General features: G+C 23.9%; 8 protein-coding genes across 9 annotated transcripts in view; all 8 read right to left on the bottom strand.

Annotated features, from left to right (window-relative positions):
- The window catches only part of LOC105362250 (glutathione S-transferase D7-like), a 10,117-nt gene extending 7,535 nt beyond the window's left edge, over positions 1-2,582 (bottom strand). Inside the window, exons 1-4 of the mRNA XM_011499641.1 lie at positions 2,403-2,582; positions 2,255-2,313; positions 1,466-1,610; positions 338-505 (exon numbers count right to left, since the gene is read on the bottom strand). Of these exons, the coding sequence (XP_011497943.1) occupies positions 338-505; positions 1,466-1,610; positions 2,255-2,313; positions 2,403-2,537 (507 nt within the window). The 5' untranslated portion in view covers positions 2,538-2,582. The remainder of the gene's footprint in view (positions 1-337; positions 506-1,465; positions 1,611-2,254; positions 2,314-2,402) is intronic.
- A 1,101-nt stretch (positions 2,583-3,683) lies between these two features.
- LOC105362421 (uncharacterized) lies at positions 3,684-16,551 on the bottom strand. The gene is made up of 12 exons (XM_011499862.1): positions 16,478-16,551; positions 13,384-13,532; positions 12,636-12,694; positions 12,054-12,195; positions 11,805-11,969; positions 11,181-11,317; positions 8,831-8,859; positions 7,412-7,560; positions 6,211-6,269; positions 5,082-5,223; positions 4,830-4,994; positions 3,684-3,864 (listed from the first exon to the last, which is right to left on the bottom strand). Exons 2-12 carry the CDS (start codon positions 13,522-13,524, stop codon positions 3,721-3,723), a joined length of 1,332 nt encoding a protein of 443 aa, XP_011498164.1. The 5' UTR covers positions 13,525-13,532; positions 16,478-16,551; the 3' UTR covers positions 3,684-3,720.
- An 8,254-nt stretch (positions 16,552-24,805) lies between these two features.
- On the bottom strand, positions 24,806-26,603 carry LOC105362420 (aminopeptidase N-like; the record flags this gene model as incomplete). The annotated part of the gene is made up of 6 exons (XM_011499861.1): positions 26,237-26,603; positions 25,870-26,147; positions 25,603-25,793; positions 25,175-25,486; positions 25,014-25,095; positions 24,806-24,937 (listed from the first exon to the last, which is right to left on the bottom strand). Coding segments are annotated over exons 1-6 (1,278 nt in total), but the record flags the coding sequence as incomplete, so codon positions are not given.
- A 3,506-nt stretch (positions 26,604-30,109) lies between these two features.
- On the bottom strand, positions 30,110-34,309 carry LOC105362249 (aminopeptidase N-like). Its single transcript, XM_011499640.1, has 12 exons — positions 34,223-34,309; positions 33,591-34,119; positions 33,019-33,465; positions 32,717-32,900; positions 32,434-32,593; positions 32,128-32,209; positions 31,628-32,001; positions 31,277-31,554; positions 30,995-31,185; positions 30,593-30,916; positions 30,413-30,488; positions 30,110-30,355 (listed from the first exon to the last, which is right to left on the bottom strand). The coding sequence occupies exons 2-12, from the start codon at positions 34,094-34,096 to the stop codon at positions 30,134-30,136; spliced, it is 2,844 nt and encodes a 947-aa protein (XP_011497942.1). The 5' UTR covers positions 34,097-34,119; positions 34,223-34,309; the 3' UTR covers positions 30,110-30,133.
- A 4,179-nt stretch (positions 34,310-38,488) lies between these two features.
- Positions 38,489-40,552, bottom strand: LOC105362248 (chymotrypsin-2-like). 2 transcript variants are annotated; one of them, XM_011499637.1, is made up of 4 exons: positions 40,461-40,552; positions 40,056-40,387; positions 39,552-39,824; positions 38,489-38,723 (listed from the first exon to the last, which is right to left on the bottom strand). In XM_011499637.1, exons 1-4 carry the CDS (start codon positions 40,504-40,506, stop codon positions 38,562-38,564), a joined length of 813 nt encoding a protein of 270 aa, XP_011497939.1. In that variant the 5' UTR covers positions 40,507-40,552; the 3' UTR covers positions 38,489-38,561. The 2 variants fall into 2 exon arrangements, with proteins under 2 accessions (XP_011497939.1, XP_011497940.1); XM_011499638.1 differs by lacking the exon at positions 40,461-40,552 and having other exon boundaries at positions 40,157-40,238.
- Positions 40,553-52,826: 12,274 nt separating this feature from the next.
- On the bottom strand, positions 52,827-59,074 carry LOC105362419 (mite allergen Der f 3-like). Its single transcript, XM_011499860.1, has 4 exons — positions 58,789-59,074; positions 57,341-57,439; positions 53,781-54,124; positions 52,827-53,141 (listed from the first exon to the last, which is right to left on the bottom strand). Exons 2-4 carry the CDS (start codon positions 57,375-57,377, stop codon positions 52,827-52,829), a joined length of 696 nt encoding a protein of 231 aa, XP_011498162.1. The 5' UTR covers positions 57,378-57,439; positions 58,789-59,074.
- LOC105362418 (granzyme M-like) lies at positions 58,797-60,020 on the bottom strand. Its single transcript, XM_011499859.1, has 4 exons — positions 59,972-60,020; positions 59,540-59,883; positions 58,915-59,055; positions 58,797-58,817 (listed from the first exon to the last, which is right to left on the bottom strand). Exons 1-4 carry the CDS (start codon positions 60,015-60,017, stop codon positions 58,797-58,799), a joined length of 552 nt encoding a protein of 183 aa, XP_011498161.1. The 5' UTR covers positions 60,018-60,020.
- Positions 60,021-65,053: 5,033 nt separating this feature from the next.
- LOC105362417 (aminopeptidase N) overlaps positions 65,054-72,089 on the bottom strand; it is a 66,316-nt gene continuing 59,280 nt past the window's right edge. The window contains exons 3-11 of the mRNA XM_011499858.1: positions 70,767-70,922; positions 69,599-70,254; positions 69,448-69,529; positions 67,655-68,349; positions 66,219-66,417; positions 65,976-66,143; positions 65,750-65,896; positions 65,599-65,674; positions 65,054-65,347 (exon numbers count right to left, since the gene is read on the bottom strand). Of these exons, the coding sequence (XP_011498160.1) occupies positions 65,195-65,347; positions 65,599-65,674; positions 65,750-65,896; positions 65,976-66,143; positions 66,219-66,417; positions 67,655-68,349; positions 69,448-69,529; positions 69,599-70,254; positions 70,767-70,922 (2,332 nt within the window). The 3' untranslated portion in view covers positions 65,054-65,194. The remainder of the gene's footprint in view (positions 65,348-65,598; positions 65,675-65,749; positions 65,897-65,975; positions 66,144-66,218; positions 66,418-67,654; positions 68,350-69,447; positions 69,530-69,598; positions 70,255-70,766; positions 70,923-72,089) is intronic.

The following is a 72,089-nucleotide window of genomic DNA, read 5'->3' as shown; positions in this document are numbered from 1 at the left end:
TCGTAGGATTTAAAGGATTTGTAAATAAATGAAATAGATTTTTTTTTTTTTTTAAATTTCGAGTATTTTTTTAAATGTAACTATCTTTTAAAAAAATCACGGCAATCCTCCATCATTCAAATTAATAAGAATAGATATGAAATTTTTATGGTTTCTTAGTTAAAAAATGGATTTGTTGTGAGTTTGTTTTAAAGCCTCGCTAGCATTACAGTGTCCTTAACATTAACATGCCAATAGATTCAGGCTATTCGAGACGGTAATGATTTGCACAAGGATTACTAAAAATTCGTATTTTCTTTGGATTAGCCTGCGTGCACCGTATAATCGCGATTGTTACCTCGGCGGTTGTCACCGTAGTTATTATCGAGATGTCAGCTATGGTCAAATTCCGACCTGCCACGTAATCCTGGCTTTCGACCATTCTGTCTAGAATTCCAAAAGCCTCCTTCAATTTCTCGTATCTCTCGGCTGAAGGCGTTTCTTCTAGCTTAAATATTATCGGGAACTGCAATTTTTGAAAGACAAAAAAAAGAAGAAAGCTTTTTACGTTTGTCGGTTTAAACTCAGGAATGCGACACACAATGTAACATAACAGGTGTGACTTATCACTACATTATAATGAAGAAAATCTTAATACGGGAAATGGACAATAAACTGTAGGATAAATCTTTATAACTGAGAATTATTTTTGTTTTTAGAATTTAAATACTTCATCATTCCCTTAGTTTTAATATATAAAACAAATTATTAAGAATCTTTAATTGGGCAAACAACTAGCTAAATAGGGTATTTGACTTTTCAATGAATTAGATTTATTGATATTTAGTACATGTTTATTGTGTCAAATTCTATCATAATTATAAGTTTGCGAAAATAATAAATATAACGTTGTTTTTACAATTTGTTAAATAAATTGAAGTATTTGAAATTTTATTTTATGCCCACTTTTTAAACCGTTGTACTACAAATATATATTATCATCTATAACATGATAATTTCCTGATGATATAATTTCTCAATTGTTTACACATTTTTTGAATTTTGTAATAACTTATATTACTGACAAATTATAAAAAAAATTAATATTTATTTAAAGTGCTCAATAAAAAGTAAAAATTAAAATTATTGCTAAGCGTCTGATTACTACAATTATTTTTTTATCAATCATCTTATTAATAAAGTCCCTTGTAAATTTTATTTATCTTTTCAATCAAATGCTTTATAATCAATTTATTCGATTAATAATAAAGAGAACTCCTGATATTCGATTCAATAAGTCCCATAGCATTTGTAAAAATTAAAAAAAAAGCAACTGAATCCTGCAATATTATGTAACAGAACTAATGATACGCACTTTCGGAAAATTGCGTTCTCAAAAAATAAAAGTTCAGAGATTTTCGAAATTATTATGCGTCATAGCGAGCAATTAATTCGGTTAGCTTGTTAGATGAAATAGTAGTCATACGTAATATTGTTCTATGCTTCTGAAGAGTTTGCCAATATCGAAATGGAGCGCGAGATTGACGAGTGCACGTCCACAAGGATCTGACGGAAGAATCCTCGAATTATTTTTCCCGTACTTGTCCACCAAGTAAATCATTATCGCTCGGCTGTAATAAAGCAGAATCATTATTGTGGTTATTAATATTACAAAACCGTTTCACCGTCATGTAAAAATGTGACACTTTAATTAGTTCTTGTATTCGCGTGCGTGCTCTTATTTAAGCAAGAAAAGAAAAAAATGAATAAAGATAATAACTCGGAACTTATGCAAGTACGCCGGATGATTACTAATCCCATCATTAACAATTGAGCTGTATTGTCCGATTGCGTGAAATGCTTGAAAATCTTGTCTTCTTTAAAGGAATGTATGAAAAAAAGAATGAAAATAAAACTTATTTCTCGCTTAGGCTTATTTCAATAAGTCTTTGGTAATTATTGTTATTATTATTATTATCATCATCATCATCATCATCATCATCATCATTATTATTATTATTATTATTATTATTATTATTATTATTATTATTATTATTATTATTATTATTATTATTATTATTATTATTATTATTGCTCAAAAGAAATATGCAAAATTGCGTGTTATTAATTTAAATGCAATTCTTTAGGATATGCGTAAAGTGCGTCGTTATGCCTTAAGCTTATGCCATCTCTGCTTTACAGTAAAACTACTGATATCCTATGATGGTAAGAACAGTTTCTATTATATCGATTAGTAATGACAAACAGTACTAACCTTTCGGCAAGTTTAAGATCCCCATCCACAAGAATTGGTATTTTCTTAGCAGAGTTTATCTAAAATAATTACGATGTTTGAAATATATATTTGACATTGCTATGAACGTGATTTATTGTAAGTGAAAAAATTTGTTAAATGAGAGTACCGTTTCGAATTCCTGAGTTAACTGTTCGCCTTTTAAAGTATCGATGCAATTGAGTTTTAACGAGAGGCCAAGATATTCTGCGGTCATTCTAACAGCGCGACTTGGTGGGCTAAACTGATTATAGTATAATTCCATTATATTAACTGAATGAATTATTAATTATGATTAATCTTAGACGAATAATCAGTTTATTTTATAATATACTGTTGTCAAGAAAGGACTGCGATGTACTGACGACTCTTACTTTTTTGCCTTTACAGTTGATTTGTAATAGTCAATACTTTTCAATGTCATGCATTAGTCTATAGCATGGATCAGAGTCAGGTATTTTTCATATTTATGTACATACATAGAGAGAAAGAGAGAGAGAGAGAGAGAGAGAGAGAGAGAGAGAGAGAGAGAGAGAGAGATGTATATTCTATACCTTAGTTCTTTAATTCAAGTATAATATAGGTCATGGAATAATTCATATTCTTAATTCCAGAATTGAATATTGAAAATAAATTGTTTGAAATTTTATAAAATACAGATTTTGTTATATTACAATAAATTATAACATACTAAAAATTGATATTATAATTATAAATTTAGTTTCTTAACATTTTTGTAAATCAAAATAAAATCTATAAAAATATGTTTCGATTTAAAGAAATCGATTAATTCTAATTAGTATATATTGATATTAAAAATCGATTAAAATTATTATGTACACACACACACACACACACACACACACACACACACACACACACACACACACACACACACACACATATATATATATCTATATTAAAACTTATTACATTTTTGTACTATGATATAGCTCAGATTATTGACAAATATTTGTTGACAGAATTTTTCAAATATAGATTATAATTATTTGTCACTTACGGATATAGATATTATTAAATTAATAAGTACACTATAAATTTCATCATGAATTAAAAATTCTCATACACACGTTTTAGTTCCCTAATTTTATAATTGAATTATTAACAAAATTATTACTTTACTAGATTCATTTTTAAAATTTTGAATAAAAAACTTTAAATATTTTTCAAATTATTATTACAATTAACATAACTTACCTTTTTAATTATAATTACCAATAATATTAGAGTTAGCATTTAATAATTTCTTCTTGTTATTCTTTTTCTCCTTATTATTATTATTATATTTTTAATTTAACATATGCAATTAATATTACATTAAAGTATACAATATTAATTACGAGATACCAAAATAAGTATATTTTTACAAAACATTTGTTATAACAATTAATTAATATAAGACATTAATCTTATTAATGCGTAAAATTTTACTTATTCTTTAAAAACTGTACAAAAGCTTTGTATTCTTTTAATCCACTTTCATTGATTTCTTTATATTTAGGAACTTCAGATTGTAGTTTTTCGAACCATCTTGTAACATTCGGGTATTTACTCATGTCATAGTCAAATATCTGAAAATAATTTATTTTTATTTTAAAAGAAGTAAATATTATGAATTTTGATTATTAAATTTTTGAGTATTTAAATATATTAAGTATTTGAAAAATAAATATATTGAGTATTTGAATATTTTAATATTTTGAGTATTTAAATTTTTATTATTAGCCCCGTTCTGTTTATTGAAGGAATCGAAAAGATTAGATATATACTTGAAACTTTAATTTTTTTATGTGTATCTTTTCTCAATAATTGTCTAAAGTATAATTTTATGCCCTAATATCCACATTTTATGTGACTTATTGTACATATTTTCATCTATACTATAAGTATTGATAATCAGAAAATTTATATAATTTATAATATCACTCTATCAAGATTTTTTAAATTCTAATACTTAAATGTTATTTAAGATAAGACTAATCAATCTGCTTTTAATATATAAATTGATATGAGCATTAGGCAACTACGGATGAACAGGATCGTGTCAATGTTTAAAAGCTCGCGACGCTCGATCAACGTTTACATAAAATAATGACACATCGTAAGAGCGCAAATATTTAAAGCAGCGGCTATATGAATTATGACAAGGGCAAGTCGAGGGCTTTGTTAAAAAAAAAAAAAAAAAAAAAAAAAGTGCCTTTGAGTGAAATTTTCAATGATCTTACTAATTCAACAGAGGGACACGTTACAAAAACAGATGCGGAAGCCGTCGCGCCTACATATTGGCACCCGTTATATAAATATATGCAAGTATCTCATATAGAAGCAATTCGAGTTAACTAAAATACATAAAATATTTTTGAGATATGAAAGTGATCGGCGTAAGTGCCCAGTAAAGTATATTATTTATTTCTAATGCCTTACTTAAACACTTGAGAAACTCAATATTTCAAGTCGATATTAGATCAGTTGAATTTTTCATATCTTGCTTTATTTATCGCTTTTTAAATGATATTTTGCGTTAAAACTAATTTACCGTATAGTTAGAAACAGAAGTAAGTATAACAATGTCAGCTACTGTGATACTTTTTCCAGCTACGTAGTTCTCATTGTCAAGAAATAGATCGAGATATTTAAACGCCTGTTCCATTTGCTGAACCTTCGTTTCATCTGCTTTTTTCCCAAGTAGTAAGGGCAGTATCTAAATAACAGTAATTGTTAATTTATATACATATTTTATGTATATTTTTTTTTTTTTTTTTGTTCTTTTGTTTTAATAAATACTTACATAATAATCGACAAAAGGTTGATATAAGGTTCCGAAGTCAAAGTATAGACGTTGATTTACAATTGCGCGTTGTTTTGGATTCTTTGGATACAGTGAATCATTTTTAGCATATTTTTCAATCAAGTATGTACAGATGGCCCGGCTAACAGATAATCACTTTAATGTTACATGCGCCATGTAGTTTAAGATTAATTATTTTTGTTATAAGGAAACACTCGTTTTTTTCTTTGTTAAAAATAATTTTATGGGATAGTTGTATATATTGAAACCGTTTGTACAAAGTGATTTGTTCCAAATAAAAACCAAGTTAGCCCATAATTTGTCATCATTTTAATTTTCATATTAATAAAAACCACTTTTATAATTTTTCAATAATGAGTCTATTTCAATATATTATTATTATTATTATTATTATTATTATTATTTTTATTTTTTATTAATTATCTCGAATAATATATGAGACGTTTTATAACGAATAATATTGAATAGAATCAGATATAATAAGAATGTAATGAAAACTTATAGTCTCTAAAAAGTACTGTTATGCTTAGTTATTATATAAATAATTAATATTAAATATACTAAATAATAATTGTCGTAATACTAATAAGATAAAAATACACAATATATGCAGCTATTATAAAGAGGAAAATTTCCTTTCAATGACACTTACAATTTTATTTTATTTTGTCCTTTACTAATTAAATAATAATTAAATAATAGTTAAATGCCGAATTTAAAATACAAAGTTCTTCAAGAGAATAAAAATTATTCTTCATATTACTGAAATAATAATCCTATAATTACCAAAATACTTTTTCAAATTATACAGGCTTAATATTGTAAATAAATGAACCATAATAAAGTGTTTATTATATTATATATATATATATATATATATATATATATATATCAAGTAGATTGATTCTTAGAATATTCAAAGTGGTAATGGATATCCTTGAACATAATTTCTTAAATTATAGCTTTTAGTTATTATTGTTCAATGATGTAAAGCTCATGAAAAATTTTCTTACTCATCTAGTGTTTTAATGGAATAATAACTAGTTTAATATCTAGCAATTATATAAACAACCGTATTTAAATTTTTATATAAGAAATGCTATATTACCTTTCCCATAGATAAAATCCGTTATCATCCATAGTAGGTACAGTGTGTTGAGGATTCATCTGTAAACATAGGACACTTATTTGTAAGTTTTTGCATGTCCTTGGGAGATGATGAAATGGGAGGGGCACTTCAAGGCCACATTACTAAATGGCTTTAGTAAATCTACAAATATTTTGAAGCCTTACAACTTCCTGTAAATTCAATGAATTGTTTGATTTTTTGACACTCTATTTAGACAAAGCAATATGCGTATTGATTTGCTCTGTCCATAATAATATATCGATTGACGATTACCAGCAATAATATAGAACATATAATGTATATTTACGTATCTTATGAAACTTTTTAAACGTACAAGATAAGATGGCTTTAAATAATTGTTTTAAATATAAATTTTGTATATAAACCAAATTAAATAATGATATTACTTTAATTCTATAAGTGCTATATTAATTAAATCTGTATTAATTATTGCAAGTACCATTTAAATATAATAGTATTATAGTAGTACTATTTCTTTTGAAAAAATCGATTGTGTATTATTAAATTGGTAATTAAAAATTATTATTTATTACTATGTATTGTTCATTATTAAAACAATTTAATTATAAAAATATAATAATGAAAATCTTATTGTAATAATTTTAATTAAAAAATTAAATCCACTAAAGAAAATTAAAGTTAATTATCAATTACAGTTTTATAATAGTTATATAATAGCTATGTTATGTGATTACAGGATTTCATATTTATTATTGTATTTTGCTGCCGTACTAGTTGTACATTTAATGTACATTAATACATTTAATTTATAGTATAACATATAACATATTACAGCCAATTTCCCTAATATTTTTAAAAACAACAAAATAGAATAAACAATGATAAAAATATAATATTAATATTTCGACTGTGTTTGCGTGTTTTGACAAAATGCATAATTTCTAGGCAATATCAATAAACATCTTTTTTAACAGATATACATTAAGTTGGCGTTAGTGGCTTTTATTGTAAAAAGGTTTCCAAACTTTGAAAATTTAATAAATATTATAATAAATTTTATTGTAACCATGTAATGTATGTTAGATGCCAATGAAAAAAACTTTTATTATCCTCAGCATAATAAATATAAATTTTACTTTTTACTTTAACAAGATAATAAATAAACATGTATTTCTATAATTTTATATTGTAGTTTTACCTTAACGAATTCTGGCTTGTAATGATCTTTTGCTAGTAGATTGGTAACTTTAAGTTCAAGATTAACTCCAATAGAAGCTGCGACCAAACGAACAGCACGACATGGTCCACTTGCAGGAATTTGGTATAATGTAACTACCATTTTCAAGTCTAAATGACAGAGAAAAATTATCTATCGAGGCGTATTAAACTATTAATATAAAATATCATTTAATTATTTGTCATATTTGATTTTCAACGTGAATGTTACAATGCAAGAATTCACGATCGTAGTTTCAAGTATTTTAAATTCAAATTAAATTATAAAGACTAATTATAACATAAATTTTATGAAATTAAAGAAGATATGGATATTTATAGTGATGTTGATATCGAAAATTGAAAAATATAAGAAAAGTAATAAATACGCTCTCTCAACTCTAGTCAATTCATCAATACCATCTTACAAAATTTCAACTTTGATTAAATTAATTATAAAGTTCCAGAAAATATTCAAAGTGCTTTCAACGTTTATAAAGATACATAATTATTGTAAAATACAAATACTCAGCCTATAAGAAGCATACATGCATCTTATAGACGTGATTATAAGAATTCTTATTAAATAATTTACTTGATTTCTATAAATTATTATACTGATTATTATTACTACTTATCATAAATATGTTATATTACAGTTAATTGGTTATTGGATATTATTTATCATTTTCGGCACAAAAGTTAAATGTAATTTGAAATTGGACATAAGTTTTTTGGGCGCCTGTAAGATGAGATAATAAACAGATCTCATTACTATTAAATTTAATTCTTATTAATATTTAATGTGTAAATATGTATATACAATTTTTCTCACTATAGAGAGTCAAATAATTATTAATTATAGACATACTAAAAAGCATTGACAAAAATATTATCAATGAATTAATATAATCATTATAATCACTTTTAAAATGTAAAATTCACCACTTTAATTGTTGAAATAATTTTTATTCGAATATATTATAAAATCAAATTATTGGAAATTTACTAAATTTAAGATGCTCACACTTTAAAAGTCACCGACTGTCTGGCACTACGAGTTGGACAAGAGTAGGTTATAAACTCCAATGGAAATGATAACCTTGCAGCTACTTTAGTACACATTCTTCAACATATCGTATTTGTCAAAAGAATATAATTTTTTTTATATTCAGCTGATTGAGATGATGAAGTGATGATAAGAAGAAAGATGAAACTTACAAATATTATTAAATGGACGTTTATCAAATCAAATCGATTCTAAATAATAAAATTTGAATATCATTATAATGTAAGATAAATTTTCTATTATTTTCGATTCATAAGGAATATCCAATATGAAATTTAACAAACTAATTTAATTTTTATTCTTTGTATCATTGTTTAATTCAATATTCAATACTATCATGACCATTCATTGTTTTCCTAAGGCTAAAATTTAAATTCAAGTTTAGATTATTTTAAGTAAATTTGAGAAATTTTTTTTGGCTTTTGAAATTTATATTCAACTTTTTTTCTTCTTCAGAACTTAATAATTCCTTTCAGTTGATTCACTATATGATTTGTTGAATATTTATAATTTATTTTGGTCAATACTTTATGGCTTAATATTATTTATGTATATAGTAATATATTTTTGCACATTATATTTCATTGGGTTATTATTATTATTATAGAAATTAATTAGTCGAGAGCAGACATTTTCTTTATAAAATTTGATTCCGGTGATCGTATATTGCATGTCGTTGTACTATTCCCACTATTATATATAATTCCAAGTTTCAGTGTCACATTCTTGATCAGTACAATCATTATCTATTTTAATACACAACTAATTATACGATTTATCTCCTACCATTTAATATATTGATATTATATATTTAAAAAAAAAATCCATTCTCAAACTGTGATTTGAATAACATATTTGATAAATATGCTCAAATAGAGTATACATTAATTTTACATTATATTAATTATACAATAAATTTTTAACAAATGCTTTGTATTACGTATTTACACTTATACATGATTATCACTCAATTAATTCAAGTATTTTAAATAAGATTAAATTATTTTTCAAAATTTTTGTAATTATTAAATACACTGCATTATAAATTTTTGATTTTTTATATTCAATTCCTAAATGATATACCATCTTTTAATTTTAATCAGTTTTTAACAATAAACTATAATAAAATTTTTTATATTTTTTATTTTATAACAAATAACATATTTTTATAAAAAGAATGAGAGAATTTTATTATACTTTAAGGAAGTCTTTATATTTGATAATGCAAGTAAATAAATAATTAATGAAAAATTTTTGCCGTGGAAAACATATAGAAGTTCGTAAAAAAAGTGCTCTACCTTAACGGGTTTTTTCTTCGTAATTATTTTTAACTATTTTTTATATTTTAGATGTCGTTCGCTTATTTTGTTTCATCAATACATTTTAGTGTATTTGAAATACTTATATTAAAATTCGCTTACTATTCTAAAACGATTTTATTTTATATGTACATATAAAATAAAATATATTCCCTATAATAAAATATCATGTGCGATAGATTGTCATACAAACATCAGAGGCTTTTGAAGACTTAACGGTAAATTTTTCTTGTTTGCAAAATCGTTGAACTTATGCAATTTGTGAATGAATATGCAGACAAGTATCATGAGAGTTCGAAAATTGCATGTATATAATAAATATATCATTGATAGTTTAATAATGAAAGTATTACATCGAATAGATCATAAGATTTTTCATTCCTGATTTGGCTATATTTTAATTTTTTATCAAATGTTATCAGTTTGAGATTACAAGAAACTGAGAAATCGTGGGTATTTAATAACAAGCTCAGTTTTATTGTTTTTATTAAATGTGAGAATAATAGTTTGATTTATTTGATAAATGATATATGATATATATATATATATATATATATATGTATGTATGGTGAAGAGCATTATGTATTTATATAAAGAAGTAATCAAATTGGTGGAAATGGACTGTATGTATATATAAACTAACAGATTTTGCGTATGTTTTGATGATAGCCTTATATGATTATATAAGTAAATTCTATTAAATATTCGTTAAAAATAATTTTTTTTTTTATTATTTAATATAATAAAATATAAGCTTAGGTATCTAAACAAATATTGTATCCAAGATATTATCTATACGTAGATACATATTTTTAGAATCAATTATTAATAAATTATTTTGTTGTGTTTATTCTTACGAAGTTAAAATAAGTTTAATATTTTTATCATACAGATATTTAATAAATAAAATTTTATTATAAATACTTTAATAACACTATAATTATTAGATAGTCTGTTATAAATAACTTTTCCTGACAGTTTGTACCGTACTTTATTTGTATTTGTTTATGATTGTGAAAATGTAAGCTCCTTCTTTATACTAATTCACATATATACATACACCCACACCCATATATATGCAATGTTAGTGTCATGTATACACATGTAAAAAATTTCTTAAATCCCTATTTATTAATATTGGATATTAAATAATAACTTCTTCATTTTTCGTTTTATCGAATTAGATATATGTAACAATAAATAATAATAAAAAAAATTTTTTTTTTAAACATTATTTTTATTTATCGTGCAAAATTTTGAATAAAAAATAATAAAATTTCTTTAACAATTATAATACGGTGTTATAAATTTAATAAATAAGTATCTGAGCAAGTAATAATAACATTTAGCTGTGAATCCTTCACTTCTTTAATTTATCAATTAATTCTTTAAATGCCCTTAAGCCTTCTCCATTAATTTCTTCGTACTTTGGTGCCTCAGATTTTATCCTTGCCATCCAAGCGGATGTATTCTTATATTTACTTATGTCAAAGTCGACAACCTGAAAAAATTTACGATTTACAATTTAGATTTTTAAGATGCTGAATGTCATCATGACTTATTAAGATAAATAATACTAGTATAATAAATTTTTTACGATCAAACATACAGTTATTTACAATGATATAATTAAAACGATATTAATTTTATTTATTAAATTTTTATTGTAATTATGTATTAATAAATTCAATGCATAATCTCAATAGACAATGTGTAAATTTTACTTTTATGTAAAATTAATTCAAACAAGTATATACACTAACACAGAGAGAGAGAGAGAGAGAGAGAGAGAGAGAGAGAGAAAGAAAGAGAGAGAGAGAGAGTATATAAATGAAAGTAATATTCTTTATTATTTTTCAAATTATATGTTAATAAAATATAAACTCGAAAATGCAAATATATTTTTTTATATATAACAGATAAAAAGCAAATATTTTTGTTGTAATTTTATAATACATTTTTATAAAACGTTATATATATTATGGTACCTCAAAGTTAGAGACTGAAACTGCGAGTACAAGATCGGCAAGAGTAAGATTATCTCCAGCGGTGTAATTCTGATTCTCAAGGAATTTCTCTAGATATTCCAAGGCCTCGTGTATTTTACTAACTTTCTCTGGATCCTCGGGTGCTCCAGCGAAAAGTTGTGGGTACTGACGAATATTTTTATTAAATTTACATACTTTCAATAAGTTGGAAAGTATTTTTTCTATAGTATCATTATAAATATTACTCACATAATTCTGAGCGAATGCTTCATATAATGTTCCCATATCAAAATATAAGCGTTGATTTATAAGTGCACGCTGGTTTGGATCCTTCGGGTAAAGGGAATCATCTTTACCATACTTCTCGACTAAGTACATACAAATGGCTCGACTGGAACGATAAATTGTTTCTATTATTAATTTTTACATTAAATAATATAGAAATAAAATTTTTTAAATTATTCCCTAGCTACTTAAAAACATGTCAGCTACATTTTCCCTATAATGTAATTGAAAATAGCAGTTTAGCTTAAATTTATAAATAATGCTGTTTAATTAATGTGAAAGCATCGTATTTAATTGGATTTTACTTTTGTAAATTGATCAAATTATAAATAATATTTTAATTTAATTCTCTTTTTTAAGTGGTACTATACCAATATACTATATGTTGTTTAATAAGAATCGTCCCTACGTATTTCACAATATTTTAACAATGTTCAGTCTTGCGACAGTGGATCATTCTCATTTTTCATCCCAATTATAAGAATCTTGTATTTGAAATACGTATTTAGATATAATTGTTAAAGCCACGAGGATATAGTACATTACCTTTCCCATAGGTAAAAGCCATTATCGTCCAAGGTAGGTACGGTGTGTTGCGGGTTCATCTGTAAGAACGAAATAAACATGTCTCGTTAGGTAATATCTATGACGCATAAGCGAGTTGATGAGCGATAGTAACATAATCAAATAGAAGGTCAGTTTGAGAATGTGCAGAGTCATTTTCTTCTTTCTAGCCTCAATTTTATGCGGCTTATTTATTTTTTTTCTCCGTATTGTACACGTTGTATTTCAGTATTGATTGGATATTCGATTTTTTGTTACGAATCGATCGCCAGTCTTCAATAACATCGGTGCATAAAAAAGTTTCCAGCGTATTCGTGCTTGACGTTGCATGCACTGTTCAAATCTTTCGAATTATATATACTTTATGCATATTTATGATAAATGCAGCTATATATTTATGGACGATCTATACATAATATCATTGCGTTTTAATTTATCGCAGCAATGAAGCAAAAATTCGATGGCAAAAATGATAAACGCACAAGAACATGATTCTATTACGTTCAACACTGTAGCTGAAAACAAAAAAATAAAAAAATACAAAAGCCTCTTCAAGTTATTTTAATTATTAATCCAACCATGACACACATAAGAGGTATTATTACAGCTATTATATAAAAAGTATACTTTATACGTATGCAACATGACAGAAGAATTCCAAAACGACGAGTTCCATGAATGTGTTAATTGAATGCACAATTGTTGAAATAATACACTGTACTGTACTTGCCTTGAGGAATTCCGGCTTCAGTTGCTCTTTGGCCATTAGATTGGTCAATTTCAGGTTGAGATCGACGCCAACTGCGGCAGCAACCAAACGAACCGAACGACATGGTCCACTTCCGGGAACGTAATACAAATCAATGGACATTTTCAATTCTGAAGCAAAAAATTATTGGCCATAATGAACGATGTTTTGAAAAAAAAAATATCTTGCATTTAAGCTAAAATGTACCATACCAAATTAGAGCTCTCGTTGTTTAAATTATAAAAGTCTTTATATTTAAGAACAGTTTTATAATTATTTTTATAATGGCTTTTACCATGCTAGTACAAAAAAACCTTTTGATATATAATTTTGTAAATATATACGAATACCGAATTTCATAAATGCATAAAGTCAAGTTAAACCCAATTGATGTAATTTTCTGAATAGCTTTAGTTTGTAATTTTATACATAATAATTAATATAATTAAGTAAATTCGATCCGCTTATTGATATGTGCGTAAAAAAAAATCTTTATTGGTCCACCTACGTTTTATTGCCTTAATATGAAACTTATTAATATGTAGTGTGATCGATGAAGGAATTAAAATCTATAACCAATAAATGACGAAAGTCAGGAAATGAAGTTCTTTTTTTTTTTTTGTATCTCACGCAAGTACGGGGAAGTGGTTCTGACGTAACCATTCGGATATGGGAGCGGTTAATGCACTTTCGATTTGCGTAAGCATTAAATACATTCCTCTCATCACATCGATTTTGTAATTTAGAATTTACTTTACAATTATTTGTTTCAACGGCTTAATGTTTTTAAATTACATTAGTCCAACTCCAACTCTTTATTAGCAATTTTTCAGCACGAAACGTTCAGCAGTACAATTCAAAGTGTATGACAAGTTTTCATTTGGTGCCGGTTGAATAAAAAAAAAAAAAAATAAATAAATAAAGAAGTGGCAGTAGCTAAAATCTAAAAACGTAATTTTTTAATGATAATGCTGCGTGTAATAAGCGTACGAGTGTCCTTGATGAAATGCTAGCGAGTACGGATTCGCGTGGCGCATTCAACTTTCAATCGCAATAGAACAGCAAGCAGTATATGTCTCGCAGCGGCGCCTACCTAGGAATGTATCAAGGATTTATGGGGTCGTCGTTGTCGCGAGTCACTCCATTTCACATAGTGCGCATGCGTAACCACCTACGACTTGGTTTACGATCTGGCGGTCGGTGCACTTAAAAGCACATCACGAGGACTGTCGCAAACGCCTGATAGTTCGGGCATTGGGTGCTAACGGCACCTGAAGTTTCTGATCAATAATAGATATCGGAGTATATTATCGTTTGAATCTTGCTTTATTATGTCTGAAAAGAGCTGTCATATGAAAAGTTGACACAATATTGCATTAAAAATGTAATATAATTTCACGGTTAAATGCCGGTGGCTTTAAAATTGTAAAATACGTTAAAGTTTATGACCAAATATTTTGTATTTCATTATGTATATTATGATAGAATCATTTATGTTACGAATAAATTGAATATTTTATTCCAAAATATTTCCAAGAATTTTTATGTTATGGTCAATATTTGAATTTTATAATAATGGAAATGTTAATTTAAATTGTATTTCATATTTTCCGAAACATGATTTATTGGCCTAATAATTCAAAATTTATAGTTCCAAAGCTGTTCTCGATGTTATATTTTTGTTATGACACGGAATTGGATTAATGTTACTATGGAGACTACATGATTATGCATTTCACATGTTTACTTATTCGATAATTGTCTTTTCTCACTTTAACGACAATGATTTTATTTCGAAAGTTTCTCAAATTCGAGTATATTCATACATTAATATGAAAATCGCTTAAAGATCGAATAAGATATTTTCGACGAATCGTTCGCTCGTATAAATAAACGTTGAGTGGTCGGAAATTGCAGAAATTATGAGAAATAGAAGGATGATAACACATACTGAATCTGGAAACAATTAGATAATATATTTTCAAATGAAAAAACCAGTATTCATTATTGACAAATATAATTGTCTTTATAATATATATCATAGCAAACTACATTACATACTAATTCTCAACAATTTGGGATTTTCAAATATATGAAAACAGTACTTTATGTATAATCATTTTTTCATACTTTTGGATATTTCTGTGTTTGAATTTCATAGTTTAAATATCTTCTGTACTTTTATACACCATGAACAGAAATACATAAAAATAAATACTACCAAGTAAATATAAATATATTTGTACGTAACTGTATGTAACCGTAAATTAATTTAAAATAGAATTTTTATTGCAAACAACTTTTTCTTTGTTTTTTTTTTTTTTAATCAAATGTAATTTTAATACTTAAATTCAATGAATTAATTTGTCTTGAATCAGTGAATAATAATTTACACGATACAATAAATAGTAGCATTTTTTTTACTGATTATTTTTTCAGAGATATTATAGCGATATCAGTTGTTTTTAATGAAATCGAATTACTATATTTAATTGTTAATTATTCAAATTCAAATATCAATTTGATGATTATTAAAAAATCAGCAATTATTGCATAAATATTTCCGTTTGTTAAATATATTAATATTTAAATATTAGATATTTGTAATTGTTTTAAAATGTTTGTCGCTAATTAATGAAGATAAATTTCTCCTTAGACTACTCATAAAACAAGCATGAAATTTGTTTTTTTTTTATTTTTTATCTTATTAAAGTTTAAAAATATAATTGTGTGATCTGAATGATATGAAAAAGAGTGTTAAAGAGTCATAGGGCGGGAGTGAGGTAGTTTTGTGGGAGGGGTGGAGGAGCGAGTAAGGGGAAATGAGTGATAGAGAGGCGTGGATGGAGATCATTGGTGAGACGAGAGTGAAATTGAGAGGAGCCTGTAAAACATATTTGTTTAAAGGTCTTGATGCGTATGAAACAAGCGAAACAATCTACACATATAAAGGATAAAAGCAAGCGAGATTCGCACGAGCTCTTACCGAATCATTAGCACTGTAGATAAAGAACTATAAGCGGCTACGCCCAATATAGGACGATATAGCGAATTATGAAATGTAATGGTTACTTACATTTGCTTTGGATAGCTGTGGCGAGGAGACTGCTATTTGTCCGCGGGGGTGAGGGGGGCAAGGAACGATTTACGGACACGTGCGTACGCTCCGAGAGTCGAGGACTAAATAACGTTGCGGCGTTGGCTGCGCCGTCGTTATAAACTCGCTGTTGCCTACCGCGACAGAACGGCACCCACTCGGTAAACCAGACATGCATTCTTTCGACTCTCCTTCCAGTCCTCGGTTCCCAAAGACTCCATTCTGGTCAATTGACTTTCGAGCGAGCTTAGTGGATTTTTGTTCCCGCTTCCGCGTCGTATTTCCAATTGCAATTTTCCACCGTTAAATCGACGTTTTATCAGGTGCAACAGAGCTTTGCTCATAATGGTAATCATTTAGGCACTCGAGCTTTATGAATTCCGCACGAGTACTTTCTAAGGTCTCTTACCGATAATTATAATACTCGTTTGTACGAACTTATTTGTTTAAAGCACGTTTTACAATATCTTAGCTTTCATAGATTCCATTTACGAATATCGAGCTTCGGAGGCTGCATTTTTTTTGTTTTTGTTTTTTTTTTTGTTTAGTAACGCTTAAAGATCTGAAGGTTAACAAAGTAATATATGAATGTTACAATTATTTTTACACGGAACTTTTTTATACTCTTTTGTAACTTAAGTGTCTTTCTCTTTCTCCCTCTCTCTCTCTCTCTCTCTCTCTCTATATATATATATATATATATATATATATATATATAAACAATATGTAAAAATGATAGTAATATGTGGCACGTGTGCTTCAAATATATGAAAAATACTGAAATAGATCATCGTGGAGTGGGTAGAGCCCAGCCATGACTTTCACATGTTTTTATGTTATTTATATACTTGCATAGAGTACGCTAATTTATTCGACTCTGCTATCGATATACATGCATAATGCCTTGGAAAAATCTAGAATTATGAATGAAATCGACGTTACCCGTTTATAGTCGAAACTATTTCAATTATATAAATTTACACTCTTCGGTAATTTGCTTTTACATTTTTATCTATTTACAAGAACACTCTAGAATTACTATACTGGATTGAGACAATAATTTTGATAAATAACTGCTAAAGTATTATTTTATGGAGTTTTAACGTAAATATGTGAGTGAACGTCATTATTTTTAATTTAACTGTCGATAAAAAATTGAAATACAAACTGCTATATTGGTATAGAATATTGATAAATTAATAATTTTAAGAATGTTAATATTTAAATAAGGGATAAAAAAAATAATATTACAGCACATGTATTGATAAATTATTATGTTATCTAATTTGAAATATATTATGTTTAATGTATATAGAGTAGGTTATGATGTGTTAGGAAGATTTGTAACATCAATATAAAATCAAACCATAACAGTATAATTATAATTATATAAAATAAAATTTCTATTTGCTAGAATATATATTGTGTTCGAGAATATTAGTAAGTTATTGATTGTGTATGTCATTAAGAATATCGATTACATTTTAATTATTATAAATTATACAAATTTACTAACATTAATAAAGCATTTTTGTGGCATTGATTTTTCTTTCAGTTTAGTACGTTACAATTTAAATGTTCCACATAAATTTATTACTTATTCATATAAATTTTCATCTATTTACAAATCATAAGTAATCAGTATTTTTTTTCATTTCTTTTTATAAATATTTATATACAGAAATCAAATTATATTTGTTTAAAGCATGTATAGTTTTCAAACTTCGGGTTTTATGGAACGTAAAAATATTTTATATATATTTATGTATTATAGTCATAAATATTTTTGTATATTTAACTATTTTTTTTTTAATATTAGGTAAATGAATATGAATTGGTAAAGAAAATTTCGGATAAATTTTTATAATGACAATTTCTTAAAAGATTATTCAAATTGTTTTTTGATTTTTATATTCAAAATATATTCGTGAATTTTTTTGGTAAAATTCAATAAAATATTTAATGAATTTTTCAGATATAGTCAATCGTTGAAAGTAAATTTATACATAAAAAAATATTTTAAAAAATGCTTAAATATTTTTATCTTAAAACAAATTTAGTTCCATTGGTTTAAATAAGCTTTATATAAATATTGAGATAATATTAACATTTTAATTAATAAATCTTTTTAATAATTTAAATTATAATTAATAATGGATAAATGAATAACACATTTTAGATACAAATACCAAACTACTATTTCCCTATGTCTTTTAATAAATGAAAAAAGGAAGCAAAGCTGATCAATCCTGAAAATGTTTAAAGATTTTGTTTGGAAGCATTCTCATTTTATACTTTTAATAAAAATTGATATTTTATTATTTATATTTTACATATTATTATACAGAATTAAATTATACGTATACGCATACGCATGATTTATATAGTATAACAATATTGTTTCAGCTATTTTATATTGCAAGTAATTATAGAATGATATTATTATTTATTATTCATTTTTAGATAATTAAAAAATATACATTTCATTTATATAGACTCATAATTAGTTCCATGGTTTTACTTTCTTCAATCAATAACTAATTCTATTAAATTGATCGACATAGAGAGAATACAACTTTTAGATCTAGAAAATTTTAATTGATCAATTTTATGATCATCGTATTTTTATTGACTATCTAGATCGTATAAGTTTGACTCCCTACAGGTTTTAACACGGTACTCACTACCTAAACGTTAAAAACCTGCTTGGTAAGACTGGTCAGGAACCCCTTAGTAAATTCTCTCTTAATTTAAAATTCAATAATATATAAAATAAAAGTATAAAGTTTAATCCATTTTTAATCCACAAAGTTATATGTTTTACTGTAAAAATTATTAATTGATTACAGATGTATTCGTTTCATCTTTTATACTATTCGATATCATATACTATTTTTATTTTATGAATTCTTATGAGAATCAATACGTATTTATTTTAACGTAACCATGGTGCATAACAATAAATAGTATATGATGAAATAATAACATTTGAGACTTCCTTGAATTAATGATTTTTTCATCATACTGGTAGAATTTTTCATTGTTATATCATGTTTTTCAAGAAAACTTTTAAGAACATTTTATGAAATATTTGTTCAAAATAATATTAGAGGTATGTAACAATAGGAATATTTTTGAAAAGCATTACAGAGAGCACTTAGAGATGCTTGTATAGATCACCTAGTAAACTTGGAACTTTAAATTAAATTTAAGATAATATATTTCAAGTGTGACGCAAGTGTTTGAATATTACCGAGTAAAGACATTGTTATTTTTATGTTAATTATATGTAAAATCGAATAGCCTTGCTATTACATATTTACAATTGTGAACTTCGTTAACTTACATATTTATATAAAACTACCATTTTTAATCGATTCATTAATTTACAATAAATTTATATAATATTTTATAATTGAAATAAAAATAAAGTTAAAATATGACTAGTAGTTTTTTAATGCTTTTTTTAGAAGTAAGAACTTTGTAAATTAATATTTTAAATATTGCTTATGGTTGTTATTATTATTTTATGTTATAATAATGTTCTTATTATATTTAATTATTATAATTATTATAATTAAAATAAATAACATATATGTGTTATTATAATAATAATTATTATTATACCTATAAACTAATAGACTTATTCAGTATATTTCAATATCAAGAACAGCTTGTAAATTATTATATAAAAATTAATTTTCATATTCATATAAATATTTGAAGTCAAGCTGCTTATACATTTAATTTGCTTATATATAATAAATATATATAATGATATATAATAAAAACTGCTTATATAGTTTAATCGCTGATGTTCTGACAGTTATAAAGTCGAATAATTCCAGACTTATTAATAGAGCACATTAATTTACAGATATATAAACAAATTAAAATTTTTAAAGACTCGAATATTATTTTATATAATTATTTTGGAATAAGCATTCTTAATTTTAAAGGTTTTTAATAAAATCTAAAAAGCCTTGTTGCCTGACTAGATTTTAATAATATTTTACTTTCAGGCATTTATTACGTATATAGATCCAAGTATTTAAATATAAATAAAAATTTCTTTCTATTATGAACTAGACTGCATTATAATACGAGATCATAATGCATAAAATTATACTATGTAAAATAGAAAATTCGTATAGATTGAATACCTTAAACTTTATGGGTGATAAATTCTTCTTTCTTTGTATGTGTAATATAATTACACATATTTTCTATATAAAATTTCTAAGAAGGCATGATTTTTATTTGGATAATATATTGTATAATTATATTCAATATATTATAAAATTTTATCTTTTAGGTTAATCAATATCTGTATCTGTAATCAATACATTCACTAGAAAATTTAAATAATTTTACGTAAAATTGAATTAAAAGACTAAACTCATTAAGAATTTAATTAATATATCAATATAATAATTTTAATATTTCTAGACTATTTATTTATATCAGGTATAGTTTTTTTTATGTCATATGAAATGTAATAAAGTACTGTATTAAAATAAGGTAATGTGTATGAGAAGAAATTTGTTTTTGTAGTTAACTCTAATATGATTTTGATGATAAAGCAATTACATTTATACTATACAAAGCATTATTTTCTTCAGATCGATTTTATCAGTATCAGTATCTTATCAGTTTCATATCAGTATCTTATTATATATTTGTATTTATATATGTATATATATTTATATACAACATGTAACTGCTTTTTTGAAAAGGGACTCTTTAAATTATTCTAATGCAATGTACATTTCACTGCTTTGAGCATTTACATTTTTTTTAGTAATAATATAAATTTAATTATTAATATATTGAAAAATTAAAAAATTTTGTGATATATAATAATTGAAATAAAAAATTATAGAATTTGTGAGCAATTTGAAACAATATTTTATATTATTTTTCAATGTGTGTTTTAATTAATTGTAATTTCGTAACAAATTTGATAAATAAAGCTAAGATATATTATATCGTAAACTTTTGTTATTTAGCTTTAAACTTTTTATTGGTTATAACGATTTTATTTAATTATCATTATTATTTATATCTTTAACTAATATATTTTTATCAAGAACTATGTCACAGACACTATGTACACTTGAATCAATGACTTAAATTTATGCTCTTCTCTTCCTTTTTTTCATATATTATTGTACAATTTCGAATTTTATATGGTTATTTTTTTTATATATTTTCTTATAATATAATATTTTATATATCAGAGTATTATTGAATGTTTCTAGTATAACGTATTTTTTAATAATTATGAATTTGCTTCATTAACAACAAAATTTAATATTCACATCATAATGATTTCATATTTAACTAACAAATACATCACAACTTTATTTTTGAATAAATTACTTATCTAAAATAATTATTGAATCCAACATGCGAAAAGATAGTTAAAACGATAACTTTTAAGATAATAATTGTTTTACTTTTTTGTTTTACGCAAATTTTTTATAAGCAGAAAATATATTTATTTGTTTATGTACGATACGTATTTAGAAATGTCGAAATGAAATAAAAAAGAAGTGATAATACAGCTATTTTAAATTCATCATTATTTTATATAGATAAGATTTGTGTCATACGACATATTATATATTTGATGTACAATTTATATAAAAGACTAAATAAAAAAAGTACATTTGTAAAGTTTTAAGTTGTATGGAATAATCATTTATATAAATTATTTATATAAATTAAAATAATTCTATTTCTTTTTATATACGTAGGTGCAAAGTATAAATTTTCATTTATATAAAAGCATATATTACTTTAATTATTAAATACTTACAAAATTAAATTAGTACTTTATTATAATATAATTTTTCTTATTAAAACTTATAAAAAAAATATTATAATCAATGATTATATATTGAGTTTGTGAACAAATTTTACTTCTTACCTGCAACGACTAGACTTAAATAAGAATTTTATTAGATATTTCTTATCTTTCATTTAACTACTATAACAAGCATAACATTCTGATGTGAGTAACTAATTTCTATGCTTAAAATAATATAATAAATTAAAATATAATTAGTACGTTATAAATAATTTCTTAATAAAATTTAATTATATATATAATGACTTATTGAATTTATTCAATTTATATATAGCATTTGTCTAAATTAACGTATATTCAAATTGTTATTAATAATATTATAAATAAGATGAAACTTAAGCATAATACAATTAAATATAATTAGTATTATAAACATATGTATGATTGCAATTTTTAACCAATTAATAATGAATAGTTAAACATTTTAAATATACAGAAATATATTTCAATTTATTTTTATATGATAATGATTATTTAGAAATATTTCTTTTATACATATTTTTCAATTTAATATTAATTGATGTAGATGAACTTTTTTTTTTAACGGTACTATATGGTTTATAATTAAAATTTCAAAAAATATCATTATTAAACTTATTGTTATTACTTAAAATCATTATGTATCGATTAAGAATAATTGTAATATAGAGAAAAATCTTAATATAATAATTAATTATGTCATAAGACATATTCATTGATTTACTATAATAAAGGATTTTAATATGTTTTGAAATATATATTAAGGTTATATTTTTTGAGGTTATATTTACAAAAATGTATGCTTTTCATTTAAAAATTCTCAATGAATATGTAATAGGATAAATTTCGAATTAAAATGTTTATTAAACTTACGTGACAAATGCACTTCAGTATTTAGTACTTATTTAATATAAATATAAATATCATAACAGAGCACAAGGTAAATCCTTGTACTGTCTGTAAGTAAAGTAAAACATTTGGTACGTTCTGTTATAAATGCCTGTGTAAGAATATGTGTCTAATGCCTATTATTTTCTGTAATAATAATAACTATTTTGTTTGCTATTCTATTGAGCGATTTCGAATTTTTTGCATACTTTCATTTCCTATCCCAAGTGAAAGACTCAGTTTTTGTTACGAATTGGTTAACCAAGCAATATTTCTTATTGTGTTAGTTCACACAATTTTAATGATCTTTTAAGGGTTCACCTCAAGCCTCTCCTATCAATAAAATATACATATTCTTAACTAAATATTAAGTGTTGATCGGTATACGAACAGTCGACAATATCGGCATTTTCAAGAATTGTGTTTGCCGGTATTGATTTTGGTTGCCGACTATATAATAAGTGTCGTTACTTAGTCGGCACAAGTTTGTGTTTCATAGTTATGAAAAAAAGATGTATTTATTCTTGTCTGATTTTCTAAATATATAGATATGTGAAGAAACGTCGTATATTACAGGATATTGTCATTAAATATGAATAGGTCAAGATTTCAATTTGCTTACAAATAGTAGATGAATTTAACAAATAATTTTATTGCGCATTGCAACTAGCATGAATGAAAGCACCGCAGTTATGGAAAAACCTATTTGCATTTGCTTTTATTTTCATCCTGCATGTGATAGCTGTGGCTGGATAAAGATGACATTGATTTTACTATTCTATCGTAGAGGGAATTTGTACATATAGCAAAATTATAAAAAAATATTTTATGTAAATAATATATAGTGCAAACACCAGTTAACTGTTCATTCATTTAATATTTAGAAAAACATGTATCGCATGAATAATAAAGAAAAGCAATTTAATAATAAATTGTAGAGGTGATTTTATTTTTTATTTGAGTGGAATAAACTTTCAAATGAAATTTATATCATTTAATAATAATTTAATTTAATTTAATAATAATTACTACGTATCTGGTTATTGTTAGTAATAATAAATTAAAAAGTTTATTATCTTAAATAGAGTGCAGAATATTATACAAAAAATATGCAGAAAAATTAAATAAAATCATAAAAATCGATTGCAACGAGATTACTTTGATTTAAAATTTGTAAAAATTAATTAATTATATTATTTTATATCAATTATTTATATCATCTAGCCGGTGAATTTAATTATATATATATGAATTTTTCAAATTAAAAATAATGTATGCTATGGTTAATTTTTATCATTTCTATATTAACTAACAATTATAAAATTCAAATCATCTTGTTACATATGTTTTAGACAAAAATGTTATTCAAAATTTTATCAATTAAAAGGAGGCAATCTTAATGTTTCAGTTCATAATTGTATTTAAATAATGTCAAAATATTTATATTTGATGATCAGTAAAATATTCCGTGTTACATGATTAGAATTTTTCATTGGATTTGAATTCATAGCTATAATTTATAATACAGTATAACAACAAAATAGAAATAATTAAAAATTCAATAATTTTTCCTTTAAATATGGTTCGTAATAACTTGCTTTCTGTTCAAATACCGTAATACTATTCTCTATTTGTTTTATTCGAGAGTTTAGCTTATTAGAAATGACGATAGATTCTTCTTGAGCTAATATTTTTTTAAACTAAAATAATTAGAAGGATATTATTTAAACATATATAAAAATATTAAATTATAATTAAATACGAAAGATATCTTACATGTTGTAATTGCTGCTTTTGTCTAATTTCTGATGCCAAAAGATCGAGAAGATACGTAAAAGATTGGGTTGAATTTCCAAGTCTATTAGTAATTCAAGATTTATTTATAATTATCCATTTTTACAATAAATATTATTTATTATAAGTAAAATAAATCTTACCTTAATTTTACATCGTCAAATTTATCGTTGATAAAGTTTAAACATAAATTAATTCGCTTATCATCGCCTGACTGGAAAAAGCAAACTGATTTAAATACCGATAAAACATGTTTCTCATTAATTATTGAGTTATTTGAAATCGTTAAATTCAGAAAATTATGTAATATAGTTGAATTTTCTGAACACGATAAATATATAATCGTGTTTTCTGATAAATTTTCTTGATACTTTTGAAGCATTTTGTTCCAAATTGTTTCATTTGCACCATTTAAGCCATAACAGCGAGCCCATTCCTGTAAGTCAACTAATTCCCTTTTAAAGAGAATTAGAAAAGCAGAAGTAAAATTTATTTTTCATTAGAAAATCATTGTTCATTTTTGACTGAGACGATTTTATATATTTACAAAAAAAAAAAATTTAATACGTACGATTTGGGTTTTTTATTACATAGGTAATCTTCTAATTGTTTAGTTGCATTGTTCCAACAATTTTTATATCCAAAATGACATGCCCAATGATTGCCGATTCTTCTTAATAGCAAAGTGGAAAAATTATCATCCACTCGATCTTCAAAACCAATCTTATCCACGAGAGGCACAATTAATCGTAGACAAAATTTCTGAAATAATATTTTGTAGTTTATAGAAATTTTTCTTAAAAAATTTCTTTTATTATAGATTTACATATAATTTTACCTTTAGGCTATCATGTGCTTGTGTATTTGATAAATGATAATTTAAAAAGCTAAATATAAATTGAGCATCGTACCACGGAATATAATCGGTTTCTCGATGTAAATAAGATACAAGATTGAGGAAAATTTTAACATCTAATAGTTTTTTAAGAGAAAATTGCACAGCATCATTAATGATTTGGGCTCGATTAAGTGGTGGTATTTTTTGATAATTATCGCTATTTAATAGTGTTGCCAAACGGATCCAATTTTGTTCGTCGTATAAAACACGATAGTAACCTACATATTAAAGAACTTTAAAACAGAACTAAAAAGATATATATTTCGTTAAATAGAAGGAATTATAATGATAGAACAGAATTATTGACCTGTTTGTTGATTATTCAAAATAATCCAATCTTTAGGATTAACACCATTAATCATTAGTCGTTTAGTATCTGGTTTTAACCAATGGCTCGGAAAAGTTAAATTAAAGTTAGGGTTTGATTGTGTTGCATAATTTATCGGTATGTACCATTTACTCGTGTTATTTCTTTCTGTTATACCAAAAAGTATAGTTGCTGGCATTTGAGTGATTTTGATTGAGCCAGTTGTATAATTTCTTGTGACATTTATTATTGGATATAATTCTGAATTTGTCCAAGTTCTCATTATTTTCTTAACATTTATATTGACTAATCTAGTATCCTTTGAAGCGTTCACAGCACTCTGTATAGCTTCCCAAAAGTTCTCTGGTTTTACAGAATTATATTTACTATGCTCATATATATATATATATATAAATGTTCATGTTATTAAAAGCTTTTATTATTAATTTTTTTAATGTAAAATTATTTAAAACTTACTTAGTTTGGAAAAAATTTACAATACCAGTTTGGAAAAGATTTTCGGTTAAAAAATTTGACATCATTCGGATAATAGATGCAGCTAAAAAATTAAATAACCTTGAATTAATAGTATAAATGTATTATAAATATGCATTCAACGTACTCTTTGAGTTCGTAGAGGCGGACCGCGACAATAAATAATGAATGTTTTTTGGACTGTCATTGATAATTTTATTCAACGGTGAAGTATCTGTAATTTTATTAGGAAGAAATGATCGACGTTGTAATTCCCGAATAACGAATATTTCTTGTAATCTTAAATGCGGCATAATCTATTCAATAAAAAAAAAAATTTAATTACAGAATTTCATTCTGATGCTATACATTTACAAGTAAATAAACATAAAAGAAAAAATTATTTACCTTATCGGCTAAATAATACTTAATGTATTCGCTAAGGCCTTCGGTTAACCACATGTATTTCCACGAAGCAGGACTAATTAGTTGGTTAAACCATTGATTTACAATATCTCTCGAAGCTTGTAAAATGACATTAACTTTTTTAAGAGGACCAAGAAGCTCGTTATATAAAATATCATCTTTTCTGCAAACGAAAAATCCAGAATAATAAAATAATTTATATACATCAATTGATTGTAGGGATACTTAAATAAGGTAATAATACTTTGTAATAATGAAACCTAAACTAGAAGAAGATTCGGCATCTATTTTCTCTGGCAAAACGAGATTAATAAAAGTATTCAAAGGAAAATTTAATTGAGTATAATTTTCCATTATAGTAATTGATTTTTCATATATCTCGTGTGCCAAGTCAATTAATTCTAAATTAGCATTAGTCGTATATGTTATAAAAGTTGTATTCGAGTAGATTTTTGTTATATTTTTCATGTTATTTAAAACTGCAAAATTAAGTTGATATGTTGAGATATTTGTGATAGAGTGAATGTGCGTCCATCGTTGTCCTTCTTTATATTCAATATAGTTTTTAGGTAAATTTGCTGTAATTGTTGTAAAGTTTAGAGATGTTTGCATGGTGAAGTATATTTCTGCCTTCGCGGCAGGTTCGTCTCTGCATGGAAAAATTCGTCGAGCTGATATTGGATAAAAGTTCGTTAACAGCATTACTCTGTAATACATATGGTAATAATATTTTTAATCAATGGTAATATTATATTCAAATAATTATGTTATTTACCTTTTCTGATTGTCAATATCATAATAAAATTTTCTATATAAACCCACAGAATTAGAATTAATTAAACCCATGTAATTTATTTCGAGTGTATATCTTCCAGGCTTCAAAAATTCATTAAATGTCATTGTTACTGTCTGTTCCTTTTTATCATAAACGAATTCAGATGGCTTAATCGTTTCAAATGAAACATCGAACATTTCATCCAAATTTTGTAATGAAGTGGCACTATTTTCAACATTTATTGCAGGTTTTAAGGCTTCGAAAGTGTCGTTTAAATTTCCCTTCAAAGTTAAATAAACACCTTCTTCGCAAAACTGCAGCTCTTGAGAATGTAACGATATATCTTTTGTCGTTTTAAGAATAAGAAGATCTATTTCAACATAGCCGCTAAAATTACCATCGTTAATACACGGATCTAAATAAACTTGGTATCTTAATGGTTTAGTATTATTCAAAAAGCAATTGGTTGCATTTTTAAGATTTTCTTGAGTTTTTCCATACGTATTGTTTGTTGCCAAAACCAATAATAAATAACTTAAGAATGCAAAAAGAAGTGTGATATACTTTCTGACTATCATCTTGTACGAGCTACTCACAAATGGCGTTTGACACATTTCTTACTGTCATGTAGTACCTGATAGTTCACTTATTGAATTAACCCTGAATATGAAATGAATTATGTACAGACTTGGAAGAGATAAATGCATATAAAATATACGCACTTTTGAAATTTAGTGAAATGTAAGCATTTAAAACTATTCTAAAGTGTAAATTGAAGATATTTTCAAATATTAATGATTATATTTATACAAAGTCAATGTATGAAAGTCTAAATAACATTTTTATTTTACAAATATTATCAATTTTTCTAAATAAATAAGATTAATAGCAAATATAAAATTCTTATGTAATTAAAAAAGTATAAGTCTTTTATACGAAAGCAGATCAAGTTCAAATTTAAAATGAAATCGTTATAATTTTAAACTAGATGTATCGCAATGACGTCATAACCAATGAGCCCATGAAACTGATTTTAACAACACTCGTTTGAGAGTGATTTATCTATTATGTTAAAGCGTTTTACTTATAAAATAAAAATGCTTATTGAATAACCTTAAAAATATAGTTTACTAAAATTGTTTAAATTACGTTAATAACATTTATTCTAAAATAGTATGTTTATATTTTAGACATTAGAGTGTGTATTATGATAAAGCTAAAGCTAATCACAAATAATAATAAGTATTCAATTATGAAAAGTTAAAGTGCAAAATATTTATACTTAATAATAAATATTTATTATTCATATGAAGAATAATGGATTAATAGAATAATAGAATATATGTAAAGTGGATTAATTAAAAACATAAAAGTTTATAAAAAATATAAAATTTTGATCTATACAATTAAAATTCTTTTTTTATGTTTGTTGTAGATTCATATAATTTTCTCATGAAAATAACAGAAGAGAAGATTTATTTCAGAAATTAAGAATTTCTTACTTTTTAATAATAATAAAATAAAGATTAAATTTTATTTGTATTACAGAATTATTTGTATTGCATAAAAAAAATTAATAAATTTTATTTGTTTCGCAAGTATTTTTTAATATAATTAAATGAGTATTGTTATTTTTACATACTATACATTTATATAAATGGTAAGTATTTTTAATTTTTATATTTTTAAGCCGTAGCGTAAGAATATATATTTACTGCTACATTATTCTAGAATTTTTTAACGAATTACATGAATTAAGTAGATTAACAGAATTCTCTCACAGAAAAGCTTTGAACACGTATATTTTTGTTAAAGTTAATTTTAATTTTAAATAATCTTCATTAAAGTATTTTTTAATTCAAGTAACACACTTTTTCAATGCACAACAAATATGAAATAAAATATAAAAAAACGGAATAATTGATGGGAGATAATAAATAATTATTTTGTTTTATGTGTGTGTGTGCGTGCGCGCGCGCGCGCGTGTATGTCAACACGAGCATACGTGTGTGTGTGTGTTTTTGTATAATAAAATTTATTTATAAATATATTCAAAAATAATATTTATTTCTTCTATTTGGTAGGTTTTATAATATATCTATATAAAAATGTATAATAATATTTACAATTTACGGTACAGTAAAAATACAATACTATATTGGTCTAATAAATTCATAGAAATAATTGAAAGACGAAATACTATTTAACATAATATTTATAACTTAATTAATATTGAAATGAGTAATTAATAATATTAATGTGACGAGAGTTAAGTATCCCCAAGTTATTCTTATATCGCTTGACTTACTATAAGAATTTATATCTTTCATCCATAATCTGAGAGTTTCTTTATTATCCGTTAACCATTTAATGTTATTTTCAGCAAATTTTATTCCTTGATTCGTTATATTTTCTGGAATATCCATATTTATTGTTGTTTTAAGCTGAAAAATAGTTAATTAGCAGACTGTTAATATTCAAGAGAAAGTAAATTGAAATACCTTTTCTATTTGAATCGTAGTGGTAATTTTGCTGCCAATGTTACTAAATAAACTGGATATTTGATCTTCGTTTTTGCTGAAAATTAAAAAATTAAATTCATTATTAAATGTCAATTAAATATTAAATTTATTTGTAACGATTTAAAATTTCGGAAGATAGTTAAATTTCAAATATCTTACATTTTTCTCAGGAGAGTAATAAACCTTTTAATTACATAATCTAAAGCAGTATCAATGCCTACTTCGCTATTTTCTAAAGCACTACTTATTGCTGTAGATATTACGGAAAATGTATTATTAAATGGCGAAGTGTCGTTTAAAATAAAGTTAAAGTATTTTTGCAAAATCTGATTATTATTTGAACATCCCAAAGCCACGAGAAGTTCCTTCTGGTTATCAGGATCGGTTGTTTCCACACATTTATCCAGAACTTTTTGCCATATATCGATGTCGGCTGATTGCAGACCATAACAGAGAGTAATTTTCTTTAAGTCTGGTGAAAGACTGAAATTAATTATTCAAATATAATTTTGTAGTTACAATCATATACATTTATAGGTCACGACACGACAACTGGCATACCGATTTTTCGTAGAATTATCTAACCACATGACCAATTTTTCTTGCATTTTTGTTGTACATTCTTGATGACCTAGAGAGCAAACCCACTTAAGAGCTACAATTCTGTTCAATTTAGTCAAATGTTTATCATTTTCGCTTTCCTCCAAACCTACAGAAGTAAGCAAATTTGTTGTAGAGTTCAATACATAGTCCTGAAAAAACATCGATTTCAATTACAAAATATCATTTAATAAATTGCTTTATATTTGTCACTTTTTGATTTTTAAAACTCCATAACCTTACCTTGAAAATTGTATAATATCCGGTATTACTTAATTTGGTTTTTAGCCATAAGTATGTCTTAAATGCTGGTTGCCACGCAATATAATTTGTTTCATTTTTCAAGTAGCTGGTTAACTGCAGGAGAATTTTGAGACTTAATTTTTCTTGCTTCACAAAAGCGAGGGCATCATCCATTAACTGAGCACGATTTAAAACGTGAATCTTAGTACGGTTTTCAGAATTAAGATAGTTGGTAATGAGTTTCCAATTGTCATCGTCGTAGTTGACGCGATAGAAGCCTATTTAATGTATTTATAGTGCTGTGCTTGTAGATACCCTCTATATAAGTAGTTAAAATGTTATTTTACGAACCTGTTTGTTGTTTATTTAAAATAAGCCAATCTTTTGAATCAACATCAACAGATATATTCATCGCAGTACTTTTGAGCCAGTGTTGCGGTATCGTCGTGACAAAATCTGGTTTTGATTGAATTGCATAATTAATTGGGATGTGCCATTCATATTTATTGCCTTTTTCTTCCCTACTTGCATTGTATTTGACAAATCGTTCCTGTTTAAGCTCAACTGTCGACGTTTTATAATATCTGGTCACATATACAGCTGGATAGCCTTTGTAATTAATCCATTTATCCATAATAGCTTTCAAATCGAGTGGAAAGTTTTTTTTATCTATAACCTCTTGAATTGCTGCTAAAAGATCATCAGAATTTGCCACTGATAATGATCTAAGGCATTAAAATATATTATTAAGTTATTTAGGTCACTCATGAAATCTAGTAAAAATAATAAATTAGTAAAAATAACACATATAGTATCTCGCATACGAGGGTTTACATATTAGGGACTCTTACTTTTTAGTTAAATAATTTTGGAGACCCTTTTGAAAAACAGTTTCCGTAAGAAAGTGTTGCATCATACGAATGACAGCCCCACCTACAAAATTAATAATAGTACGTTATATTGAAGCAAATACAAATTTTAAAGGCTGTACATGACTCGAATGACTTTATCTAATCGATAGTGTTGTTATATCTTAAATTGATAAATAATGTTAAAAGTTTCGCAGATTGCTATCATCGTGTTTGAGCACATTAAAATCTTTAGATACCCTCGATTTAAGTAGAAAAATGATTTCTAATAAAAGATTGTATATTTACCTTTTTCATACGATATTCTGTCAAATATTGCGTTGATCTCACTCGGGCTTTCCACATCTTGATTAAGCGGATGCGTTGATAAATTGCTATCGAAATCAAAGGCATTATTTTGTATGCTTTTTATGACTGCTTGCTCAATCGAGTGCCATTCTGGCTCAATCTAAAGTGTAAATAACATTTGAAAAAAAAAGAAAAAAGAAAATTTACGAATATAAAGCATTATATTTCATGAAATTTACTATTTTAATGGAAGTGATGAAGTAATTTAAAATTTTATTTTTACCTTTTCTGTAATATAGGTTTGAAAAAAATTGGCAAATCCTTCATTAAGCCATAGATATTTCCACCATTTTGGACTAACAAGATCACCGAACCATTGATGAGCAAATTCATGAGCAATAGTTTCTACGATATTTTGCTTATCGCTTGTGGTTAAAACTTTATCATCGTAAAGTAGAGACTTTTCCCTATATGGAAAAATAATTTAATGCTTAAAATAAAGAATTTGTATTTTTCATAGATATACAAATAAATTAACATCAATCATCATAAGATTAATTTATATTGCAAAGTACATAGTGTTACCTATAAAGAACCAAACCCCAATTTTCCATTGCACCAGCAGCGAAATCGGGAATGGCCGCCTGTTCCATTTTATTGATGTGGAAGGGAATTCCAGTAAAATCTTCCAATGCTTTTAATATTTTTTCACTTACGTTTAATGCCATGTTACCATATTGTATGGCATTTGGTCTGGAGTATATGCTAAAATTCAAATTCTTATTACTAATACTTGTAAAATCGGAAACAACAAAAGCCAGCAAATATGTTGACATTGGCGGTGTCGTAAAAAAACTCGTTGTTTTCATTTCGTTTGATACTACAACATTTTTTACTTTTGTATTCGATAGTACTATGTATTTTTTATTGTTTACAATGGAAACGTCAAATGTTGCTTTATATTGGGGCTCATCAAAGCATGGAAATGCACGACGTGCACCGACAGGCTCAAAGTGAGTCGTTGCAAGCCACCTAAAATTTCAAAAAGTTCCTCAATGTAATAATTTATCTCTTTAATTTTAGATAATTGAAATTAACTAGTCACTACTCTTTGGCAATATATTTTTATTAATTGTATTATTATGAATTGCACTCACTTTTTTACTCCTGCATTCATGTACGAACTTCTGTAAAAACCGTGCATATCATCGCTTAATACACCAACATAGTTTATTTTTAAATAGTAGATGCCTGTTTGAAAATCATCCTTCAAACTTGTTATATTCACAAAATCCTTACTCTTGTCAAACTGAACAAAGAACTCTTGAATCTCTATTTTGTCTATTCTCAAATGGATATTATTACGATCGAATCGTAAGTCCTTTGAATGAAATATTATACTTCGAACTTTTGTGAGTATTTCAATTTCAATTTCCACGATGCCATCAAAAGTGAATCTTTTTTCAAGTCCTTCATCCAGATAAGTGGTTAAGGATAAAGTATACTTTTTAGGTATTATAGAATTTGGTAATGTATAATTAACCTTCGATTGAGTTTTATTACTTAATAATTCTGCATTTGTATTCAATTTAAGGGGAAAGTGCAAATGTGCATTTGCTGTAACAATATATATAATCAGAAGTATATTGATTATTTTATACATTTTTTATAAAATTTGTGATATTCCTGTAAAAATAAAACAATATAATAATTATATTAGTTTTTACTTGCAAATAAAAGTAAATGAAAATGAAGAATAATATTTTTATAATACTTATGTTTTACGTACCTCTAACATTTAGGAATGATTTTGATCGAAATGTGCACGGAGATGTATTAAAAGAAAAGATTATTGTTGATCTAATAATTGAAGAAGAAAAGCAGAGAACTTATACAATTCACGTTTAAAGCGTTGTCTTTATAAAGCGCGTAATCTTGCTTTTAATCTTATCTTAGCTTTTAGAAATATAATATATTGTGAAAATGATGACCGTGAAGTTCATTGTAAAAATTTTTTGAATTTTTAAAATAATTTTATAAATTATAAAATTTTCAGCATAACATTATTGTACAGATGCACTTCTCATTTAGAATTATTTAAAAAATGTATTAATTACATTCTGCTCTCATAGATATTTGGATCTCTTATGTTTATGACTGTCTTGATTCTATAGATTATAATTTATGTTAAGCAATATTATTTTGATAAATAAATTCTTTCGGATTCATATATCAGATACACAGGATCATAAATATTAGTAATATTTTGGATATTAAATATATTTAATTCGTAGACAATTATAATTTAAAAAATTTCAATGTCTTGATTCTATAGATTATAATTTATGTTAAGCAATATTATTTTGATAAATAAATTCTTTCGGATTCATATATCAGATACACAGGATCATAAATATTAGTAATATTTTGGATATTAAATATATTTAATTCGTAGACAATTATAATTTAAAAAATTTCAATCTTTTTAAATATATATATATATATATATATATATATATATATATATTAAGGTAGATTATTTATATTATAGATTGTTATTCCTATTATTTTCTCATGAATTAATCATATTATATAGATTTCTTTATATGTATTATAAAAATCAAGATTATTTGTATATATATAAACTATATTAAAAAATTATGTTATGAAATAAAATCTTACAAATAATTATAATTTTTTGTTAATTTGTAAATATAGTCGACACATTTTGTTAAAAAAGGTTCAAATATAATATATTTATATATATATATATATATATATATATCAAAAGCCATTTTATTAAGTTTGAGAAAGAAAAGAACGGAAGTTTTTTTCGTCATGAACGTTGTATATAATTGCTAAAATAAAATTATAAAAGTTAATAATTAAGAAAATGAATTTTAAATTAATTAGAATTTAGTTTCTAGCGTGAAAAATATTATGAATGAAATAATTCTTGATAATAAAAACAAAGTATTAAATTCTAAATCGATTAATTTTAATTAGTATATTAATAATTTTATTTTATTTTAATAAAGATAGTTGTAATTTTTATACCTTTTCGAATAAAGAATTCATTTAACAAGAAAAATTTATTTCTGAATTTATATAAAATTTAAAAAAATATGTAGTCTAATTATAATAAGAAATTTTTCTTCCATTTACGTTGAATAATCTTTGAGAAATGCCGTTTTCGCGTACACTTTATTTCTTATTGTTATCTATATAATCATTATAGATATCAATCCTTAAGTCATCAATAGTTTGGTTTTTTAGTTGTTATTTATACCATCATAATTTTAAGTTTTTATTATTGCACGCATTATCTACAATATGCAAGACAGATTTACAATCCAGAATATAATACTATATTATTAATTACTTACCAAGCATTCTTAACAACTGCCTATTTTAAAATTTTTTTTACTAATTATATATATATAATATTTATATATATAAAATATGTATAATTAATTCCATATTTACAATTGTTTTTCTATCATTTTATCGAAATTATTTTTTTTATACGTGATTCGGCTTTCAATAAAAAAAAATCCATATACACATACATTCGCATATTATAATAAAACCTTTTATGATAAGAAATAAACAAAAGTAATGAATACTATATATATATATATATATATATATATATATATACGTGTTTGTAGCTTAGAGAGAATATTTTTGTTAATATTATTTTTACTTATAAAATAATATTTTTATTTTATTTGATTAAGTTATGATTTGCATTACAAATTTTATTCTAATTTTTATGTTCCTTTAAGAAAAATGTACATTTTTCAGAAACATTGTTAACTATCATTTAATGGTAAAATTATCTCATAATATCATTATATCATTATAAGTATTTATATATTTTCGAGGATAGGAGGTTAGACTTCATGATAACATAATATTAATTTAATTTAATTGTCAAAAAAATTTAATTTTTGAAATCATTCTTTTAATATGCTTGCAATTATATTTTAAAGATTTATATTTGTTATTAGATTTATTAAATTAATCATCTTTACAATATTGCTTACATATAATTTTAATATTTAGAACGATTCAATCTATCGACAATAAATCATTTTGAAATAATCTACTTGAATAAAATTCTTCAAGAAATCAGCATTTTAAACAATTTTATTAATTTGATGAAAAAATTTTAGCTTATTCAAAATATTGTAATGTGTAAAATATTTTAAATTGGCGTCTAAGCTCTCTTATGATATCAAATAACAAAAAAAATCATTCAAATTTTTGAGATTATAATATGAACGTATGCGGTTCGCTATTATACGACATTGATACTTTTACTCGGACGATTGCCAGGAGAGTCGATAAGTTAGTAATCTTGGAAAAATCTGTGTCCAAATGAAAGGTTTTTCGAAAAGAATGAGGATTTTGGTTGCTGAGAAAATGAAACATTTAATGGAACCATTGAATCGACCATCAGTCCATTCATTTTCTTCAATTTTGTTTTTTATTAATTTTTAAGAATCTTAGAATGCAGTAAATATTTCTTTGTTGCGCTTTTTTGCTTCCATGCATTCCATATATGCGTGTGCAGGTAGAAGCTAAACGAAGATGGAATAAAGTGTAATTAAACGTTAATGTTTTAAGTATTTACGCTAAATATCTGGCTAATGTCACTTAATTATTTAAATTCATATTGTGTAATTAATATTTATCTATGTACATTTTAATTATAAATTTATTATGACATAATTATTTTTATATTATACAATGTCTTATGCTATTCTGTTCTTATCATATATTAATGACACAAAACGATCAAGCTTTAGTAGAAATTCAATTTACTACTAAAGTCATTGATGTTAAATTATAGATAGCCATTTATAGAAGTTTGATAAAGATAATTTTATTGTTAGATGTTATAAAAGTATAGATATATTATAACAAGTAAGAGAGAAAATAAATTATATTTATTTTTGATTATTATTTTATTATTATTGTCTTTTAAACGATAGTCACATTAGATTTTTTCAAGAATTTTTTCTTTTTTTTCAGAAATAGAATAAAGTTATATTGTACACTTATTTTCAAGGAATCTGACTGTTTCATTTATAAAGAGATTGGTAAAAAGTGCATAAATCGAGCGCTGGAAATATTTGAAATATTGAATTATAATTCCTTATTTCTCATTTGTACAAATATCAATGCAATACTATAATACTATATGAACAAATATTTTACTTAACAACTATTCTTAATTCAATATTATATAATTATTATAAATAATTTAAATAATTTAATTATGAAAATTAAGTGTTTTATATATTTAAATTATTAGCCTAATACTATAGTATATATTAGGGACGAAATCTATAATTTTATCTGTTTTTTATATTTTCTAAATACAAGTCGATGATTTTCATTATAATGTTAAGAGTGCTTATAATTATTATTTTATGCAATATCCAAAATTTTTGTTCAAGCAACGGATTATAGTTTAGCTTGCATCTGTAAGCATTAACTCAAAACATATAATAAGAAAACGATTTTTTTGGAAACTTATTTTAACAAAATGAAACCTCAAAAGTTCATTATACTTCAAATTCGTTTTTTTCTTTACTATTAAATTATGTTCTGATTTTCTTATTAAATTATGAAATCATAGTTATTTTATTAATTTTGTTAAAGCCATTTACGAGTACTGAATTTTATTAAATTATAAATTATTATTATAATGCATCATGTATAAAATTACTGAGTTTGTAAAATCAATATTTTATATGGACAAATTTTTTTACCTAATGGTGATATGGAATAAATATATATTAAATATCATTTTATAAAAATTAAAATAATTATAAAGAATTATAACTTCACACATTGTAGATGTATGAATCATTCGAATTCTTCAATAAACAATTCGATTTCTTTAAAGTAAATATTGGGATCACCCGAGATTTTAATAATTATTAGATTTATAGTTTCCAAACATATAGTAAATATATATTTTTTATTAATATACAATAAAAAATATATATTAATATTTTTATAAATCTTTTGTAAACATTTATAAATTTAAGAATACATCAGTTTTATTTTCATGTTTATGCTTTGTTTACATTAGCATTCAAGTTAAGTTTTTACTAATTGCTTATAGTATCCATAATGAAATGTCTGTAATAATTTATGTTGGCATGAATGTTCACTTCATTTGGATCAAATGGCTTATCGGTTTGAGGAGTCGTCCCTTCATTAACACCCACCACATGATTGTTTGTATCAAGAAGAGGACCACCACTTTCACCCTGAAATTAAAGCAATTAGATAAGATATTTCAGATTTATATGTTAAATAAAAAAATTAAAAAAAAAAACAAACGAGAAAGTTAATAATATTATCATAGGTTATTTTTATTTATGACTTTAATTTATTTTTAAAAAATTTCAGAATATTTTAACATTAAATTATTTTATATTTTTTTTATAAATGTGTGATAAAGATATAAATAATTGATAAAGTTTTAATGATCCCGTTTTTCAGCGTAATTTACATCGTAATAACATTAATAAATAACTAATATTAAGTTATTATTATATGATAATAATAACCATGTTATACAGACAGTTTATATAGTATATATACTACATATTTCATTCGCGTAAAAATATAAATATATTTCATTGTAAAAAGGGTATTGCTAGTTTACATATGGTACGATATGTTTAAATATTGAAATTTTTCAAAATGCTGAATTATTTGCAATTGAATTGCGTAGCTTAATATAAGTTTGCATTTGCATATGTAAATGTATTAGCATGTATGTACGTATTCAATTATAAATATTTTTATTATACTTAATTATAGGAAATCATAAAGTTATTTTGCATTTTGTTTAAATTTCACATGTAAAATAAATTTAAAATTTTAATCCAATAGCTGATAAAAATAAATGTTAAAGTGTGAAAAAAAAATAAATATGTTTTTTATTACTGTTTTGATTCAGTTAATTAATAAAAAATTAATTTCTTCTTTATCACGAAAAAAGGAGATTAAAATATAAATACCAAATTTTAAATAATATTTAAATGGTAAAAAAACAAATGGTATTGGAATTAAATGTTATTAATATTTACATTGTCCAGTAATGTATAAGGCTTTGCTATTGAACATAGCACTGTTGGAGGAACAATCATATCTGTCTTGGTTTGGGAAATTTTCTTTACTTTTTTTAAGCATTCTGACTTGGATATTATTTTAAGCATTGCTGTTTCCATGATAATAGCAAGTCGTTGAGTATTTGTTCGACCCCAACCTGCTACCACAACATCTATTCCAATTAGATCACGATTTGTCATAGTTGAGAGATTGGCCGGCTCAATTTCTGGATCAGCAATTGTTTCTAGTAACTAAAAGAAAGTGTTTGTTGTTGTTGTTGTTGTTGTTATTATTATTATTATTATTATTATTATTATTATTATTATTATTATTATCATCATTATTATTATTATTATCATCACTATTATTATTATTGTTATTATTATTACTATTTTCATTTAAATTATGTAGTATTTAATTTTTTATTTTTAAGGTATTAGTATTGTTTTAATAGAAAATTTTTAGAAAGCAAGTTTTTTCACCGTTAAGACAGATATGTCATTTTCTGCAAATTCCAAATGAAATCTATTCTTTTCGATCCACTCTAGGTATGATATCCAATTTCTTATATTATATTTTTTACCTTCATATAAATTATTCGAACCAGCAATTACTTGGCAGAGATGTATATTACTGCACATACAATGCTCGGCAGTTAAAACATGTTTGTTGGTAATAAGTGTTCCAGTACATATGTGATCACTTAATGCATCGAATCTCGCAGTTTTCGCACTTATAGATACAATGAAACTAAACTCTTTATCTCTTGCTCTTCTAATATTATTACCGATAAGGGGATTTGCATTTGAAATGCCTAAAATATCATAAATTATTTAATATCAATCAAAAGATTATTTGTTTATTATGAATATAAGGTAGTAACTCACAAAATAATAAAAATTGAATAATCACTGATACTTCGATATACTGCATATTAAGAGCTATAAATTACAAAAAATCATAAGTAATTTAATTGATTATTCTCAGACGTCAACTAATTAAAAGAAAATTGAAGAAACGAAGTCTTTTAATAACGACAGTTATTTTTATAGAAAATTAAAACGAATTAAGAGATAACAAGTAAATGTGCAATTTACGAGTTATTTTTAAAATTTAATTATTTTTTAACATATTACTTTGAATTTCATTTTATATTAATTAAAAAAATTTCTTATAAAATTGTAATAAAAATATATTAAAATAAAGTTATTATGTTATAGTGATTTCATCATATTATACTTTATATACATATTATTTTTACAATTTTTAAAGAATATAACCAACAATATTTTTAATTATATTTTTAAGATTTCTTAAGACTTTATTTTGAAATATAGTCTCTATTTCCATTTTATGATTATAAATAAAATTATTATTTTAAAGTTTCCGGTATAATTTAAAAAAAAATGTTCTCATTTTTAAGATTAACAAAAATAATAATGTATAATTATATTATATTAATATTATGCAACAACTATATTCTGCAATATAAAATATTTCTCAAGAAAAATTTCTGAAAAAGTAAAGAAGTTAAAATATTTTTCATAATTGAAATTTTTTGTTTATTCGAAAAATTTGCAGTGTATTTCTATCTATTAATCGATCATTCATTAAAGTGAAAAAAAAATTTTTTAATTTGTACTGTAATTGAATTTCGTCAATCATCGTTTCAAGTCAAAAGATTTTAAAGCAATTATAGCTTCTTTTATACATATTGTAGTCTGATATGTTTTGTTTCTTTTTTTCTGATATAGTCTTCTACGTTTCAATTACGTAGTTTGAGATTAGTTTGAACATCAACAACAATTTTGAATACTTTATCAATGAATTAATAAAAGAAAATAAATTTTTGATTCTCGAAATCGGATTTATTATAGAGAAATCATACAATTATGAAGAAGTAGGTTATTGTTTAAAATATAATGTTTCAATAATGACGAATAATAAATTCTTTATTGAAAAATAATATAATTACATACTACGGAACAATTTTATGTATAAACGTGAATGCATACACATACACGCGTATACCGAGCTAGACATTTTAGTGCCAAATTGTAAAATGGAACTATCAATCGTGTGATTGATATATTGATATACTATATTATCAGTTTAATATAGCTTGGTAAATAATATTTTATTATATTGAAACTACATATTTTAAATATAAATAAATAAAAGTACATACATTTTTGAGAATTAATTGAATGCGAATGTCTACGCATTAAATGAAGTTATATACATTTAATTAATGTATCTCTATGTTTATATATCTCTTTCTTTATACATCTTACAATTTCTTAGAATCTATGATCTTTTAAACTTAGCATTAGAACTCATTGATATTGTATATATAACACTATTTTAGTATATTTTACATTATTTATTTATTAAATATATATGTAATTCGTATAATTGTGTATTTGACACGTTTCATTCCAATTTCAGCAGAAAAAGTACAAATTAGATTTTTATTTAATTAATTCGAACAATTTAAGATTAATGATAATAATTCTTACTTAATTTGCCGATCCTTGTAATTAAAAGATGGGCTGTAGAGCTATGATCCTTTTTTATAACCTTTTAAATAGAAATAACTTGTTATTTGCTGGCGTTCTATCTTAACTTTTTAATACTTTAAAATGAATGATATAAAACAATAAATGTGATGAAGAATTTTTAGCTGCTTCAAATTATTTCTGTAAATGGATTTTAAAATTAGTTAAATAAGATAAATATCAGTGTAAATACGATGTATGTAATACTTAACACGTAGCTGAAACAATTTTATGATAAATTCTCAGTCAACAATTTACCTACATTTATATAATTATATATCAACGATAAAGATAAATTTTCTTTAGTCTATGAATAAATCGACTAAAGCAGCTGAATAATTTCAATATTTTATTTAAGTTAAAATTTGAATAATAATATTTATATAAAAAATTTTAAAATCGTTATATGTTCGATAAATATTAAATATAAGTTAACGATAAATGCTAAACGATGAGTTAAAAATTATTAAATAAATTAAATTAATAAATAAAAATAATAAGATTAAATAAAATTAAATTAAATTCGTGGATTTGAAAACTTTATCATTAATTAATTTTTTATTATAATTTAATTTTTTTTAATTATATTATCTTATTATGAAATATAATGATGATGAGATATAATGAGCATGACATGCAAAACGAATTGAAGGTCAAGTTTTAAGGTAAGTTTATGTTATTCAATTAATACAAACTTTATAATGAATAAATTAAAATAAATTTTATGTAGTTATTTTATAATTTAAAATAAATTTATATGAGTGATAGATAAGATTTATATGTCATTATTATTTAATTGAATAGTATATATATATATATATATATATATATATATTTAATTTATACAGGAAATTGGATTCATAATAAACAATCGATATTTAGTGATTATGTAAAGAAAACTGTGACGTGAGAAAAGAAAAGACATTCGTTTAATGTTTGAGTAAGTTTTTACTTAAAGTAAGTAATTAGTAAGAAATAAAATACAATCTTATTTTAAAGAACACAGTAGACATAAAACATAGTAGTATACATAATATAAGTATACTTATAAATAAATTAATAACTGTTGGTTATTAATGAAGACTCATCCATGTTTTATAATCTCAAGTAAGTTAAGGTTAAAAATTGTGGGTCCGCCGAGGTTGATACGTAAAAGAAGCAAGCAATTGTTGAAACAGTTGTTAAAATATAATATATTTATTTAATGTTTCGGAATGACTGAAATAATTACTAGGTTGTAAGTATACATCGATCAAGGTTTGTTGGATTTTTAAAACGATTGTCGGAAATTGTCAATTTAGGATGGAATCACGGCCTTGATTTCATTTTTGGGCTAGAAAGTGTTGAAAGTCGTTTAAATAAATTAATCTATAATAATTTAAGGGTTTAATTTTTCATGACATAACAATATCGGTTCAAACACTTCCATAATATAAATAGAGTTTAATTGGTTGTAGCTTAAATATTACACGTAATATACTAGTCATAAAATAATAAGCGCAGTTTACAAATCTAATTACGTCATTTTCATTTTTCTTACTTTTATTTATTTACATCAGATTAATACATTTGCATCTTATCGCTTTGCTCAAAATTCGTTATAAAATTACTTAATATGAGTATAAATTCGAGAAACAATTAGAAAATAAATTTAACATATTTTTAGTTTTTTAACCTGTATAATGTTAATAATAATAATGTTAATAACGAATTTTTTTTATTTACAATAACATATAATTATTTTTCGAAAAAAATAATTTTATTCGTTAAATATTTATTTATTTATAAATTTCAAATGCTTTGTATATATGTTAACAGAGTTTATGTTAGATTTTTAGTGAAGAATTAATTTTTTTTTTGTTTATAATCCAATTTAGTATAAATTTGAAATTTGAAATTAACATTTAAATATTTATCTAAAAAAGAAATTTCATCAGATAATTTTTATTTGTTTAATTTTATTTATATATTTTTGTATACGTTTGTTTATTATGTAAATATATCTACTACATTTACTATTTTGATGAATATTTTTACTATAAAAGCTAAAGAATATTAGTTTAATACATTCATATATTCATTTATATAAATACATATACAATATTATTATAAAATAACCGAAATTCGTGTATTTATATTTAATTACTTTAAACAAACTTGGTTATCATACTTGTATCATACATGACTGTATGATGATTTAATATGTGCAATAATTAGAGCAACTAATCTACATCATCATTAATGTTTGTATTATTTTATTTCTACATTATCATTATATACTATTTATAGATCATTTTGCAGATATATTAATTGTACAATTCTAATACGGCTTTTGCACTTTAAAAAAAACGTTTTCATTTTTTATTTGTTTGATTTTTTGTATATATTATTTATCTTTATATAGCAAGTTTTGTATAAAAAAATTATAGTTAATATTTATTAATTGTTAAATTAATATTGAATATTTGAAATTAATAAAAACGAATGGAAGTATATTAGAAGACAGATATTTATTAATAATGTATATGCAATAAATTTTGTACATCATAGTAGTGATATATATGTGTACATATTAATTTATACCTTTTCACTCTATACAAATTATAATGTACAATACAAATTATAATGTATTTACATAAATATGTTTACATATTTTGCCCAATATAAATAATTTCAATGGTTTGTTTAGAATATATAATACTCTTGCATGTGTGATTCGAGCAAATGTGTGATGTAATTAATAAAAAAAAACCTATTGCAATATTTATTTTTTTCATATTTTTTATTTTCTTTTACTGACAATTTTGATCTGCAGATCAAATATCACTTAAATTATTTTACTAAAAAAATTATTGATGCTCGGTTTTCATGGTAGAGATTAACTTTTTTTTTAATTAAACTATATATTTTGAACTTATCTCTCTCTGTGTAAATGAAATTTAATTGGAACATTAAATTTATTATAGATATATTCTTTTGAGTGTCTTTAATAATAATTTCTTTTTTATACGTAAAAAGTGATGCTGTTTTTATATAAAAAATACATAAATATTTACATTTCTCAATGTAATGATATGCATTAATAAATTTTTTAGAGACAGTAAATAAATTATATTTTCCGAATCGATTTTTGATTGAATATATTATTGTGTAAAATTTTATTTGTAAAAAATGTAAAAATTTATTTGTAATTAGACCATATTTATTTTTCAGACTTATAGTAGTATATAATATACAATGTGGAGGTCAATCATATTTTATCGTGCTTATAGGAAAAATTCGGCTTATTGTTTATTTAATCTTATCACAGAGCCAAAGGCAATTTTTATTGTAGCTTCTATTTATTATCGAACTTGACGAAATTTTGATCCGCCATTGATAAATAAAGACTTCAATACTGAAAATACCATTTTCTATTTTATGATAATAAATATCTCAATGTTGGTTACTTGATAATATAAGTTAAAAATCTCGTTAATATAGTTAAATAACCATGAAACTCGTTCAATGAAAATAACTCTCAAACCAATTCAGAATCACGCATATTGAAAATTAAAATACTAATTATAATTTATGAGAGACTAAATAATGTAACAATAATAAAATCATATAACACCAACAGTTTATGTATTAATATACAGCCATTCGTGAGATCGACTTTCCTCTGTTTATAATAAACGTAATGGCACGTTCATCAAATTACGTACGTATTCAGGAAGATCAGTTGATTGTTTTACTAATTAATTGAAATTAATTGAAACATTCTTTATCATATTTTTATTCGAATTTCCAATTATAATTATTAAAATCATTAATCATTGATACTGAGAAGTAACGATGCTATGAGAAACTATTGAATGACCTTAATAAGTCTTTATTTTTATCGGTAAAAATTGATATTGTCATATGGAATATATGGAAAATCGGGAATATATTATAGTTTTAGGTAATTTATTTAGAAAATTATAATGTTATTCTGAGGGTAAATTTAATACATATTTATATAATTCAGAGTATAAACAACAAAAGATAATTAATATTTATTTGTACGCACAATTTTAATTGTATTTCGATATATTTATTTACATTTAATCTTTCATAAATTCATGGGTATGATTTTATATCTACCTGTGAGAATTTCTATTTAAACTATATTTACATTACATTCTTACTATTGGCATTATATGTTTTATGGTGATTTTTAGAATGTTTTAAGTTTCGTAATAGTGTTTCGTCCAAGTTTGGCAAACGAGTGTTTCAGCATAAAATTTGAACAAACAAAATGTAACAGTAAGAATAATAGTACTACTATGATAAAATTAATTATGCTTGTAAATTAAATATTTGAAATTGATTTTTTATATCCTCTAAGTAATACTAAATGTATGGGAATAAAGAGCATTGATATTTACACCGCCGAGTAATGCATAAGGATTAGCCTTCGTGCATATAACTGAGTGTGGAACAGGACCAATTTCTTCTCCTTCACTCGCCTCTATTTCTCTTTGGCACTGTTCTCGTGTTAAAACTCTTAACTGAACTGTTTGCAAATGAGTGCACAGTACCCCATCATTTCCAAGTCCCCAACTTGCTATTACAACATTCGATCCAATTAGATTATCATCATTCAAAGTCGTTAGTACAACTGGTTCAACATTTGCTTCAGTCACTCGACGTTCTAACTAAAAGATTTCTCATGTGAATTTTTAAAAACATTTAATATCATTCAATATTTATATGTGAAAGAACATGGAAATAGGCGGATAGTCATGATGACGTATACGTAGAGTAATGTAATTTTCATTCGCAAGAAACGATTGTTTTGTAATGCATTCACTACGCTTGCACTGCCAGACAGGAAGTTTTTATATTTTGGAAATATATAGTTACGAAGCAAACAACCTAAGTTATTATTATAATAGTGATGATCGACATTATTGTAATTATAATAAATATTATAAAACTATTAATAATGTTTCACCGAGTTTCAGTAATTTTAAATACTTACAATTCGTCTACTTACCAAACATCAAATATTGAATATATAAACGTAATTTATATGTTGCGTTCTGAGATAATTAAAGAGTACATTAAAAATTATAATATTCTTGCTGTTGTTGACTTTCTTCTATTGCTTGACATAAAATGAAATTATTAGTAGATGAACTGTATTTAGGAGGTAAAATTTATCATTGTTACATTTACTTTATTTACAATTTGAACTGTCAAGCAAATAATAACATATGATAATTAATGTATCATTATATTAATGAATTAAAATGTTTATTTCTGAAATGTAATGATAAATCATTATTTGCTAATAATTTTTTATCTAGAATAGTGTTTTTAGATAATATGTTATTATTGTACGTTTACCATTAAATAAATAAAAATATTATCGGCTTCTTAGTACACAATTTTTAAATTCATTTTTTTTCAAGTTTTCTATTATATTTTTTATTCAGTGAAATATGGATAATCTGATGACATCAATTTTTTCTAAACATATATTTTCCAATACTAAAATATTTAAATATTACTATATTTATTATATTAATATATTTTAGGATATATAAATTAGTTGAAAAAGTATAGTATATTTATTATATACAATTACATGTTTTTTTCTATTGTTAATATTATTTTATTACTAGATGACTAATATGTATCGACTCATAAATTTAATACCATTATCAATTAATTAACTAATTGAAATCATAAAAAAGTGAATGTACTTAAGATTTAGAGCAATCATATCAATAGTAACGTTAATACTACACATATAAATTACAATTATATATAAATACACCAAGTAAAGAACCATTAAAAATACGTATAGAGCATTGAAGATTTTTAACATTATTACAGATTCAAAACATTGTCGGTAATATAGTTTAATAATTAATTATTAGCTTCCTAATTTTAAGTCAACTTATTTCTTACATTACTTAAAAATGATATATTTTTCTTTATTTATAAAGTCCAATTATTCTTGTCTTTTATTTGAATATATTATTTCGAAGAAAATGTTTGTTTTATTATTTATAGGTAGAATGTGTTATCAGTTGATAGTAGATAAATTTTAACCAATTCTCTAGAAGATGCGAGTTCGAATGTACAGTTACGAAATTTTGGAGCAACATAGCGCAGTGCTGATTAGGATAAATCGGTATCGAGTCTAAACATGTTATTAAATCTGAAGATGTTTTTTCTTACTTTCTAACATAGATGAGCTTATTTAGTTGTAATTAGCTTGTATACTAATATATCTATGATTAGTCGTATGAGGACCAATCTAAAATTATAATATTTGAAATAAAATATTAAACGTGTAGTAGTTAATTTGTGAACTAGTATACATTAAATTAATACGCAAGAATTGGTGTACGTATGCTTTTAAGATTACCAAAGTTACAATGAAATTGCCACATTCTTAGAAGAAAGCACTTTAGAAAAGGTTTTCTTATCTTTTAGCATGGTACTCTTTTAATTTTCATTGCAATAGTTTTTCAACATAACAGTTTTATATTCATAACTACATTAGCAACTTATATCGCATTTAATAAATTTTATATTACTTTAAGGTGTAAATATTTATTCAATGATATTTATATTAAATGAATAATTCAAATAAGTTTTTAATTATAAATCAATGTCATTCATGAATATATAATATAATTAAAATTGTAAATGTGCTCTAATGAATTAAAAGATATATGATTATAAATTATTAAAAATGAAATAATAAATATGGAGATTTTTTATTTAAGTGCAACAACAATAATGTATTTTTTATATTAATCTACATTAAAATATTTAAGAAAATATTTCTGCGCAGTACAAAATCTCCTTTCTTCATAAGTTACATTTGTAATAATCAAATAATATAAAAATGTTTTTTTAAAAATTAGGTAATAATAAAATTATTATTTATTTCATTTATTTATTAATAAATTAATATAAATAAATAATAAAAATGTTGTAATTAAAATAGTTTGTTAAAATTGAAAAATTTTGGATAAAATATTCATCTCTTACCTTAAATGAAAAATTAAAGATTGTATTTATTTATAAAATCATCACATTTCATTATTTTTATTAATTTGAAATATAAAAATAATAAATTAAAAAAAAATTCTTTGAGTTTATTAGTTATTCTATTTTTAAACAGCAGCTGTTCCTCGATCGATACAATGAAAATTGTTTTGAACATTGAACTTTGAAACATTGATAATATATTATTTTTGTAATATATATATATAAATATATAACTTCTATTGATTGGTAAAAAAATACAAATTTTTCACGTTTTAAATCAAATAAATCGTATAAAGCAAAATAAATTAAAATTTATGAAACTGATTTATATCAATAATTATAAGAATAATGAAAATAATGTAGACAATTGTATCTGAAATTCTAGACTGGAGACATTTGGTGTTGTAATTAAATATCAAGATCTCATAATAAAAATCAATAAATTAATCTTAGTTGTAAATAATAAAATTTTTGTGCAACAAATTATGTAAAATTACGAGTAATAAATTTTTTATTATAATTATCGGCAAAAAAATGAAATAAAATAAACAGTACATGTTAGAATAGAAAACATGTTTTTAATTTAAAAATAAGTATTAAAAAATCATGTATTAAAATCAAGTAAAATTTTCGTTATTGAGCCATAAATACGTGATAACATTTTATATTCTATTACTATTATTAATAATTATTACTATGATATTGATATTTTATCCAAATTTGAAACATATGTATGTAATATTTAAAAAAATTTTATATAAAAAGTTGGGTTACATTAATTAAACAAAATTATATTTTTACTTATGAATATTTAACTATTTCATTATTTTTAAAGTTTTATATTTTTATATATACCAAGCTATTTTATATTATATTTTCGACTTAGTAATACATTTTATTATGCTGATAATAAAGTTGAATTTTTACAATTAAAATTCTAAAATTTAACTTAAAAATATGTGTTCTAAGCCACCTGTCATAAAATGTACCATCTTATTATTTTTTTTATATTTTATTATAACTCTTCACTTATTTTATTTAATCTTGTTATTTTATGTATACAGTTAAATATATATCAATATTCACTAGTAGAAAAATTTTAATATTGTGAAAAATATTTTCACTCTATATGCTGAAGAATATATTTTATTTTATTTATAATTTTATTTTCATTTTACGTATAATTTTAATACACACAAGTGGAAGTTTTTGTATAAACAGCAAAAGAAATACTTTTACAATATCAATTATCTTATTTGTAACTTTATTTAAGTTTTAATGCGTAAATGTATCAATATAATATTTATTTTAATTAATATTTAATTTATTCTATTCAAGCATAAATTATTATTTATAATACTAGATTTTTAAGATAAATTAAAAAATTATATTTATTTATGTAAAATGGCGAGCTTATTTATTTGACAGTACATAATTTTATAAAATAAAAATTTGATTTTATATTTTTCAAGAAAGATGTACCGAATGATATTGGAAATTAGGAGAGGAAAATATACCACCACACCAGATGAAGCAAAACTTTAGACAAACCATTTACGACAGCATTTTTGTAATCAATTTTTGTATTACTGTATTGTTACATTTTTAATGATAATTATTAAAAGACGAATGAAAACAATAGTCATAATACTTGAACATCAAATAAATATTTTTGTTAATAATGTACAGCTGATTTAGAATTTCAACTGCATCTATCGATAATAACTGTAATATAATCTATACAATACATTCGTTTTCATTTTTCATTAAGCTTTGCTTTTTGTCTCGTTTGCTTTTCATTTACTTTTTCATTTTTTTATTTTCTATTGTCATTAAAATTGTATTCTACACTAATCTACATTAATTAACAATATACGTATTGTCAATTGTAGTTTAACTAATCAGGTTAATGAATGAATTATTACATCATTTCCGATAATTTATGATTTAGATAACTTACAATAGTTATAAATGTTATGCAACAATTCGATCTTGTATAATTAATTAATTATTAGGAAATAAGAATTGAAAACAATAATTAAAAAGTTTTCGATTAAAAATATGAAACTGTATAGACGATTGTATTTATACTTGAATATATATATTGTAGATATTGTTAGAATGTATTGGATATACAAAAATGTTAGAAAATGTAATCTTTAAATACTATATTATTCAATACTATATTATTAGTATATATAAACACAAGTAATAAAACTAAAAAATTGAAATCTTATAGGTTCATGAGATCAATTACAAAATTTAACATTAGCATAAGCGAATGAATGATCATCATAAAAAATTTATATCTCTCCAACACTGTTTTTTTTAATCATTATTACATCTATTTGTACAAATAGAATTATATTATTATTAGCTCTTGCCTTTACTTTAATCATTCTAAACTTATTTATAAGCTCACTTACTTTTATTACTCAGATTATATGGACACATCAAAACGAAAATATTTTACTAAAATAGATTTTTATTGGTAACTACATATTTAAGATTATAACTAGTTAAAATTACTTAAATCTATGTTTTGTATTGAAAAAAGCTGGGTATTAGGATGAAATGATTCTTTTAGGGTTTTTGTCGCATTTTAAATAAAAAATGTACATATAATAGTTTGTATTCTATTTCTAAAATTAGTTACAATCAACATCTATAAATTATCACATAACACGCAACTCAAACAGTAAAACAGCCAAATATTTATACGCACAGTCAATGATACATTAATGAATTTTTAATTTCATTATTATCCAAATATTTAGATTTAAAAGATATTTCGGAATTTTATTTTTATTTGGAAACTTGAAAACTAGCATATAATAGAATTAATAAATTCTCTATAATAAGGAACACTGACATGTACGTTTACATCGGTGGGATTTAATTCTCTGTTTCTGGTAGGACATGTTGCTATATTAACACCTATAAGTCTGTTATTCATGTCGAGGAGTGGACCACCACTATCACCCTAAATAGAAAAGAGAAAAATAGTTATGAATCCTTATTTACATAGATTAAAATTATAATTTTACATTTAATTATATGTATTTAGATAATAATTCGTATAATTTTAAATGAAAATATTAAATATTTCGAGCATTATAAAGCAATTTTGGTCAACACATTTTAAAATTTTATTTTATAAATAAGAAAACATTTTGAAATATTTACCGTAAATAGAACTAAATTTTATATTATCATTTTTAAATAAAAATTTGATAAGTAGATAAATTAGTTAAATTCTTAAAGATACTTAATTATATTTTGTTTAAAATAACTTAAGTAAGTAATAAGAAGCTTAGTTAATATGTAAAAAATTAGTATGATGTTACCTGTACAAATATTTATTAATCAAATTAAAAACTCTTTAATAATTTTGAATTATATTAATTTCTGTATCTACCTGTGAGAATTTCTATTTAAAATATATTTACATTACATTCTTACTATTGGCATTATATGTTTTATGGTGATTTTTAGAATGTTTTAAGTTTCGTAATAGTGTTTCGTCCAAGTTTGGCAAACGAGTGTTTCAGCATAAAATTTGAACAAACAAAATGTAACAGTAAGAATAATAGTACTACTATGATAAAATTAATTATGCTTGTAAATTAAATATTTGAAATTGATTTTTTATATCCTCTAAGTAATACTAAATGTATGGGAATAAAGAGCATTGATATTTACACCGCCGAGTAATGCATAAGGATTAGCCTTCGTGCATATAACTGAGTGTGGAACAGGACCAATTTCTTCTCCTTCACTCGCCTCTATTTCTCTTTGGCACTGTTCTCGTGTTAAAACTCTTAACTGAACTGTTTGCAAATGAGTGCACAGTACCCCATCATTTCCAAGTCCCCAACTTGCTATTACAACATTCGATCCAATTAGATTATCATCATTCAAAGTCGTTAGTACAACTGGTTCAACATTTGCTTCAGTCACTCGACGTTCTAACTAAAAGATTTCTCATGTGAATTTTTAAAAACATTTAATATCATTCAATATTTATATGTGAAAGAACATGGAAATAGGCGGATAGTCATGATGACGTATACGTAGAGTAATGTAATTTTCATTCGCAAGAAACGATTGTTTTGTAATGCATTCACTACGCTTGCACTGCCAGACAGGAAGTTTTTATATTTTGGAAATATATAGTTATTTATTTTTAATATACAAATTATTTTTTATAAACTTTTAGACCTACATTATCACAAATGAACAATGAATCATGTGAGTATTTTGAAAATTAATAATTTATAAGAAATACTACCTATACTAAATCTTCTATATCTATCTATAACTTGACTGATAATTTTAATTATATTGGATATGTTTGACTTTAATAAATTTCAATATGTAATGATCAAAATATTTGATATAATTATGAAAAAAAAAAAAAAAAAAATTCTTCAAGGCTATTAGGATGCATATGAATGAATGGATAATGAAAAAATTAATACAAAGACAAACAGACAATAATGTATATCTAATGCTAACGTAATGATATTTGTAAAATTGCATTGTAAGCATCATAATTATATTATTATTATTATTATTTTGGCATAGATATAGTTACTTATTATATATTACCGTTATTATAGTTATATCGTTGTCTATATACTCTACTTCTTTATTATGCTCTTGAGCCCATTGTTGATAGTTAATCCACGATTCAATTTTATATCGTTTACCTTCACTTAAAATTGTTGATCCGACTATGACTCGACATAAAACTAAGGAACAGCGCATACAATGTGCTGCACTTAAAACATGTTGTTTTGTAATCAATGTTCCAGTACACAGATGGTCGCGGAATGGATTACGTCTAGGATTTTTAACACTAATCGATACAACAAAAGTAAATTCGTTTCTTCTTGCTGCTCTAATATTACGTCCAACGAGTGCTTTGGCATCTGATGAATAGTATTGTTGACCTAAGGTGGATTACAATTATTAAATTTTAATATTTGCATATGAAATTTGACTTATTGTATAAATAATGGTACAAACATTGTTTAAATTGTTCTTGGTTGCAATACACAGAGATAATTTCAATTTATTTATTTGTCATAATCAAATATCATAATTAGCAATAAATATTCAAATATTCAGATATCCTTAAATATTACTTATCGTAATGTAATAAATATTACTGTACTTTTACAATATAGAAATTACCATTATTTATTATATATTAATATTGAAGTTTGAAAAAAAATGAGAAACAACGGAACGAAATATGATATGCCTGTAAAATTATATCATAATCTAAGCATTTTCCTTTCATTATAAAATAATACTACTATATTAGCATTTATTTAACTACGAAATATGATTCAAAATTAAAAAAAAATGTAGATTATAAAATGTGATAATGAGGAAATTCAAAATTATTATATTTGTAACATATAAAAATATATTTAAGAGAAGGAAAATTATTTTTTAATTGAATTTGATATTCCCTTATTATCGTGCACATTATTCAGTGAATTTTAATATTATCTATAAACCGGTGTAATATATATATTACTGTTTGCATTAATTTTAAGATCTTATAGTTTTCTATATTTTCAATTCCAGAATTATTGAACAGAATTTTTATGTTTCATTCTACTTAACTGTAATAATCACTTTTATCGTATCAATATCTTATTTATCTATGGTTAAGTATATTATTAATTTGTTTAAAATTAAAATATATGATTAAAAATAAAATATTCTTGATAGAAATAAAGTATTATTTCGTATTTGATTTGTCATTAAATCAAAAGATTTGTTTATGAAGACATTATGTTTAAAATTAAAAAAATTATTGAATTTTCAAGTTCTACTGACTTAAAAAAGATTTAAATTTCGAACGCTTAAGTAAAAATACTTTTTTTCTACAAATATGTTTTTATATATTAGTTTATACATATAATCTAGAATAATATATATAAATATATTTTTATGTTTTTATATTGAAAAATTTGAGTACTTACAAAATGTCAAATATTGCATAAATAGAAACAATCTTATGTATTTCATACTGGAATGAACAAGACTAATTTAAAAATGAACAATTCTTTACTGTTGTTAACTTTGTTCGTTACCTTTAGATAAAATGAATCAAGCAGCTAAATTCTATATATTCTTAATTTGAGTTGATAACTTTCACTATCTTTTCTATAAAAGATAATAAGCAAGAAATAAAACTTATTAATGTATGTATCATTATGTATGCTTTTTAATTGGATTTTGTTTTGTCAAATCATTATTTGCTAGTGGTTTTTTTTTTATCTAGAATAATTCCTCAAACAGAATATTTTCAATTATTGTACTTTTTATCTATATATATGTAAATAAAAATGTTCAGCTATATGTAAATAAAATTTCTGGCGTAGAATAATCCAGTATAATAACATAATACACTAATAAAACAAATATAATAATGAAATGTATTATGAAATATATTTTAATTTATGTGTTCAAACAAATAAAATCATTTACAAAGAATATTTTGAATTTACAATGCAATACTAAGCTAACCCAATAACTTTAATATTTTGCAAAAACATTTTTATATTTATTTAATAACACGATTTTATGGCCAATATTTAAAGTGATTAAATACTTTAAATTAATTATAATGGATACTATAGATATAGTATCTCATTATGAAGTATTAAAAGCTTATTATTAATGTAGTATTAGACCTTTGGTTGAAAAATTTCTAAGAATAAAAATATATATACAGTCAAGCGTAACGAAAAAATTGAAAGCCTAAATAAATATATTTTTACAACTAATTCTGATAGCAGACTTATAATAAATTATTATGCTACCTATTATTTTCACTTTTTTTTTATATCAATATAAAATTTTGCTGATCCATATTTTCGATTCTTTTATTATATTCTTTTATTATATTATTTTTATTATCTTCAATAAATTCATAATTTTCAAAAATATTTGTGTAATATGAATATCATACGTTTTATATTATTTTCTTGGCATTATTATGTTTGTGTGAATTCGTTATATGCTCGGCTAACATATTTTACGGAGTTAGTTACTTAGAATGTGCGGCGGCTATAATTAATATTGTCCAATATTATCAAAAACTGTTGCGCTCTCATTGAAATTGTAATGGTTGAATATTAATCGGGCTATTTGTTTTCAAAAGTTTTGTGGAATGTGTGGGAAGAGGAAGCTTGGAAATAATGAATTTTAAAGCCCGTAAGCGTCGGTGCTTATGTACCCTAACGATAGGGGGTGGTAAGCTCTACTCGAACGATTGTCGTTGCATTTGAAAATGTAGGAAGGCTCGGTGCGAACGGAACGCATGTGTAAGCAAATTCCTCAATGTACAGATAGTGGAGAAGTGAATTTATAAGTTGCGATAAAATCGCGTTTTTTAAGTGATTATCCAGTAGCCACTTTCCGATCATGAATTTCCTGTTGAAAACGTAACTCGTAAGTCAAAATCGCCTTAGACATTAGTTTTTGTCATTTTACTCTCCTCACTGATATTATCAATGATATATGTTTGTCAGCTTTGAGTAGGTTGTTACCGCAACATATCGAATTTTCACGTTCATTTGTGCAAAATTATTAAGAAGTAAAACGATTGGATTCTAGGAAAACGAATCAAGTACATCAGATACTTTATATTAGAAGATTCATTTGGATATTATTTATCTAATAGAAAAATTTTCAAAATTTCCATCAACGACACTCGATTTCACCTTGAGTCAAATAAAATGAAAAATAAACATGACCTATAAATGCTAAATACATAAGACAATCAGAACATTTACTAGCGATGCCATTCATTTCTAAGAATCATACATAAAGCTTTAATAAATATAACCATACTTGATTTAAAATGAAGCGCAACAATTAATATTTATCTAGTATAGTAAATTGTATGTAACTATTTATGGTTCAATGTATGGAACCATTTTCACTTAAATGGAATGAAATGGTCTTAAAAATTAATTATATAATGAAAATCTTATTTGCTTCGCCAAATTTACATAATATTTATTTCTGCGTTTTTTTTTTTTTTTTTTTTTTTATTGAATAATGATAAGTTGATCTAATCTCTAATGTGTAATTATATCATTGATAAATCTTGCATAATAATTGATGCTGAGATGAATATTTACTTCGAATGGATTGAATTCGATATGCGATTTCGGACATGTTCCTATATTGATGCCTATGACTTCATATTTCATGTTTAGTAATGGACCACCACTCTCTCCCTGGAAATAAATTGGAAATTTTTATATTAAAAAAAAATAAAATAAAATTATAAAAGTACAAAAGTATGACAAGAGCGTGCGCGCACGCGTATAAACAAAGTTAAAATAAACATTCAGTATTAAAGTATAGATATTCATTATCGAATAATGATATTAGTCCTTATCGTATTCATTTCATATTGTTTATTTGATTTTTCAAAATATTTATTAGAATTCATCTTATGTATTATAATTTATTATCATTTAAACCTATTTAGAGGCATTTAAAGCTAAACCTTGATTTTAAACATTGTATAACTAATATTATTATTTGCAAAAACATATTTTCAACATTTCAAAATTACTGTTAGATAATAACTTATGTATAAAGCAAATCTGTTTCATAAAATATATAGGACTAAGCAAATTTACTTTGGTTGAAATTTAAAAAGATAAAAATTATAATTATTAACTCTTAATAAATAACAAAAATATATTCTAATATTATTTAAAAAGCAGTTTTAAGACATAATGAAATTGATACTATTACATATATATGAAATTTCTATGTATTCTATAGGTTGTCTAAACATTTAATGTTTTCTGTATATTGTATAAACAAACATTTGTGTTTTTTTATGATTAATAAGAATCAAAACTTTAAAGTAAATACTCAATGTGAATAATGTGATAGAGATATTTACTGATTTGCTTTGAAATCTACAAAAGCATCGAAACACAGAAACACAGAATACACATAATAAAAAAAAACATTTGCATAGTTTAGTATTTAATATTGAAAAATTCATGATAATTTTGTTATAATTTTATAAATCTTATAAAATCTTATAAAAAAATTTAAATAACTTGTACGTTGGAGTTGTAGGACGAGAGATGGCGAGAGAGAGAGAGAGAGAGAGAGTAAAAAGAATTATGGAAATGTTTGAATTGAAAGTTATATTATTGTTATAAGTGAGTTTTTCATCTTAAGAAACGAGAACTTATTACAACTAACTAATTAGATGACATATTCATATTTAAAAATTTTCTAAACATTATAAATTTATAATATTATAAAAATTAATTATGTATTAATTAATAAAAACAATATATTATAATAATTATAGTTTTGTCTGTACATATAGATAAATATACACATAAATAAATAAATAACGATAAATCGATATTGTAAAGTATAAATGTGAAGAACGAAATTAATGATGGTAAAATAAAAAAGATTAGAATAACTTATTCAACTTTATTATTGTTGTTTCAAAATTTTAATAGCACGTTTGTTATATTTAGGCCTAAAAATTATCTTTGAAATATGTAATAAGTAGATATTAAAATTACAAACATTGAATACTTACACTTCCTATTAATGCAAATGGATGTGCAACTGTACATATAAATGAATGTGGGATTGTAATTAATGCGTTTGAGCATTTGTTCACATGGTCGATACACATTTTCCTCGGTACGATCGACAAAATTACAGTCTCCATTTTGTCAGAAACATTACCATCGTTTGAAATTCCCCAACCTGCTGTAGCAACTTCAAATCCATACAAATCCTTAATATTTGTAGTTGATAAAATCGCTGGTTTTATTTTTGAGCTTTTTATAGAGTGTTCTAACTAAACATTAATTTTCAATTTTGATGTATTATCAAATACATAAAAATACTTCAAAATTCTTAATTATAATAAAATTAATTATTTACAAAAGTATATTGACTTTCATATTGCATAATGTTGTATTATTTATTATTTAAAATTGTATAAATTGAATGTTTAACAATATATTATATATATGATATGTTTTGAGATCACCTGTACTTTATGATCTAAAATAAGAAATATGAAGAAGTCGTAATTTAAACATAATTAACGAAAGAATAATTTTATGCTAGCATAATATTAGAAATAATGATAATAATTAATTACTTTGATCGGTGTTCTGTTGCATGTATAGAGTGAGTAAAATAATAAATGAGCAAAATAATAAATAATAAATAAAATATTGTACAATATTTATTAAATTTAAGCATATAATAGCATGTATAAATTAAATGTATTTAGTTTAATTGAGCATCAAATAATGTATTCTAACGTTATTTACCGTTATAATTGATATGTCGTTGTCAGAATACTCCAGATGCACATTATTTTTAGTTGCCCATTGGTTATAGGATATCCACGCCACAATTTTATACGCTTTACCTTTACTTAAATTATTTGATCCAGTTACAAATAGAATATCATTTAAATTTTCAACCATACAATGTTCAGCAGTTATAGCATGTTTTCGGGTAGCAAGTACAGCGCTGCATATGTGATCTTCTTGTGGATTTGGCGTCGTGCTTTTATATTTAATAGATGCAATAAAAGGAAATTCTTTTTCTTTTGAATACCTAATATTGTGCCCCACAAGGCTTTTTGCATATGAATAATTATATTGTTTACCTCCAGAAAAGCAAAATTTTTGCAAATTAAAATCTCACTTCTCATAGGACACTATTTTATGGAAGAGTTTTATTATCATTTTACTTACCTATTACTAAATACAAGAGAAACAGAGGAAATAATCGGTTATCCATTAAGTCAATACTAAAATAAATAATTAGATTACGTTAAATAGTTTCATAATATTATTATAATCTTATGAAAATAGTTGTTAAAAAGCTATTAAAAAATATTATTATTGAGAATAAAATAAACTGATAAATTAACGTATTATGAAAAAAATTTCTATTAGTTAAAAATATAGTTTAAACGATTATGTATTAAAGATATTTGAAATATTGATCTAAATGACACTTTTTTATTTTTAAATCCATGTTGTAGCGGAATTATGTATAAACAATTTTAATCGACAGATTTTATTTGTGCAGATCGTTTACGGAGATTCATACGTGGAAATATTTAAAATCTTGCTTGATAATAATTTTTAACTTTGCTTATATTATATATATATATATATATATATATATATAGTAATGTAGTTTTAACGTAATTATAGAGATTCATAAATATCATAAAAGTATAAATTTTTTCTTAAAAATATTATGAAAACTCTTTATTTTATAAATATAAATATATCTCTTAAGCCAATAAATAATATAGATTATTAAAATTCATTAAATTCCACAGGATTAATTATTTTCTATTTTTTGAAATGGGGCCATTTTAATTTTTAGTAAATATAAATGTGTTATAAATGAAATTATCGTAAAAATAATTTCACTTTAAATATATAGGACTTATTAATATTGAAATAGGAAAAATTAGTCTATAAAATAGTTTTTCCTTATATAGCAGTTTTTATAAACATTATGTGTATTTCCGATTACTTGACTTATCATTCGGTTGCGTTCGGTATGCAGTTAAATAATTTATTTAGAAAAATATAAGGTCAATTTAATATAATATTAGACATGTGATTACTATAGAACGTTGATCACTATATGAATTAATAGTAGTTTATAATTTACACAATCATTTAGTCTGTTTCTCTTTTACTTTTCCAATCCCTTTTTCTATCACTTGTCTTTTTTTATCTTATATTTTATAATTTGTTACAAACTTTTTTGCTATTAAGAAAAATAGAATGCGTCTATTCGGCTACTTTTCGGTTACTGAGATCACTTTATCATAATTTCATTTTGTTTGGAATTACATAGATTATCTTGTATATTTCTAGTATGCACGATTTCAAATGAGTTATAACTCTTTCGAAAGACTAGTAAATAAACCAACAATATTATTGAATTTATGTAAATGCTACAAACAAACCGACAATTGAAGTTGAATGAATATGAAGAAAATTAAGATTTTTTGGATGTGGAAACAAAATAAATTTCCACACGTACCAGGGTATTTTTATAATATTCTATATTTTAATTTTTTAGTGAGATGGATACTATGCTGCTTTCGATAACTTCGAAAATAGCTAAAACAATATATTTAGGATTCAATGTTTTGGTTAAAATATTTAGTTTTAGGTTTAGAAATATAGTTGGAGGTCAAAAATGCGAAGCTCACGTATTCTGATATAAATATAAACTTTCCTTAAATTGAATATTCTTTACTTTCCCTGATACTACATTAACAAAAATTATAAAAATTATTGTAGAAGTAACTTTCTGTCTAGTATCCTTTTGTCAAATATACAAAGAAAATATTAATTTCTAATTATCATATAAAATGAATACACTGGTAATAAAAATTAATGATTCTAATATAAGTTATTATTATTTCTCCACATAGTTTATCAATTTTAAGGTAATTATAAATTAATAAGAGTATTCCATTTATATTCTAAAAAGAGCGAATAGTTGTTTTATTTTAAACAAATTGACTCTGATTTCATATACATTTTAATGACATTCATATTTTTGTCTATGCTGGTTTAAATTAAATTCAAATTGAAATTTTATTCCCTCTAAAACTTACCATAGCTCATTAAACCATAATTATTTTAAATCCTTTTAAAAAATAGATAGCATGAAAATATTTATCCATTTTCAAATATATTTTCAAGATGTTTTTCATAGTTCAAGGTACAGAACCAAGATTATTGTTTACTTAAAACCTCATGTGTAACGTTAATTTTAAATATTCTTAATACTGTGGTTTTCCAAATTATTGAATTTTATTTTCACTTATATTCATTATTTGTATAAATATTATACTGTTAATCAGCAAACTCCTACTTTATTAAATAATAAAAAATAATAATAATAATTGTTCATCAACTTTTTGGCTTAAAAATATCATTGTGTATTATTAAAGGAATAAAATAAGAAAAATAAGCTTTTGACAATGTATAATTAAATTTATATTTAACTTCGAATGTCATACAGAGTAATTATACCTTTATTATTTAATTAATGAATAAAGATTAGACATTCGATTAACGATAAATGTTTTTAACATGTGAATTGATACTTTAATATTATAAAGTACTATTTTACAGTAAAATAACTTTATTTTAACTTAATTTAATTATACTGGTTTATTTAATTATAAATTTAATTGTAATATTCCACTAATATTGTCAAGAATAATGTTATCAGGCATGTAATAAAATATAACTTTATTAAAATTATAATTTTTCGGAAAATTTAGAATACATAATTGTATACATGTATATATAATTTATTTTTCAATTATAATCATATGAATATAGAACCAAAAAATCTAATGTATTACTTTAAAAGGTTAGAAATTATGTTATAAAAATTATGTTATTTACATTATCATTGTATGTAAAATTATGAAATTTATTACATATACATTATGTATATATTTATATACAAATAAGATTAACATAAAACGATGATAATTTAAATATAATTAATTACTTGTTATGATTTAAATGATATAAGAAATTGAGTTAAAATTATATTCCTCTATGATTAAATTAAAATCTATTAAATTTTTTTACAACTACATACTTCAGATTTATAAATATTTTTTTAATAATTATATAAGCATAAATAAACATATCCTAACGTTTAATCGAATTTTTTTTTTAATATATGTTTAAAGCAGTTTTTTTATCATAGAAAATAAAACAATAAATATTTGAACTATACTTTTGTATATACTTAGAGTGGATTAAATAATATATGCTATAGTAGATTGTTGTGTCAAATTTATCTTCAAATATTTAATACATAAATTAAGCAGATATTAATATTTTTTAATTACTATTATTATTTCATCTATGAATAGATATTATGATTTTTAATTATTGTCTTACTAAATGTTTTCATAATCGAATGTAGTTTTTACTTATTGTTAATAGTACTAGTAATAATATTCACATTAACTTGATTTACAAACAAATTTATTGCTACATAAAATTATTACATACATAAATTTTCATCATGTATAACTAATTTATTAATAAATGTGTATATTTTGAAAAACTATTCACAAAATATATATACCTCAAAGTATAACAACCAAAAATAAAACCTTTTATGCAGGTAGCCATTAAGCACACTTTCGTATTTATAATATTATTTACTACAGTATTATTACCACTTTGTTGCTGAAACAAATAACGACATTCTTCATGTGCTGCAGTGCTTGCAGCCACGTAGTATTCCTATTCCGCCTATTCCGCAAATTATAGGTTTCTAATTTTTAAAAGGATAATATACGCCTATTTGCTCTAGGAAAATTTCTACATACAATTATTTTCTTTAGAATAAAATGGAAAATTTTTTAGTATATGATAATTCCATAAATATGCTTTCTTTTTTTTTCGTATGCAACCGTATTTATATATTTGTTTAATTCCCAAACCGGAATGTAGAAATAGATTTACTGAAAAAAAATTTACAATTGATGGATGTAAATGAGAGGGGGTCCTATTAGGATAATTTTTAGTTTCAAATAGAATATTTCTTTGTAAAAAAGGGTATTTCAATTTAATTATTTAATCGTAAAGCTACAATGTGAAATTTTAATTATTTAAATAAATTTCTTTTTACTTGTAAATTGATCGATGATTAAAAAATATATTATATACAAGTTCAATTATGTTTTAGAAAAAATTGTTATGGTGAAAATATTTTTTATGTACAAAGTTCTAATATGAATATTGCGGTTATATAAAAAATAATATAATTTTTTACCGATAATTATAGAAAATCATGAAGTAGGTTACTATCATTTTGTTCCATGATATTTTAATTTAATCAAAAATTAATATTTAATAATAATTTCTAAGTTATTATCACATTTAAAATTATAGGTTCATAAATTTCTAGCATAAGTAAGTATGGAGGTAAAAAGTTTTATGTTTCCTTGATATCGCTAATACTGTTATCTAGGTTAATAGAATTTAAAAAAAAAAAAAAAAAAAAAACAAATTGTTCTGAAGCAAATATTTGTATACAAATTATTAAGAATCGCAATACAATACCATATATATATTATCGTAGCTTATCAGTTAATTAAACATTATTTGAGTAAAAAATGTGTATTATGAAATAATGTATTTAAAACAAGTTGTTATAAATATATAAATATAGAGTCCCAGATTTTCAAATTACTCGTTTAGTATGATTATAATAGCTGCAGATGGAACATATTTGTTTACACAATGTGTGTGCGATCAATGTATAAATTTTTTTTAATTATATAAGCTTAAAATAAAAATTTATTGTTTATTAAATTTTGTCTAATAATAATAACAAGAATGAGTGATTAATTACATTTCAAAAATAATAATGAATTACTATCGTGCTAAATTAAATACTTTATAAATTAATTAATAAAAAATTTATTTTACATACAATTTGAATATTTCGTGTTTTAAAATCTATGAATTAAGTATCTGATATATACTGCAGACAAAAATGATACTCTTCCACATGCAGTGGATTCGCATGAAAAATACAATGAACTGTTTATTATGTTTATTATGATTTTATAATTCATAGCTTCATTCGTTTCTTCTCTTTTTTTTTGGCAAAACATTCTCTCAAAGATTTATGCACATACTATATTAATATTTCTATACTTTATATAACATGAAAAATGAATTTATTTAATCATTAATTGATATATTTCAAAAATATTCGAACCTACTGATTTTTGCAAGCTACACGTAGTAATTGTCCGAGTAGTGCTGCCCTCTAGTGGTAAAAACTAGTTTTAAAAACACCAGCCTAGTTATTTGACTCCTATGATAACAAATACAAATGTCAATAGCTTTTGTATTATTTGTTTAGGCAATGTGTTTAGTTTTCTAATTATTTCAAACTGTTTCTCTTGAGTTTAGATAACCAGCAATTATAGGGGTATATGTATTAATCCAGGCAATATTGTCTGTAGCAAGTTTTGTTGCTCTTAGAGCAACATTGAATGCAGCTCCTAATTGGTTAGCATTTTGATTTACAAAATGTTTGAACTGTAAAACAATATTCATATATATATATATATATATATATATATATTTTTTTTCTTAAAAATAATTTTTAACACGAATACTTAATAAACGATTATGTATTAAATTATGTATATATATATATATATATATATATATATATATATATATAAAGATGAAATTATGCATGGCTATGTAATAAAATAAATATTTAATAAAATTTGGAATAAAAATACACTAGATTCTTCATTGTATTTGTAAATAATAAACGTTACCTTCAATTCTTGTATATCTGACGTTATTTCTTGACCAATAGACGATAATATACCTTCTAAAAATGGAAAACCCCTTCTATAAAATGTTAAAACATTGATATCAAGAACTTTGTCTGCTTATTTTACTTAATATAATAAATAATATACGAACATGCGAATAATCTTATTTAAATTTGTTTCAACGTAAGTTAGTACGGTTTCCAAATTTTTACTGCTCTTGAAAATAATTGACCGAATAATTGGAAGTCTATACTGTTTGGCTAAATCCGTATCAGGATTTATGCAAAAGTCGAGGTACCTTTAATTATGCGATTAAAAATTTATATAAAAAATCAGTTCATGATTTTAATGATGTGAGATAAGACTGTATCCTTTACTTATTAATATACGAAGAATTCTCGGTGCAACATAATGCACTAATCATAATTTCCTTCTCCGCATAATATTTTGTGTTTAAAAAGCGTTCCCATAAAATAATCCAATTCTGATTAGATCCATTACGTATACCTGTGCAATATGCAAAGTCTTTCAAATTTGCCGATACTCTATAAATTTAAAATAACTTTATCAGTGTTGACACATTAGATTGAAGCTAATTAAGGGAATCTCTTTCATCTTACGATTTATTCTCATTTGCAATCCAATTATTGAAAATTGATTTTGCGTTCGATACACAATCCTCAAGATCCAAAAAACATGCGGTTGAAAGGACTATATTACGTTGCATCTTTTTTAGCTCTGTATCTAATGGTTTTTCCACAAAACTTAATTGTTTATAAATTCTTTTCAGCAGATTAGTTGTAAAGCGCTGCATGAAAAATATGTAATTATTAAGAGAAAAATGTATTTTATATTTAATCCCATGTATTTCAGTATTATATTGAAAAATATTTTTAACTATTAGTATTTGTAAAATTTATTGGATGCATAATAATTTTGTTAAATTGTATCGAAAGTTTTATAATTGTGTTCATTCTCTATTTTGATTCTTAATTTTTATTCTACATTTAAACCAATAAATTAAAAAGTAAAATAATTGTTTTCCCAATGTTTGCATTTTATAAAATTAATTTATAACAAGACTTTATAAATAAAACTAAGCATAAACGTGAAAAATAATAATATAAAATTTATTTATCAAGAAAAATATTATATTGTTTTTCAATATTTTTTTGAGCAATATAGATTTTATTTGGTACATGAATAAATAGAAGCTATTGTATTATTAAAAAATATAATTCATAAATTTTCTACATACCTCATTTACATATGTAAAACAAACAACAAAATAAACATTAATTTTCTTTTTTTAATACTATTTTTTCTTCTTTTTTTTCATATTATTTCGTATTATCACAATGATACAAATTTAACTTTTGAATTTACATATAAATGTGGAACTACAATAATTAAATTTATGAATATGAAAATTAAATTAATCTATTCGTCTCATTTCATCATTTATAAAAATACGATTTTTATTAGATTGTTAGATTCACAATTTATCAAAAAATTTGTCATATATAAAACCGAATTAAAATTCATTGTTCTTTGAATTTGAATATTTCACATATGTAAGCATAGTTTTCTTTTTATTTATCATTTACAATTCATTATTATAGAAATTATTACTATTGTCTATCAATTAGCCAGTTTACAAGTTTTATATTTATTTTTAATATTTAAACTGTAATAAATTATATTTCAAGTTATTCGATATAAGATGCAACGATATTTCGAATAAAATTCAATAATCTCTACATTATGTAAATTAAAAAAAGGCTATTATTTATATGTTCATTCTGATGGAAATTGATCTAATATATATTTCGGATGAAATTCAAATTTAATATCATTTTAAATATTTTTGTATGAATGCAGCTGCTTTGACTGATAAATGTTATCGATAATTTTACACTTATTACAGTCTTAAAATTTATTACTTAGCTCGCACTTAATTATTTTACACAAAATACTATTAATAAAACAAAATGTTATCAGTCAAATTATCGATGCTTTAACTAAAGTTTTAGTCATTAATTGTAATGAGGTATTTTATGTATCAAAGTGAAAAAACTTACTCTGAATGCCAATTGTACATCTACTCTGTCCCTTAATTTGTTATCCAAGAAATTAAATGTCCGACTAGCCATAACCCAAGGTTCATAGTCAGTCTCTCGATGTAAGTATTCTGCTAGTTTCAAGGCCTCGGCGTATCTCTTAGAGCCAGCTCTCGCCAAGTTGAATGCGTCGTCGAGAAGGGTTGCCCTGTCAATAGCAGCCACTCGATGAAAATCATCGGAATTCAGGACTTTCATCAAAGAGTTCCAGTTCTTCTGATCGTAATCCACACGATAATGTCCGATCTGCTTGGAATTCAACAGGAACCAGTGATTATCATTAATATCGTCCGGTAGATCCACGTCGATAAATTTCTCAGCTCCCAGCCAGGCAAAGACCTCAACTAACTGGCTGTTTCTTGTTTTTGTCGATGTGATGATATTCAGGGGGATCCACCAGAATCTTTTATTCGCTTCAACATTGCTGCGATTCAGGCGAAATGGCTCTTGCGAAATGCGCAGACGTCGTGAAGTGATGAGCGATGCTCTGACCAATGGATAATTTGTCTGATTTGCCCAAGATTCAATTACATCACCAAGAGTCACTGGAGTATGCATTGCTGAACTGCTCGAGTTGAATTTCGATTCTAAACATTTATAGAGATCTGGCGGAGTAGCGGCTTGGAACTGTCTAGCAGGATTTTGAACGAAAGATATATTATATACAGACTTGTGATATATTTCATTTTCTTATGAATATTTATACTTAAATAATATGTATAATTAAATTATTCTTATTATTATTACTACTACTACTACTACTACTACTACTACTACTACTACTACTACTACTACTACCACTGTTATTATTATTACTACTGTTATTAATATTATTCTTATTGTTATTGTTATTATGGAGCTGTTGATTTTGTTATTATTATTTTGCATAAACACGTAAGTATTTTTAGTACGTTACGTATTTATTTAATTAATGTAAAAAATTCTAGATGTTGTGATAATCCTGTGTGTACGTAACGATGTGTAAATAATATAAGTTATTGACTGAACGCACAATTCTGTTACTTGCATTGTACATTTATAAATTTGACTCTATGTCAATGTTACGTGATCACCAAAATACACCAGAGCACGTTTGTATCTTCTAGCCTCAATACACTTTTTCTTATCTACTTCTTTCACTTGTGTATCGTACAGTTCTCAGCATGATACATGCATGAATATTCTTAACAGGATCTTTCGAATACAATTGATGCATGAACGACATACGAAACTATTTATAGATAGATAATATAAATTTAAACATATATTATATATCGGAAGACATACTGAATTTGACAGATTTTTAAGGAAACTTTTATTTTATAAAAGTACTAGCTTTACTATATACTATTCTGCTGGATGAATTGAAAAAATATAATATAAATTTATTGGATTTAAATTGTTAAAAAAAAAAAAAAAATGTATCGACTATATCATTGTTATATTCTTTCAATAAATATCAGAAAAAATTTTTTCTTTTGTTGCACATAATTTAAGTTCTTTTTTTTTTTTTAATTAATTCAAATTTTAGTCAATACATATATAAATCTCTATATATTACTTAGAAAGATTATTATAAACATACAACTGAAATTTCAATGAAGCAATTAGCTTAAATAATTTTCAAATACATTTACGGAAAAATACGTTTGTTGTTAAAACGCATGTATTTCTGATAATAGATTGTGAAAATTATAAGAATAATAATAATGCAGAATTTAATTCTCACTTTCCCTTAAGATACGAGTGCATCGCACTTTTGAAGAGTTTTTCTCCCATTATTTCCGAGATCATGCGTATAACCGATGCACCTGAAATGTGAAGTTTCACAAACAAAGTTTATCGTTGCGAGAGGCTAATAAGCGCAGTTTATTACTCACCTTTATCGTAAGTGACAAAGTCGAGAGCTCCTGTTGCTGACTTAGAACTTCCTATGTCCCGTTTGTTCATTATTTTATTATGATCCATAGAGTCGGCGAGTAGACTGACGCGAGTGACTTCCAACGAGAACATATTCATCATTTGCCAATCCTTATGGACGATCCCTAGGATGAAATAGGAAAAATACGTAGCAAAGCCCTCTTTTAACCAGGCGAAGCTCCAGAACTCCGGAGTTACGATATTGCCAAACCATGTATGCGCGTATTCGTGGGCTATTGTTGTAAGGATGGTACGAACATGACGTAGTGGTGTCGTATCATTACGGATGAGCATTATCGATTCGCGAAATGCTATGAGACCCCAGTTCTCCATTGCATTGAAATTGAAGTCTGGCACTGCTATTTGCTCGACTTTTTGCAGAGAATTATTCACTACCATCCAGTCTTGAAGTGCTGAATAAATTTTTGGACCCTCCGTAAGGGCCGGATTCGAGGCTAAAGACCACGAAAGTTGGGAGTCATTGAGCCGAGTCCATAGCCAAATGCGTGGATCCGAAGAGTTCACTCGATAAAAGTCATGGATTGCCCAGCTCAAGAGGTAAGTTGACATTCGTGGCGTTTTTGCAAATGTTGTAATGTAGTAATTCGGCTCACCGCTGTTTTGAAAAGAAAAGAAGAAAAAAATGGTTACTTTTACACCTATTAACAATGTATTTTGTATTTCTGAAGACTTTTCTGTAAATAAATTGATAATTCATTATCTATCCATATACATTTAACAATATCATAAAATATTATAATCATAAATAATTTTACAAGTTTATTAGGACCGGCTTTTAAATTTAAATGGTAATTAATTTATAGCATTATTTACAATTAAGATTATTCAATTCAAATTGTCAGACATAATTTTTAGAATGTTTTGATTATGTAAGATGGTGAAAAAAGGATGAAGATTTTATTATTAAGAAGGAAAGAAAAAAAAAAAAAAGATGAAAATAAATATTTCTTTTGTCAAAAGCTATGCGCGCCTAGAGTTCTTTCAATTTTAGTAATTGTTTGATCGGCTAATAAGACTATTTAATATTTATGAAACTATTACTTCACATCGCTTATGTAAAGTGAATATCTATCTTACTTAGGTCTTCATTTCCCAAGACTTACTTACGAGATTTGTCGCGATTCTTGCATAGTATTTGACGATACTGTTTCATTATCATAATGTCCAATATGAAGTTGAAACGTCGCCTTAAATCCTGGCTCGTCCATACAAGGAAATGCTCGCCGTGCATATGTCGGTGAAAATTGTGTTACCCCTATCCACCTTCACAGTATTATGCGATTAATATTATTCTATTAATTATTTAATTAAAAATATCAGATAATTGGACAATAAATAATTATACAATCTTTTCATATATATATATATATATATATATATATATATATTATTTACTATTTCAAAATATATTCAGAATAGATAAATAGTTTATGAAATTAATACTATTCTTCTAATTAACGGTAAGTCATCGTGAACATTGAATTGTTACAATTTTTCATTTTTACGCATATATAAAATTAACAACGTGATTTCTTTACAAACAGATAGCAGATAATTAAATAATCTTTATTGTATCATTTGTAACATATGACATTGAACATATTGTTACATTATGAGGAAGTGTAATAATACATTTCTACATAAATATTATAAACAAAGTTTAAAATACTTCCTACATCATACTTACTACATCAATAAATTCATATTTATTAAAATAGTTATCAAAGATTCGGTAGAATACTAGAATTTTAATAAAAAATATCAGATCGCCAAGCCAATTTCTTCAATAATATTTATAGGTGCTTTGTTTTTGTATAATAGCAATTAGCAATATTTTTATTACGAACTATATGAAATTTAGGAAAGTTATTATTCATTATTACAAATTTACTTGAAATAGTTTTTCACTAGCTTTGTTGATTATATGCTAATTAAAATATAAGCTAAAATTAACGATTAAATAAGAAATTTACTATTATGTCATTTATAGATTGTATAATAAAATTTTCATTAAATGATCGATTTTATCAAATGGCGATAATAGAAAATAAAAATATTTAAATTTTATTTAATTGCTATCATCACATTTACATATATGCGAAAGACTTTTTAATGATAATTGATTTTTCAACGATAATAAGTAAATATTCACATTATACAATTGCAATATAAAATTCCAATATATGGAATATATAAGAATATATAAGGGATTTTTAAAATATAATAATTAAAATGTATCAATATGAAAAATATGTCTAAAAATTTTATAATCGAAATAATAATACTGTATTACATACTAAACATAACTCATTTATGCATATATTTTGTTATAAATGTGAAATTTAAAGAAATGTCTATGTTAAGAGGGAAACTACATATTTACATCTTTTATACGAGTTTATTCTTTTATAATCAGGTAAAACTGAATAC

The sequence above is a fragment of the Ceratosolen solmsi genome, unplaced genomic scaffold, assembly GCF_000503995.2.
Source record: "Ceratosolen solmsi marchali unplaced genomic scaffold, CerSol_1.0 scaffold35, whole genome shotgun sequence".
Taxonomy (NCBI): Eukaryota; Metazoa; Arthropoda; class Insecta; order Hymenoptera; family Agaonidae; genus Ceratosolen; species Ceratosolen solmsi.
The sequence above is the reverse complement of the archived record's forward strand: the minus strand, read 5'-3'. Positions and strand labels throughout refer to the sequence as shown.

Excerpts from the sequence above, each read along its gene's own strand:
- LOC105362249 (XM_011499640.1), bottom strand. The coding sequence starts at position 34,096 with ATGTATAAAATAATCAATATACTTCTGATTATATATATTGTTACAGCA. Across the intron at positions 31,555-31,627 it reads TTTAAATAAACAACAAACAG|GCTTCTATCGCGTCAACTAC; the intron begins GTTCGTAAAATA and ends TACATTAAATAG. Across the intron at positions 30,489-30,592 it reads ATTACTCTCCTGAGAAAAAT|CAAAAACGAAGATCAAATAT; the intron begins GTAAGATATTTG and ends TTTAATTTTCAG.
- LOC105362419 (XM_011499860.1), bottom strand. The coding sequence starts at position 57,377 with ATGTCCGAAATCGCATATCGAATTCAATCCATTCGAA. Across the intron at positions 54,125-57,340 it reads TCGAATTCAATCCATTCGAA|GTCAACAATACTATTCATCA; the intron begins GTAAATATTCAT and ends AATCCACCTTAG. Across the intron at positions 53,142-53,780 it reads ACGATATAACTATAATAACG|TTAGAACGTCGAGTGACTGA; the intron begins GTAATATATAAT and ends GAAATCTTTTAG.
- LOC105362418 (XM_011499859.1), bottom strand. The coding sequence starts at position 60,017 with ATGGATAACCGATTATTTCCTCTGTTTCTCTTGTATTTAGTAATAG. Across the intron at positions 59,884-59,971 it reads TCTCTTGTATTTAGTAATAG|GTAAACAATATAATTATTCA; the intron begins GTAAGTAAAATG and ends GCTTTTCTGGAG. Across the intron at positions 59,056-59,539 it reads ACGACATATCAATTATAACG|TTAGAACACTCTATAAAAAG; the intron begins GTAAATAACGTT and ends ATTAATGTTTAG.
- LOC105362421 (XM_011499862.1), bottom strand. The coding sequence starts at position 13,524 with ATGTCCATTGATTTGTATTACGTTCCCGGAAGTGGACCATGTCGTTCG. Across the intron at positions 8,860-11,180 it reads TTAATTGATAAATTAAAGAA|CCTTAGGAAAACAATGAATG; the intron begins GTGAAGGATTCA and ends TTTAAATTTTAG. Across the intron at positions 5,224-6,210 it reads GGATTTTATCTATGGGAAAG|CCGGGCCATCTGTACATACT; the intron begins GTAATATAGCAT and ends ATTATCTGTTAG.
- LOC105362248 (XM_011499637.1), bottom strand. The coding sequence starts at position 40,506 with ATGCAGTATATCGAAGTATCAGTGATTATTCAATTTTTATTATTTT. Across the intron at positions 40,388-40,460 it reads TATTCAATTTTTATTATTTT|GCATTTCAAATGCAAATCCC; the intron begins GTGAGTTACTAC and ends ATGATATTTTAG. Across the intron at positions 39,825-40,055 it reads ATGACATATCTGTCTTAACG|TTACTAGAAACAATTGCTGA; the intron begins GTGAAAAAACTT and ends ACTTTCTTTTAG.